Below are 72,089 nucleotides of genomic sequence, written 5' to 3' on the forward strand. Positions count from 1 at the left end.
AGCTCTGAAAAAATTTAATCCAAATCAACTCAATTTTTTTTGTTAACTAAGGAAAATATATATATATATATATATATATATTTGTTATAGCAAAAGTAAAAAAATAACTTGAGATAACCATTTCCCCACCCATTACTCCCAATTCAGATGTAGGTAAGAGGAAATCTTAGACCATCTCAATTCATATAAAAAGGGTTAGATGACAAAATTTAATAGGAAAAAAAAAAGTGTAAGCATGGCATTTCTCATTTGGTAACTAATTTAAATCAATTTATTTTAGTTTAACACAATTTAGAGAAGGGGAAAAAAAAGTATAAACATGAAATGCCTCAATTGGTAACTAGCTTAAATCATTTACAAATATATATATATGTATATATTTTATAGTTCAAAACAACTTAGAAAAGTCAAGAAAAAAAATGAAGGGGAAGGTTTTGTTCTATAAAAGGTAAAATATAGAAAACTCAACTTATTTATACTTTGTCCTCATAAATTTTAAAATTCAACGATTAATTACCTTAAAATATTATCTTATTACACTTAATATCTATCGTTAAGATTTTGTTAGAAATTTAAAAGGAATCAAGTCATGTATGAAGTACATGACACACTAATTTTTTAGGATAATAATACTCTTATATGATGATTATTTACACTTTGCCTCTCTTATCTTAGTGGCAAAGTACAAACGAGATCATCAGATAAAAATATTATTATCTTAAAAATTCAAGAATTCATGACTTGATTTTGTGTAAATCCCTAATAGAATCCTAGCTGAAGAGGTTCAGTATAATAATATAATACTTTGAGGTGATTAACCATTGAGGCCTTATTTGGCAAAAGTTAAATTGACTAAATAAACACAAAAAGACAAAATAAACTAAATAAGTTAATAAGACAAAATGTTATATCCAAATTATAATCATTTTTAGTTTTTCCAAAAAGAATTATAATTTTTTTTTTTTCACAACCATCACATTCAAACAAAAAAAAAAAAGAGTCAAAAGTTCTTTCCAAACAAAAGCAATTTAACCAGGCTAAATTCGTTAAAAGGCCAAAAAGTCATGCTAAATTAACTCTTCCTAAATGAAGGTTGAGTTTTGAAAATTAGGGAGGACAAATTGCAAATAGATCATACTTTAAACGGGTTTATTGTAATTTATCCTAAAAATGATTGAGTTGTTTTCAAATTCAAATTAGAACTTAAAAAAATTAGGTTTAACATTAGAAGCCTAATCATGCAGTACAAAACCCAAGGAGGTGTGCAACTTAGTAAGGCATTGAGGTATAAATCTTGAGATCGCAGATTCCACCTTTCTCAGGATTAGTTACTCAAGTGACAACACATATGGTTAGTAGGACGAACCTTCCAAGCACTCGCGGAGCTATTAAGGGACTAGGAGACATGTGCCAAGTTCAGATCCTCTTCTGCCATTCCCTCCGGCCCTTTCTCCAGGGGACAAAGCCAAATTAGGCCACGGCATCCCACAAAAAATCTGTGACTCAGATTAGCTGGAAAAAAAAACCCATTTTTTCTGACACTCTCTGTCTCTCACGTCCCACCACTCATACACACTCACTTCTCTCTCTCTCTCTCTCTCTCTCTCTCTCTCTTCTAATAAAAAAATTAAAAAACTATTTTAATCTTTTTAATTTTATTTTCATAATATATATAATTTTAATATAAAATTTTAATTTTATAAAATTAATATCATTGAAAATATACCTTCAAAATGAGACTAATATTAAATATATTTAACAAAAAATTAAAATAAATAAAAAGTAATTACTATGTTTAGTTATGTTTTGAAATTATTACTTTTTAAATATAAAAATTAATTTGATGAAATAAACACACAAAATCATATATTTTTGAAATTCTCAAAAACAATCTTCATTAAAAAAAATCATATGAAAATAATTTTTTTAAAGTAAATAAAAAAACCACAAATCCAATCTATGCATAGGTGCAAATTAACATGCTTTTTATTTTCATATGATTTTTTTTAGAATGAAAATTGTTTTTGAGAATTTCAAAAATATATGATTTTTGTGTGTTTATTTCATCAAATTAATTTTTATCTTTAAAAAATAATAATTTCAAAACATAACTAGACATAATAATTAATTTTTATTTATTTTAATTTTTTATTAAATATATTTAATATTAGTCTTATTTTACAGGTATGTATTCATTGATATTAATTTTATAAAATTAAAATTTTATATTAAAAATTATATACATATATATTATGAAAATAAAATGAAAAAAATTAAAGTAGTTTTTTTAATTTTTTATTAGGGGAGAGATATTTTTTTAATTTTTTATTAGGAGGGAGAGAGAGAAAGAGAGAGAGTATGTGTGTAAGAGGTGGGACATGGGAGACAAATGTTTGAGATAAAAAGTATGAAAATTTGTTTGGTTTGCCTTTTTTCAGAAATAGTTTTGGAAAATTATTTTGGGGAGCGAGTTTTAAAAAAAGTGATTGATTTGATGTGTATGAGAGAAAGAGTGATTTTGGAAAGAAACAAACCAAACAAAATTTTGAGATTTGTTTTGGAAAAATTTGTTTGGTTTGATTACTCTAAAAAATTTGTTTGTGGAGAATTTTTCCTAAATTTTTTTTCCAAAAACAAATCAAACAAGCCCAGTTTTTTGTTTTTTTTATTTTTTTGTGTTAATTTAAGTCATAAATTTTTTGTGAGATGACGTGGTCCAATTTGACCTGTCTCCTAGAGAAAGGGCTAGAAAAATGGCAGGAGAGGATCTCAACTTACACGTGCCCCTTCATTTTTTGCAATTTTTTTTATATAAGTAAAATAATTAACAAATAAAAAATTTGTATAAGAATAACATTTAAAATGATTTCTTGATGACCGTTTTCAAATTATGAAAATAATGAGAAATTATTGAATTGTTAATTATATTTGACAAGTGATATTAATATTTCATATGTTATTTTACTATTGGTGATGATACCGGTAAACAAAGTATAACGCAGCGGAATAAAAATTATGGTCATACCTTTCAAACAGAGTCTGAATTGAAGGATCTCGTGGATAAATCACGTGCTTCCTGAATCTGGTCAATCAACCCAGCAATGGGGTGATGTTTCAATAGTGAATATCACCCACACAAACCACAGTGCAAATGGCTTTGATCGTTATTTTTGGGAGATAGTCAGTATATGGGAAAAACTCAAACATACGTTATTTTTCCACACAATCACCCATATCCCATATATCAGATATATAATCTATTTATCTCATTTATCCATATTTGTTATATGAGATAATATCTGATATCTATATCATCTATCCATATCATGATATGATAGATATATATCCTGAGTGGCTATCCAAATAGGTTTGAATTCAAATTCAAAACCCATTTGGATAAGGTTCAAAAGGTTCAGGTTCAAAAGGTTCTAAGGGTCATACCACATGGGCGCCCAATTTCTAACATCTCCCACTCGGACATGAGTTGGCATGACACTGCCACGTCATTATCTCAATCTCCCCAAAAATAAACAATCTCATACTGGCCACTGCACCGTGCGACTGCTGAGAACACCTGCATGTGGGAGCTCTATACTAGAAGCTCAAAATGAGCCAGCATAGAGACATCAACCCAAAAAGAACAGAAATAGTATCTCATATACCCCAGACCCATCTAATTACACCGGTCCAAAAAACATCTCTAATCCCTCAAAAAGAGCATGTTTGACCCTCTCAATTCTTGCAATACATTCACACTCAATTCGCCTCTCATACAGAGCGATGTGAGTTGCCGGCAGTGAATATACAACAGTGGTGTAATACTAGATGATCTTCCCTTTGCACTCATGCATTTAGTTTAGGATTGATCGCTTTCCCAGTGATGTCCCTTAAGGCCGAATCATGCATGACCGCAGGCAACATACCAAAGTAGCAGAACATCAACCCCTTACCTTATGACATAGTCAAAAGTCATAAAAGGGTACATAAATGAAAGTCATATCAATAATGACACGTAAAACTCACACGGTGAGGAAGCAGGGATCCATTCTCTCACCTCATTACTCGGTCGCCAAGCACATATAGTATGAATACATGCTACGGTGGAGTAACTCTTCCATAAAGAGTGACGTCATACTTGATACACTGTACAGATATTAGTTTAGTCGCTTTCTAGCGCCTAACTCGAATTCTCTATTTGCTCGCCTTCTAGGCGCTAAATGAGATCTTACATCTGGCAAATCATAACAGGTACAACATGGAAAGTGGGTACTAACATTCATGTTTGGTCCTTAACATGACCTCATCTTGGTTATAACCAAGGCGACATACATAGTGGATGATTTAAGCCTCTCTTGGCTCCAAATAAAAATAAACCACCAGTCTCGTCCTTGCTCGCTCCCAAGCACCAAGGGCGATTGCTCGTGTGAGTGAGCCAATCTTGCCTGCTGACATCATCATCTGCTAATCATTATGACACAAACCATAATAGTGTCAACATCCCATCATCTCAAAATAAGTGATCGATTTTTAAAAAAAATTGACCACAGCTTGCGCAATTATAGATTCTAAACATAAGCCTTATTAGCACCTCTTGCGATAAGTATATACAACGGAATCCACCAGGTGCGCCTCACATGAAGTAATTCAAGATCACTATTCTAGATTCCAAACATAAGCCTTATCAGCACCTCTTGCGATAAGTATATACAACGGAATCCACCATGTGCGCCTCACATGAAGTGATTTAAGATCACTACCTCTTGCGCAATAACCTCTCTAAAGATATTTTTGGTGACCAATTTGCGTTCATTCTTAATGCGCCCAACTAGCACAGATGCGCCCAACTAGCGCATTGACTCTTACAAGGAGCAAATTAATATACTACTAGTAAAGCATTTTATCCACAGTCTAATGAGCAAGGTCAATGTCTAAACAACTCAGTTGACCATTTACCAAAGATAACACTTATCATGCCGAATACGCCCACATAGCGTACTTTAGGCTCCCACAACAAAGAAAAGATCAAGGAATATAGGTCATCTGTTTCTTCCAAAGACAATCCGAGGATTCACTCAATAGCTAAGGCTCTGGCTTTTACCGATAGATAAGTCAATGGGTTTGCAATTTTGCATCTAGAATCGTTCTAGGATATTCCTTATATAAGTCATCGAAGACAAACCGAGAATTTTCCTAAAACAATCCCTAAGGATCATACATCCGAGCATATAAATTATATCACCCATGTCCATCATATCTAAAATAGAGGACTGCCCACCCTAGGTGCCGACCTTATAAATTCCTGGCTCATAATGACTAAGTAAGAAAAAAACTTCTTTTGGACCATTGATCATGCCTCAGTGGTCTTCATTGATCATCGTTGGCCTATCATGGCTTGACGAAATCTAAGAATCACTGTTTGGATAACTGCTTTAGGCTGTAAAAGATTTATTGGAACTAGCAACCTTTTTGCGCTCCTAACTTTTCACCATAAAAGTAGAAGGTAAATCCCTACGGATCTACTTATCCAATTCTCTAACGAGAAATCGGGTCACAATGTCCACAAATCAATGTTCCGAACTTATGTCAACCATAGCCTAAGTCGAAATAACCTCACTCTCCAGGAGGAAGTCTTCTCACGGTCTACACTTTTCTCAATGGTGCGACTTTTCGGTATCTAGCGAGCCTTATGTCTCAACAATGACTATCCAAATTACGCATAAATTTATAATAGTTTTGCGTCATAATGGAAAGTCAACCAAATTATAAAAAGGTTAATCCTCAAAGACTTTGTCTTAAACTGCGCAACATTGATCCACTTTCTAAAAATAGGGGACTAGAGCCTTAGGCATTATCCTAGGCTCTTTATCATCTTGTGGAGCAATCATGAATGTTTCCCTCTCAATCACCCAGTGATGACGTGAAAAATTTTCACATTCGCTACCACGCAACTAAGAATGTAGAGTATTCTTCTCTAATGGAGTAATCCATTAGTAGGCACATCGCTCCCACTGTCCCTAAGATATTGGAAATTTCTTTCCATTCTCAACTAGGCTACATAGAGCGCTATGCTTAGAATTCTCTATCTTATAGAGTTCCAAAAACTCTATTCACGTCACCTTTACTAATAAAACTTTATGTGACTTAGTTACACTACCACAAAGCTACTTACCTATATGCACATGACCCGGAGGGTTTGCATGACCGCATACAATAATGCGCCACACGACCCTTTGTGTTTACAAGACAGCATACAATAATGCGCTATGGAACCCTAGGTCTTAACTTCGCAATCTTATGAGAAGTAAAATAAAGATAAGCTGCTTAACGGTTACAGATCGCCCATAGATGGCTCTCCGCTAATCCATTACTCAAATAGAGTGTAAAATCTGATATGGAGGGCTCTTAGTTAGGGATATAGGCAACAAACTAGTGCAATTTCCAATTGGGAAACATCTTGCGCCATTATCCACCTAACATTAACAATATATAATTCCTTATCTCTACTACACCATTGTGTTGTATTAGGAATAATCAATTTTTTAAGCATCCATTTCTCTTCACAGAGTTTTCTAAAAAATAACTCAAATAGATACTCGCCACCTTGGTCAAAACTAAAAGCACAAAAGCTCTTATCTAATTGATCTCGACCTCATATGTGCAATGTCAAAAATCATCTCAAAACTTTTGACTTATGGGAGATCAAATAGCCTTGACTCAGATGCGTATCGTAATCTATAAATGTGTCGAGATTGAGGCTTAGCTATCATACCCTCACACATATCTAGTCACAAATATCATAGTGGACTAAATGCGCCAATACAAATGACCTTCTACGGCTTTCCTACTTACTTGTGCGCACCCATTGCGAACAAAGTTACACATTCATTGAGAGCAGAATGTCATAAGCGAGTGGGCCCGAGAAGGCCTACTCAAACCATCGTGTCATTATCTCATTAATGTGATTAAGTATAATAAGCCACTGGTTTATGACCAATGTCATAAACTAATTCCAATCATCTTAATGTGTGAGTTCTCGAAGACAAGTTTTAAAGGTTTAGGCCCAACTAGGTAATGACTCACGACTAAGTCATATTCACTAGATCATAAAAAGGATGTCATGGAGATATCAAGTGCGCCTAAGTCGCAAATTTAACTAGTAAGTGCTAATCCCCTGCACCTTCAAGTCAATTTTATTCTTCATACACTTTACTGCATCTAGTTGAAAGATGACGATACTCCTCTTGCCATCTCTGTTTCTCGCTTCATAGTTACTTGCAATTAATTCTACTATCCACAAGAAGGAGAGAATAAGCTATCAACTATGACAGCTCCTGAAGTAACTTAAGCGCGAATTAGGCCAAAGAGTCTAATTCAACACAACGCTCTTACAAGCGATGCGTCAAATTCTTAGAGTCATAACAACCTTGTCAGCCTTGACCTTTTCATTACTATGCTGCAACGTTTGCACTTAGTGGTAAACGTTATTCAAAACGTTAGCCTAGCTAAGGAATCATACCAAGAAGCCCCTCCTTATGTCTCACACTCAAGTGTGGAAACAGAAAGTGTCCAGACTAAGAAAAGTCGGCAATGCTAATAGATTTTGCAGCCACTAAGCGCTAATCTTTTCACTTAGTGTTAATAGATTTTGCAGCTTCTAAGCGCTAATCTTTTAACTTCACGTGATATTTCAACGCACACTATTATAGTGCATGAAATTTTTTGCTCCATCCATTCCCAATAATTGGGTAGAGAGCAAAATACTGCTCATACTGGCTACTTGTCTTACACTTGATGACTAATTTATTTAAGCTCGCATTTCTTGGATGACGTGACTCTTGAATGTTACTTCATCCAATGATGTAACATTATTTACAAGTCAAATTACAAAGTCAATCCGCGCAGCTCAATAGTCAAGATCATATACAGATCTATTGAGGGTTTACTAATTTCATAACTCCAAAACTCGCCAACCAAAACTACGTAGCGTGCTGCTAACCATAACGCACACATTTGTTTTTATTATGCCAAACAAGGCAACAAAACCACGGCGACTTTGAGTCATGTTTCCGTACTTTGGCTCAATTAAGACTTGACCTAAAGTCTAAAGAATGGGATTACATTGTTCACATTTAAACATCTTTACTAAGTCTAGGTCAACCAATTAACTTCCATAAGCTAAGTCAATTTAGAGAGAAATTCGTATTGGGATTAATTTGATTAGCATAATATAATTTTGCCACAAAAATCTAAATTAAATAGTGACAATATTACACAAGTCGCAAGATCGAAAATCTACTATGCTCGTAATCATCTCTTGCGCCACAGGTGACAATTATCCAAAATTTAATTTAATTTATGTGCAAAATATTAGTTTTCGGGAGTTAATCTACAAAGATTTCTCTCAACCGAATAACCTCCCACTACTATGGCATGTCAAAAGCATGATAAATTCCATACAATAGCATCTTAATGTAAATTTACAAATAACTCATGCTATATTCATTTAATAATGGAATTCAAATAAATAAATAAATAACTAATCATGCTTTTCTAATTACAACATATTAGAAACTCTAAAAAAAATATTATGCTGTATTAAATATTCAAATTATGCCATAACAGAAAGTACATCATCCTGAAATTTTCTGAAATTTTTCTGAAATTTTAAATAACTAAAAAACACACATAAAATTAGAAATAAATATTCCAGAATCTGGTAAAATACTACAACTATACCAGTAAATAGTAAACCATAACAGTAGTCTACAAAAAAAAAATTCAGCCCCAGAAACTTAATCATGCAACACCAAATGCATTTTAAAGCAAAAATAATGCATTATTATTTCAGGAAAAATATTTTTTTATTTTCATAAAATTTTCACAATTTTACAAAAGATATAAAATTTAATTCCGAGTCTAACGGTACCAACCATGCTTAAAACAAAGCTATACCGAATAAATTATGGCCAATTAACACAATTCAGAATTTAAAAAAAAACAAACAGAGCCTTAGAGTCAAGCCAGCGCGGAAAAAACGGCTGGGCTCGGCTCGGCTGGCCGCCGCTCAGCGCAACTCGGCGCGAGTCGGCTCAACGCGGTGCGGCGCGTGGCTGCGCACGTGGCGCGGCTCGAAGCGGTGCGGCTAACGTGCGCGCGTGGAAGGGAGGGGACAGTTCACGCGTAGGAAGCGCGCCTAGCGCGTCTCAGCGCGTGAGAGCGCGTGGTGGCACGTGGTGGTTCTGGGCAGTGTCATACAGCGCGTGAATCACACGCGCCGCCTTCCCAGGTGTTTTCTGGTCCGATTTTTGTACTGTCGGGCTCCATTTTTCCTAATAAAAACATTTATGGCATTAAAAATGACATTTAAACAACATAAAAATGAGGTATATCACTCTCTCAATCTAATGGAGTTAAAATGCAAAAAACCGTGCACTTCATCTTCCTCCTCCATTAATATTCATGCATATATCATGTATATATATTTATATAAAAAATATATACATATTTTAATGCATAAAAATAAGCACGAAAATACCCATATTTATGGCTCTGATACCAATGTAAACAAAGTATAACGCAGCGGAATAAAAATTATGGTCATACCTTTCAAACAGAGTCTGAATTGAAGGATCTCATGGATAAATCACGTGCTTCCTGAATCTGGTCAATCAACCCAGCAATGGGGTGATATTTCAATAGTGAATATCACCCACACAAACCACAGTGCAAATGGCTTTGATCGTTATTTTTGGGAGAGAGTCAGTATATGGGAAAAACTCAAACATACGTTATTTTTCCACACAATCACCCATATCCCATATATCAGATATATAATCTATTTATATCATTTATCCATATTTGTTATATGAGATAATATCTGATATCTATATCATCTATCCATATCATGATATGATAGATATATATCCTGAGCGGTTATCCAAATAGGTTTGAATTCAAATTCAAAACCCATTTGGATAAGGTTCAAAAGGTTCTGAGGGTCATGCCACATGGGTGCCCAATTTCTAACAATACCATATATCAATGATAATGTGGTATCACTATTATTTACATATTATTATATAATATATTATAAGACATACAAGACTTTTTTGCATGACATATAATACACTTGTTATAAATAATATCATATATTTCTAATTCTGATTTTTCACAAGGTCAATTGTTAAAAACAAAAAATTACAAACTTTCATATTAAATATTTAATATTTTGTGCTTAATATTAATTTAAAAATTATTATCTATTGTTATTGATTATGAGAAAAAAAAATTAAAATTTTATTAATAAGTGTCCCTTATAAATTATTTTTCTGGTTCCGTCACTACTTGCAAGCCTAGGTAAACTATATATCTAGTGTCAGGAGCGTGAGTACGAATTCACGAGTTACCATTATATAATTGAGTGACCATATTGCATTACACCACCCAAAAATAATCTAAGAAACTTTAACTTCTTAAGATTTAGGCTTTGTTTGGGGTGTACTAATAAGTACACATTTTTTATCTTTTTATTTTTTTTCATCTCATTACCTCTCTACTTTTCTGCACATCTTTTTATAAAAAGTTAAAAAGTATACTTATTTGGATCATTCTAAACCATCCCTTAATCCCAAAAATCACCGTACGTTATTAGGGTTTTTTATTTTTTATTTTAATAATCACGCAGTACAGTAGCAATAGGAACTGGAGAGAATAAAAGTGCAATTTCTGAGTGGTACCTATCACCAATAAACTACTCAAATCCGCCACGTACGGACATTTTGGAGTCGCATCTTCGAAGCGGAATTGTAACCCTCCTCCTTCCCTCTTCCTTTTTATTTATTTATTTATTTGTTTAGATGTGGTTTGGAGATAGAATATTTTAATAGCTTTTTAAATTTTTAATTAAAATATGAAATAAAAGAATTAATATATCTAGAATAGTTTTTTATTTTTTTATGAAATAATAAATATGCAAAAATGAAGAGAAAGTAAAATTTTTAATATTAGTTATAGAATTTTTTACTTTTTTAACATTTTTTTAACTTTTATACTGAAAATATTACAGGCCAAACGAGGCCTTGGTCTATAAAATCCCAACTAACTCAGATGCCTCTCTGAGCAATTCCATCCCCATAACGCCTCTCTCTCTCTCTCTCTCCCTTGAGAGAATCTGCATTGAAACTGAGAGCAATTGCAGAGCTCATCTACACACCTCAATCCTTTCGCTAATCCCAGTACGTATTCATATTCCTTCGTTCATCTATATCTATATATCTATATATCTATATATATATGAATGAGTCGTTTGTATTTTGTTAATGTTCTGTCGATCATAAAAAATGAATGAATCGTTTGTGTTTAGACTTTCGATCCGATGTTCTGTAAATTCACAGAGAGATGACTATAGAATGAACTGCTTTGATTCTGGGAAAAGAAAAATTGAATATCAAAACCAGGCTGTACTTAACTATGAAAAGTTGCGACTTTCGACAATAAAAACAAAAATTGAAATTTTTTTATGGACCTCCCATAAAAAACATAATGATTTATCGAGAGAGTCTGACGAGAATATAAAATCTTTTCGCTAAAAACCTCTTGTTGAAATCTATGCATTCAGGGGTTTGGAGTTGATAGAACCTTGAATTTAGCTTTACATACCATTGAATGAGCCTTTTCTTAAACCCTGACTGGAAGATTGCATGTTGGACTAACAAAGTGTTACTTTTTTTTTTTTTTTGGATGATCTGATTTTATAGTCTGTTAATGGGGCAAAAATTTTCATTATTTTTCTGTTTGGGTTTTATTTGCAAGGATTTTTAGGGCTTTTCACTGCCAGAAATGAATGGATTAGTGAAGATAACTTGTTTTTATTTCTTTGTCTTGTCTATTTATTGCTCTGTATGAAGATCAAGTTCTCAATAATTTCATTTCTTTTCTATAATTTCCTATCTACCGTCTGTTTGGTTTCTGGTGAAACTTAGACCTACTAAAGGATTGGAGCTAAAGAAATTGTTAAAAGTTTTCCCTATTCCCTTTAATTTCCATTTGACAAGTGAGAGAGCTTTAGCAATCTTTGGTTGGATTAAATATGTAAGCATATGCAACTTTTACAGACCCTTACCAGGTTCACGGTGCGCAATTGTTTTTATTTTTATAGATGATGAATTTCTTGTCTAATTTATTGTCCCACTAATATCTTGATTTTGATGATATCCATATGCCAAAAAGAAAAATTGGGTGCTATTATACCCTATGTTCTTGAAAACAATTGCAAAAATTTGTGTTGTTTGATAAGAATAACATTCTTTTTAGAAGCATCCATGAGCTAGATGCCTAGAAGTTGCTAAGCCTTTGTTTTCTGCCTCTGTCTTGCCAAACCCTCCCTCCTAATACATGTTCTGTAGCTGAACAATCTTATTGGTTTACCTTACTTTTTAATATGCAATTTCATAAATTTGACACTTAGGGGAATTGTCAACTTTTTTTATTTTTATTTTTATTTTTTTATATTATTAGTTAAGATGTTCTGTTGCAAAATTGCCTATCTGCTCCCTTTTCACCCATCAATGTTTAATTCTTTTCCTCCTTGGTAGATGAGAAATTGTTGTTTACAAGATTAATACCTTTTAAAATAAGCACTGCCATTAGTCCATGTTTAGCTTATTCTGTTCCCAAAGTTACCTTATAAAACTTGGATATTAAGGCCAAGTTTGGGATACTTAAAAAAAGTCAAAAAGTTACTCAAAAAATTAAAAAGTTAACATAATTCATTAAAAGTTAACAATTACGGCTGCACAACTCCCAATTCTAATTTTCCTCTACAAATCAATTTTTACAATTTTTTATTACACATTTTTCCATAAAAAGTCAAAAAGTTAACCCAAATATCTATATTTTTTCCCTCAACTTTTTAGTCCAAAAAGATAAAAAGTACACTTATTTAGGACATCCCAAATGTTAATGTACACTAAACCTAACCCACTAACCTAACCCACTACATCCACCCCACTAAACCTAACACACTTACCATCTCCACTACCACCCACCACCTCCACTACCATCCACTACCACCACTCACTTACCTCACACCTCTCCTATATAATAGCTTGTAACATACAAATCAATATATACAATCAATCTTGTAATCTACATCAATCAATAATACAAGAGTTTTAACATGGTATCAGAGCAATAGGTTAGCTCTTGGTGAGCTTCACCTTCCGGCGGGCGGCAACCTTGCCTTCACCGCCCGCCGGACCCTAACCTGTTACATAACCAAATCTCAAACAAACCTGATTCACACCTCCCAAAACATCTCATTTCATTCATCTGTTTCGTACCCTGTTGGCCTTCTTCCTTACCTTGCCGATCGGCGCCACCGCGCTACTTGCCTTGCTGTCACCGCCGTTAGATTTTCCGGCGTTGGTTCTCTACTCGCCGCCAGTGCTCTTCGCTTGTCATTTCTCTCCGCCGCCGCCGCTCATTATGGCTTGTTGAAGCCGCTCCTGCAGCGCCGCAGCCATGGCCTCCTGCTCCCTCGCCCGAGCCTGCTCTGCCTGCGCCTCCGCGCTCAGCTGCGCCGCCCTCGCAGATAGCTCGGCGTTGCGCCGCGCCGCCTTCTCCACCTTCGTCGCCGCTACCAAGTCTGCTATTTGTACCTGTACAGGAGCGGATACGATGGTTGGAAACCAGAGTCAGTGCAAGTCTATGGGTATTATACAGGCACTGTTTCCTTCTACTATAACACTTACATACCGAACTACAATCCAGTGAGGAGCACTGGCTTCAGAGAATCATACATACCGAAGTACAATCCATGATATACAATGATACCAACACATACGGCCGACACGCACATGCATCAAGAGACACCTTTTATTTTTTTTTATTTTTTTTTTATTCTTCCAACCCCACTCACACACACAGCCACGGGAGTGACTGCCAGCCACACAGACACCTTTTCTTTTTTTTATTTTTTTTATTATTCCTTGTTCCCCACTTTCCTCCTTTTATATATATATCTCTCTTTTTTCATTATCTTCTCTTCAAAACACTATTTTGATTCCACCCACTATTTTTTTTTGCATCCACCGCCCACTCACTCTCTCTCCTCACTTTTATATATATATATATCTTTTTTATTTTATCTTCTTTTTTTTTTTTTTTTTCAAAAAAAAAAAAAAAAAAAGGACAACCACGTTATTTCTCACTTTTCTTTTATTTTAATCTATATATATATTTATATATATTTTTTTTATAATATATTTTTCTTATCTCTCTGTTTATTTTATTTTATTTTCTTTTTCCATCAATATTTCCTTATTCTACAACTCGTTAGTGAGCATCCCCAAATATTTTTATCTATTTTCTTTATCTGTTGTTTTCTTTTATTTTATTTTTATTCTTCAACAAAACAACAACACCAAATAACACCACAAACATTCCACACACTTGTCATTTTTTCATGCCAGGGATCCATCCCGATCACCATTTTACACAAACAAACAAACAAAACAAAAAAAAAAAAAAAAAAAAAAAGAAAAACCAAAAAAAAAAAAAAAAAAAAAAAAAAAAAAAAAACAACAACAACAACAACAACAAAAACAACAAACAACGAAACAGTGGGCTTTTTCTTCTCTACTCTGCCGCCGGTCTTTTCTTCTTGCCTCCGTCCTGAGCAGCCCTTGACGGTGTTGCCTCCGTGTTTCCCACTCCACTGGGCATGATCAGTACTCCCTGCTCCTCCACTGCAGCATATGGCGGCCCTCCAAATCGGAACATCACGGTGGCCTTCCGCTTCAGCTCCTTGTTTTCTGCCCTTAGCACGCTTATCTCTGCTCGCGCATCCTTATACATGCGTTGGAGCAGAGCCAGCTGGGAGTTTAAATGCTGCACCTCATTTGTCCTACTCTGCAGCCGGTTCGACAAGTTTGTGACCGCCGTCATGCTTTCCACACATGCCTTCAGAGTATACTGATTGGCCTCCACATCCGACTGCACTGCCATTTTTTGCTCCACCGACTGCATCGGAAAGTTCAACGGAGCAAACCCCGTGGTGTTTGGTTGAGGTTCACGGGACACCGCACCATTTCTCTCTCCTGTGGACTCGTTCAGGTCGGGAAAGAGAGTCAGCAGACCACGGGACGACGAAGCCATTTTTTCTGGGCAACAGAGTGTTATAGAGAGTGTTACAGAGTATCTTCTCAGCAAAACCTTCTCAGCAAAACGAAGAGTTTTTCAGAGGATTTTCGCCAATTGTTTGTCTTCGCCTCTGCCTCAGCTCTGTCTTGGTTAAATAGCCGAGGCAGCCACGCGCATCGCGCGCCTCTTCTCGCCGACAAACTGGCACGCCTTTTCATGGCACGCCTTTTGATGCATTCGGGCACGCCTTTTGATGACACGCCTTTTGAGGATGCGGGCACACCTTTTGAGGGCACGACTTTTAAGGGCTTGATATCTACATCCATGTATATCTTTTGGGCAGCCTATATACACACTCATACAGTGTCTTTTACACCGGTCAGCTTTATCAATCCCTTTGTTTCAACCTCAAATAGGTTTCTATCTTCACACCTATTTGAGTTTGAGGGGGGGTTATACCAGTATCATGTATAAGTCGCTCATGGCGCACTCCCTAAGTCGCCTCCTCGGTGCACCACCACAGCTTCTACAACGGTCCGGCATGACCTCGTAAACTGTCCTGCTACATCGGTCCGACATGACCCCATAAACTGTCTTCTACAACGGTCTGACACGACCACACAGTGTCTGCTACATCGGTCCGACATGACCCCGTAAACTGTCTTCTACAACGGTCCGACATGACCCCGTAAACTGTCCTACTACATCGGTCCGACATGACCCCGTAAACTGTCTTCTACAACGGTCCGACATGACCCCGTAAACTGTCTTTTACAACGGTCCGACATGACCCCGTAAACTGTCCTGCTACATCGGTCCGACATGACCCCGTAAACTGTCCTGCTACATCGGTCCGACATGACCCCGTAAACTGTCCTGCTACAACGGTCCGACATGACCCCGTAAACTGTCCTGCTACAACGGTCCGACATGACCCCGTAAACTGTCTTCTACATCTGACACGACCACACAGTGTCTGCTTCAACGGTCCGACATGACCCCGTAAACTGTCTGCTACAACGGTCTGACACGACCATACCGTGTCTCCTATCCTGTTTTATTTTATTTATCAGTTTATTTTTCTGTTTTGTAACTCTCTCCAAACTCAAGTTGGTTTGTGTCTAACCTCCTTGAGTTTGAGGGGGGCTGTTAATGTACACTAAACCTAACCCACTAACCTAACCCACTACATCCACCCCACTAAACCTAACACACTTACCATCTCCACTACCACCCACCACCTCCACTACCATCCACTACCACCACTCACTTACCTCACACCTCTCCTATATAATAGCTTGTAACATACAAATCAATATATACAATCAATCTTGTAATCTACATCAATCAATAATACAAGAGTTTTAACACCAAACAACCCCTAAATCTTTTAAACTTTTCGATATCTCTCCAGGGTTAAAAGAGTGGTCTCTAGAACAAATTGCAAGATAAGATTCACAAGAACCATGGCCTGTGATCAGTACTTTGCCCAGTAGTGGAATTCCATCTCAGCCACAGCATCCGAGTCTGAAAATATTTCGGGCTGCTTCGACTGCAACATCTGCTTGGACTTTGTATCTGACCCGGTAGTTACCCTCTGTGGCCATCTCTACTGTTGGCCCTGCATCTACAAATGGTTTCATTTCCAGAGCGCTTCTCTTGCTTCAGATGAGCACCCTCAGTGCCCGGTCTGCAAATCCAAAATATCCCACAACACGGTGGTCCCACTCTACGGTCGTGGTCATATCCCAAATGAATCTGAGCTGCAAAGCAAGGCACCTTCTCTCAGTGTGTCCATACCACCAAGACCACCCGCTTGCGGTACCAAAGCACTCATGACTATGTCCCAACCTGGTCAGCAGCTTCCATACCGTAATCCTTATCAGCATCAACAATATTCTGCTTATCCACATGCCAATTATCAGGAAGATTCTTCGCCACCATCATCATTTAGTCTTAGAAGGAGTACAGCAATGGGAGTTGTTTATCCGGCTATGGGGATGTTTGGGGAGATGGTTTATGGAAGGCTGTTTGGAAACTCGGAAAGTTTGCATACTTATCCCAATTCGTATCACCAAATGGGGAGTAGCAGCCCGAGGTTGAGGAGGAGGGAGATGGAGGCTGACAAGTCTTTAAACAGAATTTCATTTTTTCTATTCTGTTGCTTTGTTTTATGTCTTCTCCTTTTTTGAGTTTAGGCTTAAATCTGTGTATAGATTGTGAAATTATGCATTGCTTGAAAATATGAGTTGCTTTTTATATATATGCTATGTATAGATTTCACATTATTCCAATTGCATCTTAATGACACTTATTCATTCTAGATTTCACAATGTCATTTGTGTCTGGTTTTATATATATATATATATATAAAAAATGAAGAAAAATGAATATTTCTCTCACTGGAACCATTTGGATTAGGTGTGGCCTCAGTAGAAAATTCTCTGTTTCCCTTTGCTGTACCCAAAAAAGGTTAACAAAATTTGACTTTTTAAAACTCTAGTATAACGAAAATTGAATTTTAGGGGTTGTTTGGGATTATCTAAATAAGTATATTTTTTGACTTTTTATGAAATATTAGGTTGGATCTGGATTGGATTTGAATTGATGTATTAGAGAGATGATGTGATTTATATATTTTTGTTTGGTGAATCAAGTGGTCTCAAAGGTTGAAACAAAGGTTGAAACGTATGATGTTAGAGAAATTATTCAATATTTTTGGAATATTACGTGTCTGTACTCATTAATCAATCATCATTTAATATGTCTCTTCATATTTTTCAATCACCCAACATAATATTTTATCTACCCATCTTCTTCACCAATTATAATACTACGAAATATTACGTATTCATGATCTGAGATTACTGAATAATTATCCCATTATAATTGGTTGATCATTTCTAGACCACCCTTTCCACTTTCCATCATCTCAAAACAACTACACGTGATTTGGAGAAATTATATGGCGCATTATAGATAATACATTATAGAAAATCTGAATTCATTAGTAATGAATATTTTATTGTTGTTTTAGTAATTTAAACGTGAGAATAAATATTTTGATAAAATAATGTTTTCATTCTATTATTTATTTTAATAAACTAAACACTACCTTATGAATTAATTTCTTTTGAATTAAAGTTTGAGCGGGTGAAAGGCCCGTTGAATATTTTGATTGCGTGAATATAATTTTTTTTTTCTAATTTAAAAGACAAATAAACTCTATTGACAGGCTAGTAGTGGCAGAGCCAGAAAATTAAATTAGAGGGGCACTTTTTAATTACAATAATTTTTACAAAAAATATTTTATGTAAGTTTTTACACTTGATTTCAAGAAACATAAAAATAAATAATTAGTGTGTTTGATTTCAGTTTTCTGAATTCAGTTTTTTGAAAACTGAGTTTTTTTATTTTTCGTATTTTTTTATTTTTAGTGAGTATTTTTTGAATTTTAAGTAATTTTTTTACTTTTTTAGATGCACCTTACTTAGATATATCTAAATAGTAAAATATTTGTGAAAAAATATTTTAAAAAATTAATAAATACACAAAAATACAAAAAAAATATATTGAATTTTCGTTTTTGTTTGTTTGTTTGTATTTTTTGGTATTTAATGTACTTTTTAAATATTTTTTTCACAAATATTATACTTTTTAAGTGTATTTATGTTAGGTGTGTCTAAAAATTTGAAAAAAATAACTTAAAATATTAAAAAAATTCATTCAAAACATTAAAATACGAAAAATAAAAAAGTATAATTTTCTGAAAGCTGGAAACAAACAAGCTGAATGTTATTTGTAACTATTGTATCATGGACAATACAAAAAAAATATGGATATAAGCCTTAAAATAAATTATATAATGATAAAGGGTGATAATTCAGTACTCCCGGAGTATGGACACATGGTGCTCCATAATGTTTTGATTGGTGGAAAGAGACAAGGGCCCACGATTTATGTTGGAGATGGGGGACAACATGGGGCTAACTAATTGGTGATTGGTTTGGAGTATGGACACGTGGTGCTCCGGGAGTATTGAATAATTTCCCAATGATAAATTGTTTTTTGATACAAAATTTGATTAAAAATTCAATATAATGGTAATACCATGTCATCATTGGTATGTGATATCACCCATTAATTTGTCAAATGTAATTAACATTCCAATAAATTTCATATCTTTATAGTGAGATTATTTATTTTTACATATCACTAATAATGACATCGCTGTTACATTCAAAAAATTTCATAATTAATATGGTTTATTTATAATATTCTCTCTATTTTCAATTAAAATAACTATTATTATTTTTATAATTTTTAAAATGTCATTGATATTTCACTCTAATAATATTTCTATAATTTTTTGTTTAAAATATTTTCTTTTTGTTTGTAAAAAAAAAAAAAATATTTCCCAAAATTCAAAGGGGCACGTGACCCATGGTCTCATGCGCCCTCCGCGACTGCATGCTAGTCATAGAATCATCTTTTTTGGTAACTAAAGAAAAATTATGAAGTACAATGAATTCATTTAAATCTCTCTTCGTGAAATGTCCAATCTCATCCTAACCCGGTGAATGGGACATGGGATCACTTGTACTTTTGGTTGGTCCATATAAAAAATCGAACAATACATAACTAGAAGAGAGATGAGGTTAGGATGAGGTTGGACATTTCACGTGGGTGTTGTTGAGTGGTATGACCCCAATGTCTCAAATTCAACTCTTTTTAGAGTTAGCTATTCAAATCACATTACATATAATTGGTATGATAAATCTTTTAAAATTAGACAAATTGTACTCATGGTTAAAAGTGTGAGTTTGAATTTTATCTATATGCAAATTTATGACTTATCGCTACATGATTAAATACCTTTATTGTATAGCATCATCCAAGAATGACCTCTAAAGCCTTAACTCCATTAAAGTCTAATCTCAAAAGTCACCTTTTATGACTAGACATTTTTTAACATACTAGTAGAATTTATTACATAATAATTTAAAAATTATTTGGTGATTTTGAAAATACTATTTATAGGGCTGGTTTTGGGTGTTCTAAAAAAGTGAACTTTTTTCTTTTTGGACTAAAAAAGTTGAGAAAAAAATATAGAGGTTTGTGTTAACTTTTTAGCTTTTTATGAAAAAATGTGTATTAAAATATTGTATAAAAAAAGTGTGTAAGAGATGATTAGTGTGAGGTGGGCCCCAGCCGTACAACCGGCTGGAGTGAATTGGCTATGGAAATTATTGCCTAATTTTTGTACAAAGCGCTGGATGGTTTTGTTTGGCCTGTGGGGGTTATCACAGGTCCCATTTTAATAATCTGAACCGTTCAATGTGTGTAACTCGTCGAACACTATGTATCTATAAAAAATCACGTTAATCGGACATCGATAGCTATCTGATCAGACTTATTTATTTTTCAATCATTAATTATAACACCATCCATTTTTTGTACATAACTGATTTGATCATATAGTTATCGATATCCAATCAATGTGATTTTTTGCAGATATATAGTACTCGACGAGTTCTACACATTTAACGGTTCAGATTATCAAAACGAAATCTATGATAGGCCCCACAGGCCGAACAGCGGTGTGTGTGCAAATCACACCCAATCCTTTCATTTAGGTGCACTGCCGCTGCACAGCAACTGGCTTGTTGTCAATTCGGTGTGTACTTGGGCAGAAAAAAATTAAATTTTTTTTTTTTGGTGAATAGTGATATCTTTTTGGATTTTGAAGTAACTTTTTGGATTTTTGACTTATATAGTATAAACCAAACCAGGCCTTAAACTGTGACATTTCCCTTGCTATTTCTTTAGAATGATATAAAATAAAATCACCATGCTTTATCTAATAAAAAATAAATAAATTAAGACACCAAAGTATGTTTGCACATTGTGCCGTTTTTGAGAACCAAAATAAGAAGTCACATTTTTTATCTTTGGTCCAAAAACGCAAAGGGAAGGTTAGGAAGTTGTGCCGTTTTGCCAATACATAATTTTTCAAAATAAAAAGCCACGTTTGCACATTGTGCCGTTTTGCCAATACATAATTTTTCTTGAATGCTGATGAGTGTAATGACGACACTTGCGCATGGAAGGTTAGGAGACGACGACCTTGAGATGGTGTGGCTATTATGCAGAGGTTCAGTCACTGCTGTGTCAGCATTTGGGTTTATTTTGGATTCATTTCCACGATTCTAATTGTTTATTTTTTTAGAATATATATTAAGTAATATTTACTTTTAAAAAGTTAAGTTGATCTGAATAATCATTTTGATAGAATTATTTTTGTATTTAGTTTTTTACTTCAAATCAAATTTTATAGATAGAAATGTAATTCGATGGAATAGTTAACAATATCTGATTAATTTGATTTTTTATACATATATTTAACTTGATATATAACGGTTCGAATCGTCGATCAACCCCGAAATGGATCCTTGTGCCTCCCGCACAACAGCCGCACAATCTTCATGAATGAAGACTAAGGCCCCGTTTGTTTTGGGGTATAAGAGGAGGATGGAGATTAGGATAGCTATGGGTCCCATTTAATGTCCTGTTTGTTTATAGAGTTAAGGAATGGACTAATAAGCCGAACAGCTTAAGATAGGCCTTGTAGATGGGATTCGAATAGGCCTCCAGGACTTGGTATTAGAAAAATAGTCCGGCAGATTAGAAATTTTTTATTTTTATTTATTTTTTATTTTATTTTTTACATGTCGGGCATTTTTTTGTGAACATTAATGTTTAATTTTTTATATTTTTTGTTAAGTAAAAATCATTATTTTATTTATTTTATTTTTTTCTAAAATTTTTGCCCTCACTATCAATCCCCTCTATTTTACCTCTAAAAATAAACGGGGCGTAAGAGTGTAAAATCGGCTTATCGACTCGCGACTCATCCGAAACCCATTCACAGTCCGGAGTGGCCCAACCAGCCCAGGCCCTAGAGCCCAAGGAATAGAGGTTTATGAGCATGTTTGATTAGGTGGATTAGAGTATGTGATTGAGATTATTAATCTGTGGGCCCAATTATCCTATGTTTGTTTTAACATTTTGGTTTAGGATAATTAATCCAATAGATAATTAATCCAACAAATTTGTAGGACTATTAGTAATGGAGTAAGGATGAGATTATTAATCCAATGGATATTAATCCAATTGAATAGTGAATACCACACTAATTTAATAGAATTATTAATATTTCACAATTAATTTTATGAATCAAACATGACCTATGACCTATGGGTCATAACTTATCAGTCTCATCAACCTTTCATAAAATTATCTATTTATTTATTTGGCTAAACTTAAAAACAGAAAATTCTTTGTCAGATTCAACCTTAAAATTTAATTATAAATTCATGAAAAGAATTATGATTTTACTTTTTAATGTATACAAAATTTATCATTCATTCAAAAATATTTTAAAAAAATGTACTGATGTGACATTGCCTCAACTTAAAAAATCATTACTTTTTATTTTAAAAATTAAATTTTTTTGATTCAATTATTAAAAAAATCACTAAAAATTAAAAAATCAAATTTATTTAAAAAATTGGATTGTTTTCTATAATTTTTTTTTATAAAATGTATAAAATTATTAAGATCGACTAGTTGAGGCAGATATAAAAAGTACAAAAAAATTTACATAATTTTAAAAAAAATCACAAAAAATGAAACCGAATCAAATTTAAAGAACTAATTAGCAAAAAATAAAAAATAAAGTTGGTACGAAGTTGTCGAGATTGGTCTAGACCTATGAACCTATGTTATTCTACAAAAGTAAATAAATAAGACATTTTAGTCCTACGTGGAAGCACAAATTAGGTAGAATATTTGACATAATTTGTGAAATAATAAAAGAGAAATTGTCTTAGATTTGATTTGAACCTATAACTTTAATGTTAATATATCGAGTATTAATTGATGAATCAAATATATCTCTTAAATAAAAATAATTTTCGTACTTTCATACTTCAATTAAAGTAATATTTTTTTTCCACCTATATATTAATGGGCGAATATTATTCCCATCTCCAAAACAGAACATGAACTCCATATAAAATATTTAGTAAATTTAAATTAAAAAATAAAAATAGAATGGAAGATAATGTTCATTTATTTGTCAAGTAGATGATGAAAATCAATAGTCTACTCTCTCTACTGGCTCCAACTTGAACAATCCAAACTTTTCTTCTCATCTTTGTCTGACTAAAGGTTGGTTGAGATGTCCTATCAGAAAAGAAAAGCACATCTGCTATTCTCTTCTCTGAGGGACATTACATGATTGTGGGACATTACATGATTGTGGGAGGAGAAGAAAAAAATAACTAACACATAATGCTATTCTCTTCTTTCACTTGCATATAGTTCTTCGTATTCTCTTTCCAAATCATCATAATACAATGTTAAATAATGATTGAGTTTCTTTCAAATAGAATGTGTCTGACTCACTATGAGTTCTGTTTTGATACTTATAATTGTTCATTTTATGGAATTGTTAATATACATCATTCATGAAAAAATTTAGATTGATCCTATAATCAAAATATTTTCATTTTATTACATTTGTCTTTGAAAAATTTGGCAACAAACATGTTTTTAAAAATAAATCATCTTTTTTTTTTTTTTTTTTTTTAAGAGACACAAGATAAAATGAAAAAATTATGATAAGGTCGGCTTAATTTTTTTTATAGACAATATATACTGAGGGTCGTACAAAATAAACTGTTCATATTATTAAAACGAGATTTATGATGGAACTCACGAATCTCTCAAATTTTCTCAACTTTAAATTTCAACTTAAAAAAAATCCTACCCTTAAAGCTTCGTTTGGCATTGACTAATATAACTAACTTTTTTGTCTTATGACTTTTTTGGCTTGGCTTTTTTAGCCTCGTTTGGTTTGGATTTTTTAGTTTTTTTTTGATTTTTGTGAGAGAAAAAATATAATGATTATGAGTTGGATATGATATTTTGTTTTATTAGCTTATTTAGCCTATTTTATCATTTTGTATTTTTTTTATCCCTAAATAATAGCCAAACTAGGGCTAAATAAAAGTTGGAATTTTGGTTCAATGCTAAGGGTGTGTTTGGTAACGTTTACGTTTTCAGTTTATATTTACAAAAATTTTATAAACTGGTTTTTGTTTATTTTTTGTTTATTTTTAGAAAAACATAAACTACAAACGTGTTTGGTAATTGACAAAATGTTTAAAAAAAAATTAAAATATAAAAAAGAGTGAGAAATGGCGAGTGGTGGCAAGTGGCGGTGGAAGACGGTGGTGGAAAGTGGTGACGGTGGGTGGTGGTAGTGGTGGTGGTGGTGGATGGGTGGGTGGGTGATGGTGGCGGGTAGTAGCGAGTGAGTGATGGTGGTGGTGGTGGTGGTGGCGGGTGGTGGTAGCGGGTAGGTGGCGGGTGGTGGTGGTGAGTGGATGGGTAACGGTGGCGGGTGGTGGGTGGTAGCAAATGGGTGGTGGTGGCAGGTGGGCGGCGGATGGCAGGTGGTGGTAGGTGGTGGCGAGTGGTGATGGTGGGTGGGTGGGTGGGTGACGGCGGCGGGTGGTGGGTGGTAACGAGTGGGTGGTGGTGGTGATGGTGGCGGGTGGTGATGGTGGGTGGGTGGGTAACGGTGGTGGGTGGTGGTGGCGGTGGTGGCGGCGGGTGGTGGGTGGTGGTGGCAGGTGGGTGGCGGGTGGTGGTGGTGGTGGTGGGTGGGTGGGTGGGTGGGTGGGTGGCGGTGGCGGGTGATAGGTGGTAACGAGTGGGTGGTGGTGTCGGGTGGCGGGTGGTGGTGGCAGGTGGGTGGCAGGTGAGTGATGGATGATGGTGGTGGTGGGTGGTGGTGGTGGCAGGTGGTGGTGGTGGCAGGTGAGTGGCAGGTGGTGGTGGTGGGTGGCTAGTGGTGGCAGGTGGTGGATGGTGGTGGTGGTAAGTGGTGGTGGCAGGCGGTGGATGGTAATGGCAAGTGGTGGGTGGTGGCGGTTGGATGGCAGGTGGGTGGTGGGTAGTGGTAGTGGTGGTGGCGGCGGAGGCGGAGGCAGAAGACGGTGGTAGAAAATGGTGGCGGGTGGTGGCTAGTGTTGGGTGGTAAAAAAAAAAAAAAAACTGAAAACTCAAAATGGAAACACATTTTTTGTGTTTTCATTTTTTGGCCAAATTTATAAACTGAGACCACTGATTTATAAATCAAAAATTTTACCAAACAAGTTTTTATTTGAGTTTTTTAAATTTTTGTAAATATAAACAGAAAACTGAAAACATAAATGTTACCAAACAGCACCTAAATAAAGCTGGAATTTTGGTTCAATGCTTTATCCTTACTTCCAACTAAAGAAATTGTGAGTCCTAATGTCCCCAACCTTTATTTTTGTACCTATATAGATATAACAATTAAAATAAAATAATTCACTCTCACCTAAAGCAAAAGTTTCAAGGAAGAGTCCATGTGTGTTTTAAACTTATTTCTTTAAGTTATTTTGAAAACCTTGTTTTAAAAATACAATTTTAAATTTGAAGTCATATTTTAAATACACAATTTTTTTTTAAAAAAAAAAATTGTGAAACTGTTCACCTAACCTTTATTATATTTTACTCCCTTTGCGTGTTTCTCTCAACTCGCTATGAAGGTCCCATGACTTGTGCTGTTTGATAGGAGTGTAACACACTTGGAACTCATGGTTGGTTTTGAGTCAAGTTTGGATGGAACCATCTCATTGTCTAACTAATTGAAAAGTGTGTATTCTTTACCTAGTGTGAATAAATTTATTATCTGATTGGTGTAGGTTTTTACAAATTCGAATTTGATATTAAAAAGCATAAACTAAAAACATTTATTTTTCTATTTTGCTAGTTGTTTTTTAAGCTTATAAAAGCTATTTTTATCTCATAAATTGTAAGTGAAATTAATACCAAACACTATATATATATATTTAAAAAAAAAAAAAAAACTATAAGCATCTCCATAAGATGCACTGTAAATAAGGTTTTTGTATTTAAATAGTTTTTTGAAATCTTGTATTGAACACATAACTTAAATTTAAAATTGTATTTTAGAAACACTTCACAAACAAGTTTGAAAAATAAATTGAATTTAGGAAATTTAATAAAAAATTACTTGGGTTTGACTAGAAAATTTAATCAAAACAGTGTGTACTATAGGCAAGTTATGATATTTGCAATGTTGATCATCATAAATGTCATAACTAAATCTTTTTTGGTCATAACTAAAATAAAATAATTCATAACTAAATATCACATAAGATATAACTAATTAAAGACTTTTATGATCATAACTAATATCACAATGAGCCATAATAAAGTCATAATTAGCATCACAATAGATCATAACCAAAAATCACAAACGTTATAACTGGGACGTATGATACACATCCGAAATAAATTATAAAATTTTCAATAAGCTCAGTTTACGTTTGTTAACGTTATTAGTTTTCTATATTTATAATAGAGAACGTAAATATTTATTTTTTCACAAAAACAAAAAGCATTAGGAGTTTATGGCCTGAGGGATGGAGATGATGAAATCAAAACATATTTTGAAAATAATTGAAATAACCTTCTTTTTTTTTTTTTTGTCTCAAATTTTAAAATTGTTGCTACTTTTTAAAAACAAAAAATCTAAATGGATTTTTGTTTTTAGATTAAAGTTGTTTTTGTTTTTACGTTAGTCTTTATAGTTTAAGTGAAATGTCACTTTTAAGCCAAGTTTGGCAAGTTGAAAAAAAATCAAAAAATCAAAAAAGTTACTCAAAAAGTTAAAAAGTTATCACTATTCATCAAAAGTCAAAAATTATGGCTGTACAACTCCCAATCCTAATTTTCCTCTATACACTAATTTATACAATTTTTTAATACATATTTTTCCATAAAAAGTCAAAAAATTAATCCAAACATCCATATTTTTTTCCTTAATTTTTTAGTCCAAAAAGAAAAAAATTGCACTTATTTAGGACACCCTAAACAACCCCCTCCGTAGTCTCAATTTGAACAATTTAATATCAACATTTTCAATTTTATTGCAATGTGATTTCTTCGTTACTTACTGTTAGAATTTAGAACGAAAATAAAACATATATAAAATTACAATGACCAAAGTAGAATTCAAACCACATTGGTCCCATAATTTTGCACGTGATTCATCAACTTTGCAACATTAAGAGATAAATTCATAAACTTTTACATCAAATTGAGATTATTTTTAAAATTTACCATTAAAATGTTATTTTTCCTAAGTAAATTACATTTATTTAAGAATGTGAGATTCTCTTAGGAATAGAATTCTCACTATATTTTTGGCTACAGGTTATAAAGTTTATTTTTTAAACTTTTCTTTTTAGTCTTTGATAAACTTTTTTTTAAGGCTTCGTTTGGAATGTGGGTTAATTTTTCGACTTTTTTGATTTTCTGACTATTTTAACTTTGGTCTAAAAAGCCTTGTTTGGAATATGCTTTTGAATTTTTTGACTTTTGTGAGAGAAAAAATAAAATAATTATAATTTAAATGTGACATTTTTTAACCTGAGATTAAAAAATCTATTTTATTTTTTTTTTTGACTATTTTAACACCAACCCACCCCAATCCAATTTCCCAAACCCAAAATCCAATTTTCCAAACCCAATGCTAACTTTGAATAAAAAAATATCTTCTTTTTTTTTTTTTTTTTTTTTTTCAGAAAGTATAGTGACAATGAATAGTTAAAAAAAAGTTACGAATATATATATATATATATATATATATTTAAAAGTGAGAGTGAGGTGGATAAATTTCTTGGTGACAAATTTCTTGGTCAATTTGTTATTGTTAGAACAATAAAGTTATTAAAAATACAAATTTAATAAATTTTAGAAAAGACAGCCAACTTTTTTTTAATGGCTTATATTCCTTTGAATAATGTTTGGGACCCCCTTTGGGGTCACCCCCTCACCCCCCTTTGCCACGTGGCAGGTGGTGATTGGAGGAGCAGGAAAAAAAAGAAAAAGAAAAAAAAAATGTAACCAATGAGAGAGAGAGGGGGTCAAAGGGAGTGGGGGGAAAAGGGGGAATGAATCATTGTTGTATTCCTTTTTAGTGAAATTAAAAAAAAAAATTGAAAATTTTAATATTTTCAATGTTAGATTTAAGATGTAAAAAAGTGATGTACAATAGGTGATGCACCAATAAGCTTTAAAATGTGACTTTGTAAACTGTTTAGTCTCTTTTTTTTTTCTTTTTTTTAAAAAATTTTTTATGAATCCAAAGGTCCCATTAAAAAAAAAGTTACACAAAAAAGTAGTCACTTACGCATCTGTTCTTCATTTTTGAGGAATAAAAGTGAATTTCTCTAAATGTGAAATTACACATTTAGACAATCTGCACTATAGAGGTTTTGGTTTTCCTTCTTCTGGAACAAATCCCCCAGTACAAACAAAAACATAACATTCTAATGTAATACACTACAAAACTCCTTAGTGTATTTTTTCTAAATGTAATACCGTAGCACACCAAAGAAATTTCATAGTGTACTTTTTCTAAATGTAACACTCCAATGTAATATACAAAATTTTTTCTTAATGTGTTTTTCGCAAATCTAATATTCCAATCAATGTAATCTCAAACGTAACATTCTAATATAACACATTGCAATGTAATATACACAAAAAAAAAAATACTAAAAAACCCTTTAGTGTACTTTTTTCAAAAGTAACACTCACAATTTAAAATTATACATTTCCCCAAAGCTTACTAGGAAATTTTTGTACTCCTTTTCAAATTGTTTAAAGAATCTCACATCCTTTTGAAATGGTTTGAAGAATCACACATCCTTTTTGTGAATTGTTACATTGGAGTGTTACATTTGAAAAAAAATACACTAAGAATTTTTTGTGTGTGTTACATTAGAGTGTTATACTGAGGAGTTTTTTTTGGAGTGTTACATTTGAGAAAAGTACACTAAGGAGTTTTTTTATATGTTACATTGGAGTGTTACACTAAAGAATTTGTTTTGTTTTTTGTTTTTTGTTTTTTTTGTGTGTAATATTACATTGAAGTGTTATATTAGAGTGTTAAACAAAAGCGCACATACACGTCACCAAAAGCGCACGACAACTACCGACATCGGAAAGTAAAAGGCAACCCAACAAACTTCCAGAAAAATAAAATTGATTCCCATGTTACTAGAAAATAACATCACCAATTGCAACCAATCCACCATAGATCATTCTGCAAAAATCACACACACAAATGAAAATATAAAACGTTACCCTCTACACCATTACGAACACATAAGCAAAAAGAATCACACCAAATCCCACCAAATGGTAAATATGTAAACTATAATCATGCCGAATCAAAGAAAAATATTCCTTACCAACAAAATAGGACCAATTGATTCATAAAAAAAATACAGGACTAAATGAATCAGCATTTCCTAATTTAGGATTTATAGATAATTTTTCTTATACAATATTCAATAAAGGTAAAAATAAGCCCAATAAAAAAATAAAACTACTAAGCTGGTGTCAAAAGAAGACAAGTGTGGAAAGCTCATTTCATTTTTAGAACCAAACTAGAAAATCATATTTTCATTAGTTAGGCCTTATTTGGAAATTGATTATTATTTCAGTTATGACTTATGAGTTAGTTGTTTTTCTTATTATGAAAAGACATGCAAAAAAATAGAAAAGTGATGTAATTCGAATAAGTTAATAAACTAACAAGCTCATTTTTTTTAGATGTTGCCAAAGGAAACTTGACTTTTAAACTTTTTACAAAATAATTTATACAAAAATAGAGAGAGTGATATGATAACTTATACTAATTTTTTTGGAACTCATTACTAATATTCACACCATTACCATGTATTTGAACATGATTTCTATCTTAAGAGAGAGTAGTACGTTAAGAATTTTTTGGCTTAATTACACATTTAACTTTTATACTTTGATCTAGGTTTTATTGTAGTTTATATAATTTCAAATTATACAATTTGCTTCTCACTTTAATCAATTTTCAATTTGATTCTTCTATCTAAATTTTTGTTTCTAGATGTACTTTTTTTTTTTTTTTTTGATTGTCAAAATAGCATAAGGTTTATTAGGAAAAAGGCATGTTAATTCATATTCTAATTATATTATTAATTCATATTTTAATTATATTATTAAAACTGATGAGGACAATGTCCTACATCGCCTGCGGGAGACTCCTACTTCTACCTTATAAGCTTATTGACCCTCACCACCTTGTATGAGGCTTTTTTCCTCGAGGAGAAACAAAACCGTGAGAGGGACGACAAAGATCTGTCTCTCAACCCCAAAGCAAACAATATCTACAAAGGTATGAGAGGATAGACACGCAAAGGGAAAAGGCCTCGTGCAAGGCCGAAGGGGCAAGTATGCTTATAAGGTGGAAGTGGGAGTCCTTCCAAGGTGATGTTGGGACTTTGTCCTCATCAAAAACACTCATTCACTTTCTAAATTAATAAATACTTGACAGACAAAATTAAAATTTAATTTTTATCACTTTTTTTTATCAATTAAGACCTTGTTTGGCAATTACATGTTTTAGCTAAAAAATTAAAAAATCATTAAAAATTATCATATCACTCTCTCTATTTTTTCACATATTTTTTTTATAAAAATTTAAAAAATTAATAAAATAATCTTCTCCCAGACGAGGCTTAAGACACTTTTCCCCACAAATTTTGCTAATGATCTAAATAACTGGGCATCGTAGCTTGTTTGCTCCATCACTAGTTTCTTTCCAAGCCATCCTAACACAATATTAAAATAATAGAATTTAGGTTTAATGTTTATCCTTATTTCTCACGAAACAAATTGTGGATTACTATGATAAAAAAAATTACATTAAATTAAAAAAAGGAAAGAAAGTAAAGCCAAACACTACCTAAAGTATAATTAAATAATTTTTGAATTACAATTAAAATAATGTCATAACTAACGCCACAATGAGTCATAACTAATATTCCAATAAATCATAACTAAAAATAACAAATGTCGTAATTAGGGGTGCATATAATACACACCCCATAGAATTTCCAAGGAAAAAAAAAATACTCTCCTCATTTGGACATATTCAAATAGGGACCAATGCAAAGTTTTTAATCTTAACTAATAATAAATAATAATAAAATTTGTAATCAACAAGTGTGCAATGCCTTGGGAATTGAGTCCGGATCTTCTGTCATACATTCCTGCGGTGGTTCCTGCCGTGCTATACAAAACGACGTCGTTTTGTGTTAAACGTTTTTTTTTATTCAAAAAATAGATTTCCCCTGTTTCCCCCAATTTCTCTTTCTCTGAGTCGTGTTTCCCTCCTTTTCTCTTTCTCTGAGTCGTCCTTTCCCTATTTTCTCTTTCTCTGTATCGTCTTCTTCGCCTTTGCACCATCTATCTGAGTCAGTGAACCCTAGCAGAGAGATAGAGGCATCATGAGAGGCGACTGAAAAGGCGGAGTGAGGCACTGACACGAAAGAGATGGAGGAGCAGCGCGATGGTGAGTCCGGCGGCGATGCGATGGCGGGAAGGCCACATTGCGGCGACAGCGAGGTGTATTTCATCATCTTGCTGTTATATATATATATATATAGATTTGTTTCAGATTTACCCATTTCATTTTGATTCATAAAAAAATGTTATCTTGCTGTTATATATATATACTATATATATATATGTATATATGTATAGATTTGTTTTAGATTTTAACCCATTTCAGATTGATTCATAGATGGTTGTTATTGATTCACAAATTAAAATCTTAATCTGTTGGGGATTCAAAGATATATATGTATATATGTATATATGCAGATACGGTTGTTATTGTTTGTTTCAGATTTGTTATGATATATATGTATATATGTATAGATGGTTTATTAACCCATTTCAGATTTTAATCTGTTGCCTAGGTTTAATCTGTTAATTCAAATTCAGATTTTAATATTTTTGATTCAGATTAATTCAAATTTGATTCAGATTAATTCAAATTCGATTCAGATTTTAATTCAAATTGATTCAAATTTGATTCAGATTAACCTATGTTAATTCAAATTTGATTTGAATATATTTGATTCAGATTTTAATCTGTTAATTCAAATTCAGATTTTTGAAATCAATTAATTCAAATTTTTTCATATGAAATGGGTTCAGTAACTGAAATGGGTTCAATCACAACCTCATTTCGTCATGGGTGGTAATTCTATTCAGGTAATATTTAATAGTAATGTGGTCTTTATATGGTTAGTTTTGTGAATTAATTTCATTAAAATTGGTTTGCTTGGCAATGTAGTCGGGTGGTACTGTTTACACTTCCCAAGGTGAATCACAACCTCATTTCGTCATGGGTGGTAATTCTATTTAGGTAATACTTAATAGTTTATATCCTTTCATTGGGTTGCTTGGCATTTAATTTTTGTTATTTTTACATTGCTTTGCCTGGCAATGCAGTCGGGTGCTGCTATTTATACTTGCCAAGGTCAATCATAATCTCGTTTCATCATGGGTAGTAATTCTAATTAGGTAATTCTAATATTTATTTGTGTGCAAGTTTTTAAGAAAATGTTAAATAATGACCATGTTTTTTAGTAGAACATTTTGTTTACATACTTTATGTTGGTTGTATTTAGGATCATGGTCTTGGTGTCAATTTTTCTCAATCACAACCTCGTTTCGTCATGGGTATTAATTATAATAAGGTACTATTAATTATAATAAGGTAATATCAATGTTCGATAATGTTTCTTTTGTTTTTAAAAAATTTTGGTTACATGCTTTATATTGGTTGTATTTAGGATCATCGTCATGATATCTACATTTCTCCATCTCAACCTCGACCTCAAGTTGTTATGGGTGGTACAAGTGGTCCTCCTCTTACGTATGGTACATATGATGTGAGTCATAATTAGTGACATAGTTTACATTTAAAATGTAGTATACATTGTAATCAAAGTTTAATAGATGGTTTGGTCTATTGCAGGGAAATAAAACGCCCCAGTCAATGCCTTCTGTGTATCCCACTCACAGATCTTTTTAGGAGTTGCTTCGAGGTACAAGTGTTGAAAACTTTGCAGTCCAACTCTCGCAAGCGTCACATAGTCCTGCTGACAGTCATGTAGATGGACATCCCTGAGAAGTTTATTTTATCTTCATTTGTTTTGGACAGATGTAATTTGTGTTGGACATATTTGGACAGTTTTCTTTTATTTTGGACAGATTTGGTGTCATGTATGTTCGACAGATTTGGGTTGTGTCATTTTGTGTTGCATAGGTTTATAATGTTATGGACAGATTTGGAATGATATGGACATAATCTGGACAGATTTCTTTTATTTTGGACAGATTTGGTCTCATGAATGTTGGACAGATTTGGTTGTGTTATTTGGTGTTGCACAGGTTTATAATGTTGTGGACAGATATGGAATAATCTGGACAGATTTCTTTTATTTTGGATAGATTTGGTCTTATGAATGTTGGACAGATTTGGTTGTGTTATTTTGTGTTGTACATGTTTATAATCTTGTGGACAAATTTGACATAATCTGGACAGATTTCTTTTAATCTGGACAGATTTGTTTTAATTTGGAATAATGTGGACAGATTTCTTTTAATCTGGATAGATTTCTTTTATTTGGATAGATTTCTTTTATGTTGTGGACAGTTGTGTTATGTTGTGGACAAATTCAAAACATAGGTAATTTCAAACATAGGTAATTTCAGGTAAATTCAAAATAATGAAATCTGTCCACAACATTATAAGGAAATAAGGAAATATGTTAAGTTTTACATAGGTAAATTCAAAATAAGGAAATCTGTCCACAACATTATAAAATAATGAAATCGTCAAGCATAGGTAATTTCAGGTAATGTCATTCACAGAAACAAGAAAGAAGCGCATTACATTCGTCAAACATAGGTAATTCCATTAAGTTTTACATATCAACATTCATAGTTTAAGGTTTACAACATTCAAAACCCAAACACATCCACCAAAAAAAAACAAAAACAAAAACAAAAAACCAAAAAAAATAACTAAAAGGTTACATTCACTTCAGTAGTGCTATTAGCATGGTAAAACCAATCAACACTATGGTTGTGAACATAAACAGTTTCATAGCTTCTTGGTTTGCCTCAACTTGTTCCAATCTATTTATAATTTCATTGAGTTTGTCAACATCATAATCATAGCCTCTGTCATCTTCATTCTTCATATGACTAGGTTTACTTTTCCTTTGGATATTTGATGCATTCCCAGTCGAAGCCGCTCCCCACCCAAAGTACTCGCACATCCTATTTGCACACTTGAAATACAGCCTCCCTGGATTTTTCTCTGATTTTGATATGAACACTGCAGCTTCTTTTCCACAATTGCATCTTCTATTTTGCAAATATCCAGCATCAATGTTTGAACCCATTGACATGATCCTAGTAAGAGCATTTTATGATACAATCAGTCCATTACATCTTAAGACAACATTCAAACAAAGATGCAAAATAAAACACTAATCACTGATATAATAACCATTTGTCTAATAAACATTGTCATTTTCATGTTAATGTTCATTCTTAATGTCATTTTCATTCTTAATGTTCATTCCTAGTCATATACATAGTTCATGTTCATTCCTAGTTCATGTACATAGTTCATGTTCAAACTAGTATCTATACATAGTTCATGTTCATACACATAGTTCATGTTCATACACATAGTTCATGTTCTGTTTAGAGGCCACCTTTAAGTTCATTACAGTTGCAAACAGAATTCATAAAAAACTGCAGGGCCCAAATCTACCAAAAATAAAAAACCATAAAACTAAATTAAGAGAAAATAATTCCAAGGACTCTATTTTAAGCTATCTCATATGATCATTTCAGCTTTAAATTTCTAGGAATGAAAATGAATATATGTTGGTTGAACTTTCCAGCACATCAGTTTTTACTCCACTACCTAATTAAGCCAACATTAACACAATAATGCCTTTTGAAATTATCCAACTGCACATTCCAAATAAAAAATTCAGTCTATAGAGCTGAATGTACATTCATAATGCCATCTATCTCAGGAAATATTGTTACATATACAATTATGTATGCATTTTGAAAGTAAAGTCACCTGGTTGTTATGAATCTTGATAAAGAACTTAAAGTGAAATAAATGCACCAGACCAGTTGTTAAATTCAAAAGTCATTATAGTCACATGTGCAGCAATGCCATGCATAGTTGAAAATAACATCTTCCTTACATACTTAGTAAATTGTCAAAACATTTACCCCCATACAGAAGGCATAATTAGATCAAGTAGCAAATTGAAATTACTTAATTTGTGAAGATGACAGGTTAAACCAAACCCACTTCAGATACTAAAAAAGAAAAAAAACAAGCAAGCCAAAAAATCTCTGAAGAAACACCTTATCGAGATGTAATTTCAATTGAATACAATAGTCCCTCAAAACAGGGTTATGTCGCAATTGAATTTGAACTGAAAATTGAGAACGCAAAGATTAAAACACTGAATGAATCAAACCCATTATTAGAAACATACAATTTAGTAAATTTACAATGAACCAACATAAAGAAATTAATTACAAAAAAAAAAAAAAAAAAAACCAGAACTACTACTTACTGAAAGGAAGAATAGGAGCATAAATTAGGGGAAACAAAAATTTCAAAGGGGGGCCTTTGTTTGTTTCCTAGCAGCAGCCTGCCTTGGAAAATAAATTTATACATCAATATGGCCTTCCTTAATCTGGGTTCCTTAATCTGGACTCAACCATTCATAGTTCTGAAAATGAATGGTTGAGTCTTGAATTTGGTCTGGCAGCCTCAAACATTGAACAAAAAATTAAAGGATTTTATATTCCACATCTCACCATCTCTCATTATTCAGCAGTCAAATGGTGAGTAATGTCATTACTCCAATAAACTGGGAATAAAACACAAACAAAAATTGAACAGATTAATTGGGAATAAATTCGGAATAACACAAACACAAACATTTATTGGCAACAAAATTGGGAATAAATTCGGAATAACAAACACAAAATCTGTTTCAATAACAAATCAAAATGAGAATGAAGACGAACGGCCGTCGTCGTCGTCGTTTTCCCTCGCCTCACCGCTGCCTCTCATCTCCTCGTCGTTTTGCCTCTTTTCTCTATTTGTCTCACTAGGGTTCTCTTTGAGTTCTGAAGCAACATATAAGAAACGAGAGAAAAAAAAAAGGGTAAAAAACGACGTCGTTTTTGAGCACGGCAGGAACCACTGCAGGAATGTATGGCAGAAGATCCGGACTCGAGGGAATTAGCCTCCATAAATTATGTCCACTTGGGTTTTATCCAATTTAGATTTATGAGAGAGAAAAGTGAATCCATGATAAATAAATAAACTCCAAGACTACCTCTTCTCCATTGAACTATTCCAGTAATTGAATCATTGTTTATTTACATCCATCGACAAAATAAAATAGTTCAAAAGAAAGTAGGTGATATAAGAGAAAAAAGTCCAAAAGACAAACATCTTGTCAAGAAGTGCCCTTGAGTACACAAAAATGAAACTCTAAATTTTCATACAAAATAGCCTGAGGCTTAAACACATAACATCAAAAGAGAGCCATTGTGCCCCCGTCTAAAATCTTTTCTCAAGCCAATCATTGTGGTGGCGCATCAATATCGTTTCCTAAAAGGTGGTTAGTTTTGGGGTGAGCTAGTGCCCAGAAGAAAATACATTTAACAGGTTATATAAATAATCAAGATGCATATAATCATGTTATGCACTTGTTAGGATAAAATCCATATTTTATCTTTTACAACAAAAAATGTTCAATGCATGATTTCCATTCAAAGTTTCATCTACAACCATGGGGTAGTAAATCTACTATGATGTCCCAAGCAAGAGCTGCAAAACCATACGTACATATATAGATTTATATATAGAAAATAGTCCCATGTTTGCCGACTCTAAACATGACGGGGTGATGGGTATCCAAACCCTTTCCCTCTTCACTTTCACAGACTCCTGAAACAGCAGGCTTGTGGACACCCAAAATCAAGTTTTTCACATTCACCAACTCTATAAACGACATACTCGTGGACAACCAATAACCTTTTCCCACATTCGTCCGGCGATATGCACAAGGCAGGGCAATTGGGCACCTTAACTCCCCGCGCGGCTATCAGATGCAATACACAACTCAGTTCCCGAAACCCAATTCAACTACCCGGACTCATACGCTATCTACCCCCTTTGACATTTTTCAAACATCCACATGATGGTTAAATCACGTGAGAAATTAGGATGCACATGGCGTATGAGTTTTCAAATAAATTTTTCCTAAGGTTTGTTTAATCCACAACAACATTAATAGTGATAATATTTATCACATAATAAATTCTTCAATTTCACAATTTCATCATCTCCCAATCTCAAGGATTTATTTCCACAAGTTATCAAAAGTCCATATCTCAATGCCAAAGTAAACTCAATGCATTCAATTTCACCATTTAAGAGTCAATTGAACAAAATCCCTCTTATCAATTCAATTTGAAAACTAGGGTTTCATAAAATTTGGGGCTTTCCTCTCATATGCTTATATTAAGTCAATATTCATCATCAATGTCAAAATCCAAGAGAAACATTTACAATCTTTATAAAAAACATTGGGTACAAGCTCCCATTAGATTAACAACCCACTTTATTTAACAAAAATATCTCATTCATTATTATAACTAAGAAATTACCACATATATACCTCAAATCAAGAATATAAAAAGTTAAAAGTACCCCTACCTTGGACTGGTAGCTAAGAGTTGAAGACTCAACAAGAAATTTAACAAAAAACATGATCCATTCGGTGAGAATCTTGAATCAAACTTGCTCTTCACTTATCTTGAAGGATTTAAGGTGAATCTTTTAGTAAAACTTGAGGAATGTTTTTAGGGTTAGGGTTCGGAAATGGGTGATAGAGAGGGAGAAGAGTTGGAAAAAGTGAGAGAGAAAAGTGTTTGATTGACTTTTAAGTGTGTTGTCCCGACCAGACCGCTTAAGCAAATTTTTTACCTCTCGAGTGGTAAACACAAGATTCCAGAAGTTTTGCAGAGTTACAGTGAAAATACTGGGAGCCTAAATTCTACGCTCGAGCAACCATTTCATCGCTCGAGCGGTCTCGCCTGCAAACAGGCAAGATACTGGGAGCTTCTCATCTACGTTCGAGTGCCCGAATGACCACTCGAGCGGTCACTCAGAACAAACTATTACAACTTATCCTCCTTAAAGAATTTCATCCTCGAAATTTTGTAATTCCTGCCAAAATAACTCCAACCATTCCCAAGAAAGATGAATACTACATTAGCAATAACCTTAATCATCACAACATCATCAATTGCAACCCAATTCAAATCAAAATTCGCATTATGACACAAAGTTAAAATCTTTAAGAAATTAACGCTTTCCATTACTCCTTTTCATAATTCAAGATGTATATAGTGATGAACATGACAATGGAAGTTGTTTATCTAGCTATGGGGATGCTTGGGGAGATGGTTTATGGAAGGCTGTTTGGAAACTCAGAAAGTTTGTATATGTATCCCAATTCGTATCACCAAACGGGGAGTAGCCGCCCGAGGTTGAGGAGGAGGGAGACGTAGGCTAACATGTCTCTAAACAGAATTTCAAATTTTCTATTCTGTTGTTTTCTTCTATGTCTTCTCCGTTTTTGAGTTTAGGCTTAAATCTCTATATAGTTTGTGAAATTATGCAATACTTGGAAAGATGAGTTGCTTTATATATATATGATATGAAATGAGATACTAAAGATTTGGACTTGAGATTTTAATAATCTGTGAACAATACTACAGATTTTTATAAACATAAATGCTTTAGAAAACCATATGCCAATAGATGTTGCTGGCAGCATTTTTGTTTAACAGAAATACTAATATGTGGTTCCGATTCATTCTATGTATAGATTTCACATTATTCCAATTGAATCTTAATGACACTTCTTCATTCTAGATTTCACAATCACTAGAAGAAAAGGGACTTTATAACACGAGAAGCATTTGCGACGACATCACTTATCGTCTCAAAAAGTGATTTTTTGCGACGGCACCACTTGCCGTAGCCAATAAATGGGCTTTTAGCGACGACACCCCTTCTTGTCACAAAAAGTAACTTTTTTGCGATAGTAACAACTGTCGTCGCAAATAATACGCATTTTTTGCGACGGTAACCTATGCTGTCACAAATAAAGTTGTTTCTGTCGCAAATAAGAGAATTTTTTGAGACGGTAATAGGTGTCGTCGCAAAAAAAAAAAAAAAAAAAAAAATTGAGGACTATTTTGCTGAGACGACATTAGAAGTAGGGTAAATTACACTGACAACCCCTGAGGTTTATGTTTATTACAGTTCTCTCCCTCACCTTTTGGAAATTACATCTCCCTCATTGAGGTTTAAAATTTAATTACAGATTCCCCCTCAGCAATTTAATTTTTTTAAATACCAATTTTTCCCTCACTGGGTAAATTACATTGACACCCCTCACATTTTAGAAATTACAATCCCCTTCCTAAGGTTTAAAGTAGCATTACCAATTGCCCTCTCGGTTAGTATTAGTTGGAAAAAAAATTATTTGAAAAAAAAAATTAATTGAAAAAAAAAATTGTTAGTAAAATTTTTAAATTTCTGTTTAAAAACCAACGTAAATTCATTTTTTGAATTTATATTTTTTTTTCTCAAATTTACAAGCTGAGACAACAATTTATAAACCAAAAAAACTATCAAACAAGTTTTGACGGCAGTTTTTTTTAATTTTTGCAAATATAAATTAAAAACTGAAAACGAAATGGTTACCAAATAGGTCTCAGATGTTAAAAATTTCGTAAAATTAACAAATAATTAAATAAGTTACTAACGTAAGAAATGACTTATCAAAAGATTCTTTAGGCTATGTATGGTTTGGTTTTTAGAATTTTTTTTTAAAAATTAAAAATTAATTTGGTTAAGAAATAAAAAATAAAAAATAATTATCATTTAAGGGTAAAAAATAATTATCATTTTAACTTTTGAGCAGATTATATACATACATATGGCTGTTTCAATTTAATTTGTAAAAAATTATTTCTAACCCCTCAAAAGATAAAAATTACATAAAATGATAATTATTTTTTATTTTTATAAAGAATTAGTTTTTTTTTTTTTAAATGGTTGTCTCAGTTTGTAAATTTGAGGAAACAACGTAAATTTAAAAAATGAGTTTACGTTGGTTTTTAAACTGAAATTTAAAAATTTTACTAACAAATTTTTTTTTTTCAATTAATTTTTTTTCAAATAATTTTTTTTTCAATGAATTTTTTTTTTCCAACTAATACTAATTGAAGGGGAAATTAGTAATGCTACTTTAAACCTTAGGGAGGGGATTGTAATTTCTAAAATGTGAGGGGTGTCAATGTAATTTACCTAGTGAGGGAAAAATTGGTATTCAAAAAAATTAAATTGTTGAGGGGGAGAATCTGTAATGAAACTTTAAACCTCAGAGAGGAAGATGTAATTTCCAAAAGGTAATGGGGGGAACTATAATAAACATAAACCTTAGGGGATGTCAGTGTAATTTACCCTTAGAAGTATTAGGTCGGAAAAAACTGAAATTTTTGTAGTGTTTCACCCATTTTTTTCATCTTCTCTGTCTCTCTGTCTTTCTGTCTCTCTCTCTCTCTCTGAAATTTACCCTTAGAAGTATTAGCTCGCAAAAAACTGAATTCGAATCGGGACTCGAATCGGGCACGAGAGACATGTGGCGGCCATTTTAATGGGCAGAAAACGACCGCCAAGGTTTTACAATGTGAGTTCTACTAGTCCTCTATCTTCAAAGATGCCCATAATTTCTGTAGAGCTTGTGAGTGTTGTCAACGCATGGGCTCTATGTCACGGTGAAATATGATGCCGATGACCCCTATTCTGATTGTTGAGATTTTTGATGTTTGGGGCATCGACTTCATGGGCTCCTTTCCACCATCTTTTGGATTTGAATACATTTTGGTGGATGTGGACTATGTCTTTAAGTGGGTTGAGGCAGTGGTCACCAGAACGAATGACCACAAAGTTATGGTTAAATTCCTCCATGAAATCATTTTTTGTTGTTTTGGGTTCCTGCATGCCATAATTAGTGACGGTGGCAAACATTTTTGCAATCGATTCTTCTAGGCATTAGTGTGCAAATACATGATCACTCACAAAGTTGGCACTCCCTATCATCCCCAGACTAGTGGTCAAGTAGAGGTTTCTAATAGGGAGGTTAAACACATCCTCGAGAAAACTGTGAGGCTCGATTGGAAAGATTGTTCCACTAGGTTGGTTAATGCACTTTGGGCCTATCGCACTGCATATAAGACACCCATCAGGATGTCTCCATATAGGATTGTGTTCGAGAAACCGTGCCATCTCCCTGTTGAGTTAGAACACAGGGCTTTGTGGGCTATTAAGAAGTTCAATTTTGCTATGATCAAAGCCAGTGACCATCGAAAACTATAACTCAATGAGTTAGAGGAGCTCCGCAATGATGCATATGAGAGCTCCAAAATTTACAAGGCTAGGACTAAGACATTCCATGATAAACACATTTCTCGTAAGTCCTTCGAGTCTCATCAAAAAGTGTGGTTGTTCAATACTAAATTGTGGTTGTTCCCAGGTAAACTCCGGTCTTGATGGGATGGCCTATATGAGGTTATTGAAGTCTTTCCACATGTGGCGGTTTAGATTAAAAATTCACAAGATGGTACGACCTTCAGGGTCAATGGCCAACAATTAAAACATTATGTTGATGGTATTGAGAAAAAGGAGATGATTGAGGTCGTCCACTTGACGCACCCAATATATCTTCCATAATACTTGCTTTGAGTCTAGGAGACTTTAAATCCTCTAAAGGTCTAATTCCTTTGGTGCTTGCCGTGCCCGAACGGCATTTGATGGTTTGGTATAGCCACCTAACTATGTTTGTAGTATGTTCCTATGAGACCAACTGAGACGGTGAAAACTAGAGTTCGAATGGCAAAGCTTAGAACGCAAATGTTTGGAATTTTCGAGACTAAATTATGGTTTAAATACCCAGGGGTGTAGAGATTGCTTCAAAACCACCCCGACTTGAACTCTATATGGTAGCCCCATAGGTCGAGTTAGCTTTATGTGCCTCGATTCTGAATACCGAATCAACTTAGTTTGTCACCTTGTTGGAGAATAGGAGATGTTACAAGCATTGTTAGGAAGAAAAGAGCAACAGACGGCATATGCAGCCTAAACTGGCACACGTGTGGAAAGACCAGGTAGAGCGCACAAGCGGAAGGGCCAGGCCGCACGAGCGGCCCAAGCCCAAAAGCATTTTGCACAAGCGCTGTTGGAGCGGCTGAAATTCAATGCTCATGCGGCCCCATTGGGTGCTCTAGTGGCCCAATCCACAAAAAAAAAAAAAAAAAAAGAAGTTACACCGCACAAGCGGAGGCCCAAGAGTGTACAACTTGCATGCTGCAAGAGCGGCCCAATTCTGCCGCACAACGGCTCATAAATCAGCGCCCATGCGGCCCACATGGGTGTATGAGCGGTCCATACAAAAATAAATAAAGAAATAAAAATTAAAAAAAAAACCCTACAGATTTTATTTATTGATTTATTTTTTATTTACTTATTTTACATATAAAAAAAAATTCAGTTTTATTTATTTTTATTTACTTATTTCATATATAAAAAAATTATTTCGTGCATTTTTATTTATTTATTTATTTATTTTATTTTTATTTAAAAAAATATATATATATATACACACCTTTAAGCCAAACCCTAGACCCACCTTCACTATCTCTTCCCAGCACACTCTCTCTCTACCTCTCATCATCTTTTTTGCTCTATCTCTAACTCACAACCCCACAAAGTCCCACCATCACCAACCCTTCTTCCTTCAACCTTCACTCACCTTTTTCTCATCACCATCTTCTTCGACCGGCAACCTTTCGACGGCCATTTTTTCCTGCGGATCTACATCTTCTTCTTCCTTTCTTTTCTTCCTACTCTTTTTTTTTTAAAGGTAATCATCCTTTTTTTTGCTTAGATTTCTTAGTTTTCACTTATAATATTAGTCCATTGGTAGTTTCATAGTTATTTTTTAGCCTTGTTCATCATCATTGTCCATGATCTTCATCCTCTCATTTAACCCAAAAAAAAAATTGCTTAGTAGAAACCGACCACCACACATGCGGCCCACACTAACATTAATACAAAAAATAAAAAATCTGGGCAACCAAGCAATAGACCACTACACGTACGGCCATCTCCGGCGCACGTGCGGCCAAAAAAAAAAAAAAAGACCACCAATGATAATAATCATAATAATAATTTAGCTTGTTGTAGTCTATTTTTGTATAATGTAGTTCTTTAATTTAATTGTTTAGTTAGTGGTCCTTATTTCTTTAATTTCCATTTAATTGTTAGCTTAATTGGTTAGTGGATTGTTTATATTATTGTTTTAATTGTTTAGTTAGTGATGTAGTTTTATGGGTTTTTTTTTTAATGATTTAATTGTTTGTTTTAATTGGTTAGTGGTTTTGTTTTTATTTTTATTTTCTGTATTTTATTTTCTTCTTTTTTCTCTACTAATTTATTTAGTTAGTCCTTGTATTTCATATTTTCGTTTGTCAATTTTCTTTCATGCTAACTTAGTCTAAGTTAATTTAGGGCAGTATAAAAAATAAAATAAAAAAATGAAAAAAAATTTACTTTAAAAAAAAACTATTTGAAATAAAAGTAATCCGGTGGTGTGATGACAATTAGGTTTTTAGAGATTTGTGTATGCATGTGCTATTTGATGAGTGTTGATATAATAGTTCCACGTTTTTGGTTGTGCTATTTTGTGCAGATATGTCTACATCATCCCCCCAAGCACCCAAATGGCCTCGCAATGCTAACATTGCCGCTAGGGATGTACTAACCGACACCTGGGCCAACAAACCAATTGCCTGTGACACACCATTTGATGTGGACTTCTTCCGACACCATCAACCCACTGCATGGAGTGTCCGACAACTTGAAGACCGAGGCCTCTTGGGCATTTGCACCGTCACTGAACCGACGTATCCTTGTATTGTGCGAGTCTTTTATCAAAACATGTACACCAGTGACGAGGCCCCGGGAACTCTTTTGTCCATTGTTGATGGGGCGGAGTTAGTGGTTACACTAGCTTCCATTGCCAAGGTTCTCCACTGTTCCATGGACACTATCAATGAAGACTAGTTCCCGGTGTTCACTCGGGAACTCATAGTCCTAGCACTGGTGACTGAATTTTATGAGGGGCGACAGGATGATGATAACAAGACTAGTACCCGGTGGGCTAACTTACCGCGCTACCTCCTCTTCCTTGATGTGGCTCTAAAAAAGAATGTCATCCCTCTAGGCCACAAGGAAGAGTGGTGAGTGGACTTCCTCTATTCCTTGCACCGATTTGACTCCGGGTTTTGGATCGACATCCCTATTTTGATCTTCAACCAGATGTTCCATATCCTTAATGAAGTCAAGTTGTACAACACCCAAGGCGGTTCTACATGGGCCCTCCCTTTTGCCAGCCTCATCACTGCACTCATAAAAGGCCAAGGGACATACCCACTAGAACCTAATGAGGTTTAGCTTCCGCCGCCAACGCTTTATGGTGAAACCCACTGGCCCCAAACCACTGCTCACTTGCCGCCTCCACTTCTCCTTCTCGATGCCCCGACCAATCCTAATGATGTTCCAGTAGAGCCCGCCACCTCACCAGCCCCAGCGCCACTGCCATTCCGTATGACGCGGGTGCAATATTAAGCTCTTTTGGATAATCAAGTCGCTATTCAGCAATCTATGATTGGTCTCCGAGCAAACTATCAGGCATATCGGGATCACTCGCAGATGGCCTTTGATGGGTATTAGTAGTTAGTTGCATCTCTGCAAATTGACTTCTACGCATACTGGGAGTTAAGCCAGCAGCGGTTTGATCAGCTTGGCGTTAGGGTTCACGATAAGGCGTTCGAGACTTGGATGTTGATGCATGCCCTATTTGAGCAGCATTTTCCGCCATCACTGGATCCAAATCAGTGATATCCATTGTATTTTCTTTGTTTTAGTTCTTTATTTATTTTTGTTTTGTTTTATTTTATTTTTCTTTTCCTTTTATCCTATATAGTTCACACCAAAAAAAAAAAAAATAGCATGTGTGTGTGTTTGGTGTGTCCTTGCCTCGCTGGATGTGCACCTACGCCATCTGGTAAGATCCTCTCTTTCTCTCTCTCTCTCTCTCTCTCTCTCTCATTTTAGTATCTATTTTCTAGTTGCTTACATTGAAGACAATGTTGTATTCCAGTTGGGGGGTGAGGGTTTTTATAAAAACAATTCATGTTTGTACATGTTGCACTTGATTGCACCACTTCACTTGTTGCTCACTTTGTGCCAGTTTGGTAGTGATATAAACATATATTAATTGGGGAAAATAATAGACTTGTATAAAAAGGATTTATTGGACAAATACTTGCATGTGATGTTTGTACTAGAAGAGTAATTTGTGTTTGTGGTATTAGTACACTTGTCATGAGTATGCCTTGATTCACATGAGTACACTTTCATAGCGGTGACCTCTGTATTCTAATCCCTGGTGTACATCTTTGATAATTGCTAGTGTTGCAGAAAAGAATAAATGAGTAACTTTGATTCTCACAAAAAAAAAAAAAAAGTACACTTGACTTGTTTGGGTTCGTAACTTTTTTTAACTCAAGTTATTTAGCCTGTAGGGTTGTCTCTACAATTAGTGCCCTAAAACCGTCTGGTTTGGGAGTTATTGACCCAATACTTGTTACATGGGTTAATTAGAAAGCTTAAGGGACCTAGACATTGCACAATTAAGGAAAAATAAAGACTTGTTCGGGTTCATAGCCTTTTCAGCTCAAGTTATTAAGTCCGTAGGGGTGTCTTCACACCTAGTGCCCTAAAACAATCTGGTTTGGGAGTCATTGGCCCAATGCTTGTTACATGGGTTGATTAGAAAGCGTAATGGATCAAGACATTGCATAATCTTTCAAATATATATATATATATATTTGATGAGAATCTTGCTTGCAAAAGTTTAGTTTTTCTATATATGTTGGGTGTTATTGTGAGTTACATTGGGCTATTATAGTGGACAGTTAACTAGTTATGGGGAATGCACCTTACACCAAGGGCACTGATGATGGGTTTACTAGCATTCACAACTACAGGAGACTTAACTTTTGTATTAATTGAATTGTGATTTTTGCTCAATAGATTCCTTCATGCTTGTCCACTACGCCTTCAATGACTCAGCATGTCTTAATATCACATTGTAGTGGCACATACGTTGATTGTTAGGTGGCATAATGTGGTTAATTGTTGTTGAGCAGATATAAATATGTTGATATTTGTGGGTATCATTTTTGGAAACCCTCACAAGACTATACTCGTCCACATAGGGTAACCTTATGGTTGAAAGGCTTGTTGCATATGCTAAATGCAATTGTAATTCCTACGAAAGTGGCTTAGAGTTATTTTACTACTTTTATTTCTTTGTTTTCTCAAGGACTAGCAAAATATAAGTTGAGGGATGTGATGTGGGCCAAAAGGTACCACATTGAGGTCACTTAAGTTACATTTATAGTCTTTTAATTTTGTTTATTTGGTGGAGATGATGTGTTTTGTGCATTTATACAGATTTGGCAGGAAATACGCAAATTCAATCAAAAAGGGTGTGAAAGTAGATTCTCCGTGCAAGAAGCGAAAAATCCGAACCAGCTACCTCATCGCACATGCGGCCCACCATCGCTCGAGTGGGCCACATGGGCGCCAGAGCGGGCCACCTAGGGATGCATACGCAGAATTTTGAGTTTGTTCTGCTGAGAATAAAAAGAAGAAAAATAGGCTAACCTAGGGTTCAAAAATATTTCAGAGAAAAGGAAGAGAGAGGCTAGGGTTTGATACAAAATATCTTGAAGCTTGAAGAATGTCTCTGATAGTGGCTTCTTCTTCATCCACCTCTTCCCACTCCTCCATGAGTGGCTAGGCTCTTATTTTCAAGGGTTTTGATGAAACCCTAGCCATGTAAAGGGATTTTTCTTAAGCATTGATTGTGAAACAGTTTGAATAAATGTATGGATGATTTAGAAGTTTATAATAATTGTTCTTTTGATCTCTTCAAGTATTTTACTCTCTGTGATTGTTTAATTCTTTCCATACATTAATTTTCTTTGTGTTTGTGTTCAAAGTACGAGACGAGTCATGCTATGAGAGACGGGTCACCTTGCAACCATAGTTTAGAGCAAATGACTTGTTTTACTCGGGATGATTCGTGCCTGTACGTTGAATGCAACAACCCTCTTGATCAATATTTCAAACTTGTAGTTGTGAAATATTGGGTATTTCAAACTGGATTGCAATTGATGGTCGATGTTAAATCTCATTTATATGGTTAGTGGTGAATTCTTTGCCCTAGGATTTTTCTCAAAAATCAATATATCAAACCCTATGTTGAATTGCTAATTTAATTTCTCGATTTCATTTAATTCTTGTTTAGTCATAATATCCCTCAATCTTTTTAATCAAAATTAACCCTGACTGAGGTCCTAGCTCATGCGTCAACATCTCCATCTCTTGTGCATGCATCTGCATCTCTATCTCATGTGGATGCATCTCCATCTTCGCAGACAACTGGTATTAGTAAGTGTTTCATCCTTTGTATAGAACACTTTAATTCTTACACCCATCATTGTAATCAATATTGAGTACTTACTACATGCTTACTCTTTTTGGAGTGATTATGATTGACAATGTTTAATTTGGTTGTCGAATCATGATGTGTAGATGGTATTTTAACTGTGAATTTTGCTAATATGCTAGCATAATAAAATGTATGAGGACATTTTGCTGAAATGATTCATGCACTTGACAATTTGTTAGTATTGAAGTATGATCATGTTATGTATGGTTATGTTCTAGTTAATCAGTCTTCTTTCCAATTTTGTTTATTAACTTCTTAATTCACATATGATATTTAAATAGATGTTCAAACTTGTTATCTGTTGCTAGGAGTATGTGGTTTGAAATGGCTGAATATGTGGTTTAAAATGGTTAAAAGTGTATAAATAGTAGAAACCTATAAACAGTTCTTTAATTGTCCTTATTCTTATAGAGTGTGGACATTACAAAGTGCAAGTGTAATGAACCCTAAACCTGACTTGAGTTTTTTGTTTTTTGGTGTAAAACTGTCATGGGTAAGACCTTAGGTTTTGTTATTGCTTAGCTTGCATTTCTTTGCATTGTTTATACATATGGATTGAAAGAAATTATAGTGCTTAATTTTGTGTTTATAATATAGGTTCATTAGTGAAGCTAGTTCAAGGTCCAACGAGGGAAAAGAACACTAGTAGACTTATCACCCAACATGGTGGCAATAAGCTTTTTGTTGGAGTTTCTAGTGAGCGGAGAACATTTGTGAGGCTTAATGCCACTAAGGAAGCTAATGAATTAGCGGCACAAATTCGATTACAAGCCCCATTGCAAGGAATAGAAAATTTGGAGGATGTTCCACCGGCCATTCGAGCAGCTATCATACAATCCTTGTGGGTAATTTAATTTTTACAATTGTTGATGTAAGTAGATTAATATATACAATGTCTAATTACTGGTGTAATCATTTAATTGGGACAGGATAAGTTGGAGATTGAAGGATACGATGAGAGCCCGTTTGTACAAGAAGTTATTGACACAAAGTCCACAACTTTATTCAAAGGTGAATCAACATTACAAAGTGTTGGTGAAAAGCAGGTATAGATCCTTATAGTAAGCCATTTGCTGGGGTGAGCCAAGAAGATTGGAGGTACATGATTGATCATGTGTTTTTTGGTGATACACAAAAGGTAATTAACTTAACACTAATGGATGTTTCGTCTAATTGCACCACAAATTACCATTATACCTTCTTCTAATTACACTACAAATCCATGGATGTTTAAATTTCTTATAACTCAAACTTCCCAAGTTTCTTTGAAATTCAAAGAATGGCTATTGATACATAAAATTATATATGTGTATATCTATAATGAATGAATGTGTGTGCTATATAGTAAGGAAATTGCATATATATATATATATATATAGAGAGAGAGAGAGAGAGAGAGAGAGAGGAAACAAGCATGGATACTGATTTTTTAAATTAATATTTCTATTGCATTGTAGAAGTGATTAATAAGAAACATAGACAACAGAAAAAATTTACCCTATAATCACACCATAGGTTGAAGGTCATTTTCAACAGCAATCTCAATTGAGGTAACATATTTTTTTTTTATTTTAAAACTATTATTTAATGCTGTATTTTTTTTATTAATAGTATTGCTAAGCTTGCATTTTATATTTTTAATACAAGGAATTGAAAATGGCAAGGAGCCTTACATCGTAGATTTTTACAAGACCTCACATTGGAGTAAGAAGGAAAAAAAAAAAATTGATTGAACTAGTTTGTGGGGTGTTATACGTAAGTATACCTTCACTATATTTGCTATTCATATTCCTATATAATGCTTAGCTAGTTAGTGTACTTGTAAAATATACTAACTACTAGAATTATTTATTTATTTTTTTATTTTTTAAACTGACAGGAGAAGATGGACCAACTTTATAAGGAAGCTTCATAGCCTGGAGCAACCCCGATGACACAAGAGCAAATTTCTATGCAAGTCCTTGGGAAGAGATCAAGGTATTTGAAAGGTTTTGGGGCTGGTCCAAAGTCGTCTTCCGCTTTCAATTCTACAGCTAGGTCACAAGCACATGATGAAGAGGTTAAGGGCCTTAGAGAAGAGGTAGCATCACTGAAAGGAATAATTCAATCATATGAAGGATGATTTGAGCAGTTTGAACACTTTATGAGGCAAATACAGGGCGATCATAGTGGATACGACTCTTTTGATGAGTAAGTACTTTAAATTTATTACATCTATTAGTGTTTTTAAAATAGTAATAATTTATAACTAACCAATTTCACTTGTGTACTATATTCATGTTGTTGAAGTGATTGTTAATATTTGTTCCATTAAAGATATCTAAATCTAGATTGATGGAAGATTTGTTTGAAGATGAGCAAAGAAAACACTTGTTCATTATCATTAAAACCCATCATCATCATCATCATCATCATCATCATCATAATATAAGGGGTGAGGTGTATAGTTTTGCTTTTGGTTGCAACATATGCAATATGAGAATCAATGAAAGAATGCTTAGAACCTACCTCTATATGAATTGCCTCAAAACAGAGAAAAAAATATAGGACTTACATACAAATCGATTCAGTTTTGGCATGAATAGTGTTATTCAAAGCACTATATTAGTACAGGAAATGAATAAGTGTCAGTAGAACAAAGTCTTCATCCTTAACTGGTGAAGAAGCTTGGGCTAATTGATCTGCTAGCTCCTTAATTTGAGTCAAGTACTCTTCCATTAAACAAGAATTTGATAACAATGTAAAACTTGTTCTTCAATTGGTGTATGTGTGATCTCCTTAATTTGAGTCAAGTACTCTCCTTTGATAATAATGCCTAAGTGAGTCCTCTTTTTCATTTGATAGGCTAAACAACCTTGATACATTGCTAAATTCATATGGAGATGGTACCCACACTTAATATTATAAGGTTTGAATCTGTTTTTGCAAGCTTAACTCGTTCTATTCTTTTCATACCATTGCTTCATGATAGTTTGATCCAATTCTCATAAAACTAATAAGGATCTGAATACATACATATATACCCACACTTAATGCATTTTTACAAGCTTAACTCGTTCTATATTTTTCAAATGTTGATTAATTTTAGTGGGAATGTAATTGGTAGGTTGAGTTAATTTCTACTTAGTCAACAGGATTACAACCAAATTTATATTGGTATAGAAATCCTAGTTCTACTAGGAAATAACTATAACAATCCAATCCTAAGTATAAGAACTCTAGTTAGAATTGACTATAGGAAAAAATGCCTTCTAGCTTTTTAAGTTTCTTGTGACTCATTTGAATATTTCTACATGTTTCCTACCATGAAAACTAATAATTTTTTTCTGAAAAACTTTGATGATAGTTGCCACAATCACTGAAGCATTCTCTAGTTAGATTAATTCCTTTTCTTTCTTTCTTTTTAGTTTTGGGAGTGGAATTAGATCCATAGATTTTTTACAAAATTAAATAGAAATGTAAGTAAAAATATTATTATTAATAACGCTTTCTTCATTTTTTTTTTTTTTTTGCAGGTAGTTAGCGGTGTAGTCATGCGTGTTTATAGACCTGAGTTTGCCGGTGCATTATATGACGTTTCCAGTTTAAACCTCCATTTTTTGATTTTGAATCCGAGAATCCATGTCTTAACTGTTGTTCATCTCATTTCTATTTTGTTGTTTGTTAAGTTTGGCTATTGGGAGTTTTGGTTGCATTTGAAACATGTTGGGAAGTTAGTCTTTCAATGAGTTGTTGCCAAGATTTTTACCTGTTCGCTTGAGCAGTCATTCTTGCACTCAAGCGGTATTTTACAGTCTGCAAAACTACTAAAAGTGTGATATCTTGGCTCGAGTGGTCTTTCTTGCACTCGAGCAATCCTTTTCCGGTTTGAACTTCTGGGAGGGCATCATTATGTGCTCAAGCCGTGATTTTGGTCGCTTGCATAGTGTCACTTATTGTACCTGTTCACTCAAGCGGTGTTTTGGTTGCTCGAGCAGTCTATGCATATATTAGTTCGAGAAAATGGCATTTTGAGTCACTTTTTCATATTATTTTCTCTCTATACATTTCAAAACCCTAAAACCACACACTCTCTCTCTAAGTTCTTATCTTCTAGCTCTAAATACTCTCAATCCTTTGATTTCTTCACCCTAGTCCCTTAGGGAAAAAGATAAAGCATGTCGAGGGTTTCGTTCTAATTGGAGGAGTTGTTGTTTTCGGCTCCACCAAGTTCTATCTTGTGTTTTGTTTTCTCTTCTACTATGAGGTAGGGATTTCTTTGACCTTTAATATGATTTTTAGCTTAGTTATTTTCTCTTTGAAATGAGATAGTGATTTGGGGATTTTAGAAAAAACCTAAAGTTTGATTTTGAAATCAGAAGAGGGGTTTTCCAAGTGGGTTCTTGCAAATGGTTGTGGGGATATGTTTATAGTTGAGATATGTTAAAATGGTGCATATCCTTTCTTAAAATTGATTTTGTAAGTAAATGGGGTTTTATTCTAAGATTTGGAATATTTGGAATTGTGAAAAGAAATGGAAAATGATGTTGGGTTTTATAAGATTAGAATAATGCTTATGTTGATGATGGTGGTGGAGTTGGATATGCAATATTGCTCCCCTTGTAAAAGGATGGAATTATGTATTTTGATTGGAAATTATCTGTTGTATAGAATATCTGTTTTGGGCTATCGGTGGAGAATAGTCTTGATTATTGTAGACATTGCATGAGGATTAGGTTAAATTGAAACTAATTTCTCGTACATTGTACATTGGGAATCATTCAATATTGAACATTGTAAATGTATTGATTTTGAGAAAACAAATGGATGAGTACCTTGGTGAATCTGGTTAGGGGGTGTGGTTGTGGTTATGATGTTGGCCTGTGTGTCCTTAGTGAAAGTCCAAAAACAAACGCGGTTAGATGCTAATCCTTCCGGTTAGTACTGGTAAAATGGCTTTGGTAGTGCTTGTATAGCCTATTGGCAAACACGTACTTACAGATTCCCAGTGTTTTATGTCCACTGCCCTGTTTTCTGCTATAAAAGGATTATTTTCTTGAGTTGATTTATAATATGGCATTGCATTGTTTTGAGATGGAAAACAAGGAATGTTTGACATATGGCATGCATGTGCATTCACCTTACTAAGATTCATATACTGTGTTAGAGTATCTCTACTGGGTTTTGGCTCACCCTATGTGGAAAACAACTTTCAGGTGCTGATGATATGCCTCTACCAAGGACGTAACTTAAGAGGACTTGGAGCTAAGGGCTTCATTTTTGTATATTGATGTAATTATTTTTGTTTAAACCTCGGGCTTTACCTGTATTGAGTTAAACTCATTTTGTTGTACCCAAACATCGACTTGGAAAGTTGTAGCCATTAGGACATATAATAATTTTGTTTTACTTTTACTTTAATTCATGTATCCATGCCATATGCTATAGATTTAAAATTTAGGATTTATGAATGTATATTACATATGTCATCTTTTATATTGATCAAAGTTGTGAACGGAATAGAAGATATGATGTGGTTGATCTTTTGTAAGTAATGTTATGAGTTGGGTTATGGTTATTATTTTGGGGCATTACACATTAATTCTAGGTTATGCTTATACATGGAGTTTTTGATATATTTCGCATCGGACAAATATGACATGCACTTGGATATTAATGATTTTTGAAATCTTTGATGGTTTTGTTAAATATGTTTTTGATGTGGTGAATTCGTTGTAAACTAAACGAATGGATGGTTATTTTGGACTTGTAATGTGTTCATGTTGACAGGTGGTAGTAATTAGATAGATTAACTACTATTTTGACTTTATAGTCGATGGCTTTTTGTTTTTAGATTGGATTGTTGATGGATTGGTATGTTGAAATTGATTGGATGCACATGAATTATGCATTATTTGCAAATGTATTATTGGTATTAAAAAAAATTAGCATTACATTTAAAAAATTAATTTTTGAAATTGAAAGTTTTTTTGCGGCCAATAAAATTTTAGTTGCAATAGGTCTTTGAGAAGGTTCCAAGAATAACTATTGGTGACCATGGATGTGGTCGCTGAAACATAAACTTTTAGTGACTAAATAAATGGTCGCGAATTCGGACTTCTCGTGACCACATATTTTCGTTGCTAAATATGACTATTCCACAACCAAGTTTATTTTAGTCGCGCAATGATATCTTTTTGCGACCAATTTTTTTGTCGCAGATGATCAACTTTCAAAAATTTACATCCTTTCCACGACCAAATATGTGGTCCCAAATGATAACTTTCAGTGACCAGTTTTTTTGTCGCAAAATGATCAACTTTCAACAAATTTAAATCATTTTCACGACCAAAATATGTGGTCGCAAATGATAGCTTTTGGCGACCAACTTCAGTTCTGATCGCCAAAACATTCTCTAACGGGCTTTTGTCTACTAAATGGTGACCAGATTTTTTTGGTCGCTAAATACTATTAACGACTAGATAATATCTTTCTGTGACCAAAAAGTTAGTCGCTAAAAGTGTTATTTCTTGTAGTGACATAATTTGCCAAAACAAAAAAACAAGGGGTTGTCTCAGATTTGATTTGAACCTATAACTTTAATCTTCATATATTGAGTTTTAATTGATGAACCAAATATATCCCTAAAATGAAAATAATTTTCGTACTTTCATACTTCAATAATTTTCATACTTTCATATTTCAATCAAAATAATATTTTTTTTCCACTCATATAATAATGGGTGAATATTATTCCCATCTCCAAAACAGAACATGAACTACACATAAAATACTAAATTTAAATTAAAAAATAAAAATCGAATGGAAGATAATGTTCATTCATTTGTCAAGTAGATGATGAAAATCAAAAGTCTACTCTCTCTCCTGGTTCCAACTTGAACAATCCAAACTTTTCTTCTCATCTTTCTCTGACTAAAGGTTGGTTGAGATGTCCTATCTTGCTGACCAGAAAAAAGAAAGCAAGTGTGCTATTCTCTTTTCAAATCATCATAGTACAATGTTAAATAATGATTGAACTTCTTTCAAAATTTGAATGTTATAAGTTCCGTTTTGATAATTATAATGGTTTATTTTATAGAACTATTAATATATATTATTTATAAAAAAAATTAAATTGATTCAATAATCAAAATATTTGTATTTTATTATGTTTGTCTTTGAAAATTTGACAACAAATATAATTTTGAAAATAAACCATCTATTTTTTTAGAGACGCACACGATAAAATGAAAAAAATTATGATTATCAAATCAACTTAATTATTTTATAAACGATATATACGGAGGATCTAACAAAATATACTATTCATATTATTGAAACGAGATCTATAATGCACGTTACAAATCCTTTGAATTTTCTGAAGTTTAAATTTCAACTTAAAAAAATTCTGCCCTTGAATAAAGTTGGAATTTTGGTTCAATGCTTTATCCTTATTTCCAACTAAAGAAATTGTGGAGTCCTAATGTCCCCAACCTTTTTTATTTTGGGTACCTATATAGATATAAAAAGCAAAATAAAATAAATCATTCTCACCTAAAGTAAAAGTGCTAAGGAAGAGTCCATGTGTTTTTAACTTATTTCTTTAAGTTCTTGTTAAAAACATGTTTTAAAAATATAATTTTAAATTTAAAGTGGTGTTTTAAATACACAATTTTTTTAAATAATAAAAAATTGTGAGACTGTTCACCTAATCTTTTTTTTTTTTTTTATATTTTACTCCCCTTGCATGTTTCTCTCAACCCACTATGAAGGTCCCATGACCGTGTGCTCTCTCTTTTTTTTTATTAGCAAAGAAAAGAAACTTTATTAATGAATAGAAGACAATTACATCAAAAAAGAAAAAAGAGGGATGAGTGTAAAAAAGTTCTTGTTAAAAATATGTTTTAAAAATATAATTTTAAATTTGAAGTGGTGTTTTAAATTCACAATTTTTTTTAAATAATAAAAAATTGTGAGACTGTTCACCTAATTTTTTTTTTTTTTTTTTATTATATTTTACTCCCCTTGCATGTTTCTCTCAACCCACTATGAAGGTCCCATGACTGTGTGCTGTTTCGTAGGAGTGTAACACACTTGGTGCTCATGGTTGGTTTTGAGTCAGAGATGAATGGAGCCATCTCATTGTCCAACTAATAAAAAAGTGTGTATTCTTTACCTTGTGTAAATAAATTTGTTGTCTGCTTGGTGCTGGCTTTTACAAATTCAAATTTGATAATAAAAAAAATAAACTAAAAACATTTATTTTTCTACTTTTTAATAATCAATAGTTGTTTTTTAAACTTATCGAAATTATGTTTATCTCATAAATTGTAAACAAAAATAGTATCAAACACTATATATATATATTTAAAAACAAACACTACAAGCATCTCCATAAGTTGCACTATAAATAAAGATTTTGTATTTAATTATTATTTATTTTTATTTTTTTTGAAATCTTGTATTGAACACATAACTTTAATTTAAAATTGTATTTTAGAAACACTACGCAAGCAAGTTTGAAAAATAAATTGAAAATAACTTGAATTTAGGAAAATTTTAAAAAGTACTTGGGTCTGACCAGAAAATTTAATCAAATGAGTGTGTATACCATAGGCAAATAATGATAGTTGTGGTGTTGATCATCATAAATTTCATAATAAATCTTTTTGATTATAACTAAAAATAATCATTCATAATTAAACATCACATAAGATATAACTAATGATTTTTTTTTATCATAACTAAAATAATAATCACAATAAGTCATAATTAATACCACAATGAGTAATAACGATGTCATAATTAATATCATGATAGGTCATAACAAAAAATCACAAGCATTATAAGTGAAAATATGATACACATCCTAAAATATGGTATGTATTATAAAATTTCCAGTGAGCTTAGTTTATGTTTGGTAATGTTATTAGTTTTCTATATTATAATAGAGAATAGAAATATTTATTTTTTCACAAAAACAAAACATATTAGGAGTTTTTGGCCGGAGGGCTGGAGATGCTGAAATGAAAATGTACGAGCACAAAATAATTATTCTCGTATAATCCTGTTGATCAAGTTTGCGCTTTCTCCAAACGTTGTTGCTTTGCTCCCTGAAAATACAAACGTGAGCTAGCCGGCGGGTGTGTGCCGGATATCCCTCCGATACCTAAGTCAGCAAAATAGCAATAGACAAAAGCTCTATGTATTCGAAGGTAAATATTATGATACTTGTACATAGGTCCTGCTATGAGCTTTTATAAATTTTGCCTGGCACAATCCCAGTAGGATTCCAACTCTCCTCATCAGAATCCTTTTAGGAATCACACACCCTACTCACTACTAACCAAGTGAGATGGTTTGCACAATCCTAATAGGACTCTACTCTCCTTAGCAGAGCCCTCTTAGGAGTCTCAAGTTCAATGAAGAATGTCTATCATCTTAACACACTGCTTTCCACCAACTAAGTAAGATGGTTACCTCCTTTATTTAGGCTGTTGCGACCTAACCGAGCTATATAACCTTGGTCATACACTCAAGAAATGACGTAGATAGCATTCGGCTGAGCTATACCAAGCTCGACATTCTTTCTCGTCAATACCTCAGCTAACTAGTAAGCCCACTTATTTAGGTAGCTCGGTTCAAAGTACCTCTGCCCAACTTTCATACAACATGGAACCGAGCTACTCGAAGCCCATACCTCGGTTCAGAATACATAGACCGAGCTAATTGCCACAATTCCAGACCGAGCTAACAGAAGCAAGGCTCAGTCAAGAAGCCCTTTTCACTACGGCCCACATATCGGTCCATTACGGGTGCGTTTGTTTGGACGGATTGGATAAGGGAGATTGTAATTCATCAGACTGTTAGTTCCGGGATACATTATTCCGGGACTATTTGGTTGGATTAGATTTGTATCATATGTTTGTTTAGTCATGGGATTAGATGTCTAGATTGGACTATTTTTAGTAAATCTAATGTTTGGTTAGACGGATTGGATAAGGATAAATGTTCAAAAGACTATTTTACCCTTGTAATTTATCATTTTTATTTAATATATAATTTTAAATTTGTAATCTATAATTTATAATTTAACAACACTAAAAAAATTTAATTTATAAGGCCATAATTTATAATTTATTATTTTCAATTAAATTAAATTTATAATTTATAATTTATATTTTTTTATTTAATATATAATTTTAAATTAACGACAATAAAAAAATAATTTTATTTAATATATAAATTAAATTTTCAACAACACTAAAAAAATTTAATTTATAGGGCCATAATTTATAATTTATTATTTTTAAATAAATTTAACTTATAATTTATAATTTTTATTTAATATATAATTTTAAATTAACAACACTAAAAAAATAATTTTATTTAATATGTAAATTTAATTTTTTAACAACACTAAAAAAATTTAATTTATAAGGCCATAATTTTTAATTTATTATTTTAATTAAATTTAATTTATAATTTATAATTTATAATTTAAATTTTTTATTTAATATATAATTTTAAATTAACAACACTAAAAAAATAATTTATAAATGTTCAAAAGACTATTTTACCCTTTTCTAATTGTTTACTAAGCAATATCGTGGAGGGTAAAATGGACATTTCACCAAATAATCCCATGTGATACCAATCCCATGGTTTCTATCCCATTCCCCCCTATGGGATAGGATAGTCCCATATTTGTGGGACTAATAATCCAGGGGGACTATTATTCCAGAGCAAAATTTTCCAAACAAACTATAAACTATCAGTCCGGTGGGACTAATAGTCCAATCTCACATCCTTATACTTCAAAACAAACATGCTCTACAATGTCTGGGCCTAGCTCGGCCCCAGTTCATATAAAATCCCCCTTTTAATTGCCCTTTAATTCCATCTGCAGCGCATGATTTGGGATTATTCTTCTCCGGCCGAGCTAAAACGTCCAAGCTGATCGAACTAAAGCAAGTAATACTACCGAGCTCATTCTCTACCGGACTACCCATTTACCCGGTTTCAGAAACGTCTTGTCAATTAGCTCGGTACGTCGTTTCGGCTCTCAAGTACATCTGAATCATTATCTATTCCTTTTAGACACGTGGCTTGCTTTCATTGGTCCAATACAACTGTCACAGCCATCTTCGTACTTTGAGAATTTTGAACAGTCCCGCCCATTTTAGTGTTTTATACAAAAAACCTCATTTTTGAATCAAACACATCACTGTTCATCTCCGCTCCTTGCCTTCTAAGTCTTCATTCTCACGACCATAGCACCTATAAAGCTCGTGTTCCTGCTGACACTGTTTTGATCTCATTTCAAAAACGTAAATAGCTCAATCCCTTTCTTTTTCCATTTATTCTATAAGCATGTATAGTATAGCAGTATGTACACATGTTTTTTGAAACACATACTTGTAGTTTTAACATAAATCCCCAAAAACCACATACCCAGACTTTAATCACACTTTAGCTGGATATCACAATCAATCTGTTATGCAATCTTTTCGATCCAAAATAACACCACGACCAAACTAGGAGCCTGTTTGTAATAGGTTCTTACACAATCGAACTAGAAAACCTCTCCTTGTGTTTCGACCGATGTAAGGACCCATTATTTAATAACCGAGCTAGAAAACTCGGGCTACAACCGAACTAAGAATGGATTCCAATCCATTTTAGCCGAACTAGGGTTTATCTCAATTTTGGCCTTTTTGCTTAGCCCGGTTTAGTGATTTGGGCATAACACTTTTTATCTCTACTTTGTAGACTTTGACTAGGTTTGCCAGGCACACCTTTGCACGCTCAACCGAGATATTCAACGTCATCTCAACACCGAGCTAGACTGCCGTGATAATTTATAAACAATTTAAGTTAGATGGGTAAATACCGGTTTCTAGTAGACTCTCCTGGGGCCATAGCCGAGTTCCGAAAGGACTATCAAATTCCAGATGACGTTCATCTTTCCCTAGCCGAACTAGAAACAACACCTTGGGGCAAACCGGGCTTCGTCTTGTTTACCGTGATATCAATTGTTGAAGCTGGCCTTCGGTTTCCCGTTCAACCGCTCATATGCGAATTCCTTAGGTAAACAAGACTCTGCCCTACCCAACTTTCTACAAACAGTTATAGGATAATAAATGGCATCGCCGAGCTAAACCGCGGCTCGGTCTCAACCTCGGATTAGCCGAGCTTTTTCATTGGTATTTGCTCAGCCAAAATGACGATGGTTGGGTATACAACCTTAGAATAAGAAGAGCCGAGAGAAGATTATAAAAAATACACCAGATAAAGACTTAAATAACGACGATTTTTTCTGGGTTTCGGGCAATTTTGAAGACCAGGAAGCCCAAATACCGGGATACAACATAAATTGGAATAAGGGGACTGCTGGTAAGGTTACCTCGGTTTTCTTTTTGTTTTGTTTATCTCAGGCTATAATTTTTGCCGTGCTAACCGTTGTTTTACCCTTTTTTGTGCAGATCTAAACCAGCTAAAGTCACAGTACCAGTACACTAACCAGGACGCCCTTCGCGCCGTATTTCGATACCGTCACCGGGGTTGGGCCGAGCTACTAAACTTCGAACCAACATACAGATACAGCGGAAGGAGGAAAACCAGGGTAACTGGCTTACTTCTCGAACCATCACTAGAACCGAACCCCAACTTGCCACAGATCAACCTCATTTCCTTAACAGAAGAACAAGAAATGGCCAAGCGCCGAGCTGTTCGAGCACTAATCACCGAAACAACTCCCGCCAGCAGGGTTCAAACCGGAACATCTCAAGCCGGTCAAGCACACGAAGTTGTGGTGGCCCTCCCAACAGCTAGGGCCTCCTCATCTCAGTCGAGAAAACGCACACGAACTGCTTTAGCCGAGCCACAATGCCTGGTTGATGAGGATGACACTGTGCCCCCCGAAGCCACGCTGCCAAGCCCTGAACCTATGCTCTCTGACAGAGCTAGCCCTTCTGAGTGGGCACCAAAGATGACTTACAAGAATCGGGCTATTTCGAACACAAACTCAGTGGTTGCCGACAGGGACCACATGCTGGACTTCAACCTTGCCAAAAGCGTGTGTCTGCCAGCCGATATAGAGCATCACGACCACTTGACCGAGCTCAAGGCCATCCGCTCGGCAACTAAGTCAATGGTGTTGGTAAGTGCTCCCTTTTTTTTTTTTTTTTTTTTTTTTCCAATTTACACCTGTTTGTTTGGTTTTACTCATAATCTCTGCCCGTTCTTTTGCAGGCCATGCAGAAGAACCACGTTGCTCATAAGCGCGTGTTGGAGCTGCGTAAGACAGCGCGGCTGGCCGTGGCAGATGCCAATGCAAAAACGGCCGAGCTGAACGAAGCCAAACAAAAAATGACCGAGCTGGTCAACTCGGCAGAAACGGACAAGCAGAAGGCTTTGGCCGAAAAGAAAGATCGCTATCTCCGCGAGCTAGCCAAGCTCGAGAAGAAAAAAGATGTCAAAATAGTTGAGCTGAAAAAGAGCGCGGAAAACGCTGAAGACCGCGGCTACAAGGAAGGGGAGGCCACCTATATCCTGCAATATGAAGCTGCAAAGGATATATTTTTCAAATGCGGATGGAAGGCAACTGTGTCAAAGCTCGGTTATGGCCAAGAAACTGAGGTCTTCCAGAACCCTCCTCCTCACTTCATTCCAAGTTATATAGCGGACTATGCCAATGCCATCCAACAAAAATTGCTCCAAGTAGGGGAGGAGGAGGAGGCACCCCCAGAGCCAAACAATGCCCTAGTTGCTACCAATGATCACGGTCTCCAAACTGTTCAGTCAGCTTGGGTGGAGCCACCGGTGCCCAGTACGGTTGAAGATGTGGCTGTGACCGACCTACCTGCTGGAGCCGGGCTACCAGGTGGTGAAGCTCGGGTTGACCTGGATGCAGATCTGGACGATATCTATTTGCTTGATGCTAACTTTTTGAAAGAATTTGTAACCGGGCTGAAGCCCCACCTCTTGTAATGAAGTTTTAAATCTTTAATGAAATCTGCTATTTTTCCATTCTTTCTGTTCGGTTCATATCCTGCTTGTGTTTGTCTCTCAACTTTAATTGGCATGTCTTGAACTTTTTTGGCCGAGATAGCCATCTCGGTTTATTAGCTTTTTAATCTGCTAACCTTGCTATGTGTTGGCCCCGCCAGCTTTCTTTGGCCTAGATCCTTATCTCGGCTAAAGAGAAATAAATGTTGGTCATACCTGCCAACTCTCTTCAGCTTAGATCCTTATCTCGACTGAAGAGAAGTAAATGTTGGTCATACCTGCCAACTTTCTTCAGCCTAGATCCTTATCTCGGCTGAAGAGAAGTAAATATTGGTCATACCTGCCAACCTTCTTCTGCCTAGATCCTTATCTTGGCTGAAGAGAGCTAAATGTTGGTTATTCCTGCCAACCTTTTCTTCAACCTAGATCCTTATCTCGACTGAAGAGAGCTAAGTGTTGGTTACTCCTGCCAACCTTTTCTTCAGCCTAGATCCTTATCTCGGCTGAAGAGAGCTAAGTGTTGGTTATTCCTGCCAACCTTCTATTCAGCCTAGATCCTTATGTCTTGGCTGAAGAGAGCTGAGTGTTGGTTATTCTTGCTAACCTTCTTCAGCCTAGATCTTGACCTCGGCTGAAGAGAATTAAATGTTGGTTATTCCTGCCAACCTTATTCAGCCTAGATCCTAATCTCAGCTGAAGAGAGCTCAATGTTGGTTATTCTTGCCGACCTTCTTCAGCCTAGATCTTGATCTCGGTTGAGGAGAGCTCAATGTTGGTTATTCCTGCCAACGTTCTTCAGCCTAGATCCTTATTTCGGTTGAAGAAAGCTAAATGTTTGGTTATTCCTACCAAACGTTTTGATTGCCCCTTGCTGGCAATGACTGAAAACAACTTTTACAGTAGAAAGAATTATGTTGAAAATGAAACTACTTGTTTTATTTGAAAAAGAAAAATTACAAGTATTTTAAGGAAAAGCTAAAAATAAAATAGTTTGAGATTGGTAGTGTTCCATGGCCTGGGAATAGTCTTGCAGTCTCTATCTTCCAAGTGATATACCCCTTTTCCAGCTAAACTGACCACTTTGTATGGTCCTTCCCAGTTAGGACCTAACTTGCTATATCCGGGTACCAAAGTGTTTCCCATTACTTTGCGCAGCACCCAATCTCCAATCTCGAATTCCCTTGGATGTGCTGTTTTGTTATATTTTTTGGATAACTCCTGTTGGTATGAAGCAATGTGAACAAGTGCTCTTTCCCTCATTTCTTCCGCGAGGTCGAGTTCCAAGGTTATAGCTTCTTCATTCAAGTTTGGTTCAAAATTTTCACTTCTAATAGTGGGAAGGCCTACTTCTAGTGGGATTACTGCCTCCATGCCGTAAGCTAAGGAAAAAGGCATTTCTCCAATTGACCGTCGAGGTGTGGTATGGTAAGCCCATAAAACATGAGGAAACTTCTCGGCCCACTTGCCTTTTTTTCCCTTCAACATTTTCTTCAAACCATCTAAGACGACTTTGTTTGATGCTTCTGCCTGGCCATTTGCCAAAAGCCCCAGAAAATTTTACCATCGAACTGAGTGTCATTGTCAGATATTAGAGCCTTGGGTATGCCGAATCGAGTTATGATATTCTGCCAGACAAACTTCTTAACATCTTTCTCTTTTATTGATGTGAGTGCTTCTACCTCTACCCACCTTGTGAAGTAGTCTGTTGCTGCAAGAAAGAACTTTCTATTGTCGGGTGCCGCTGGAAGTGGTCCCACTATGTCCAGGCCCCACATTGCGAAGGGCCATGGGCTAGTTAATGGTAGAAGCTCTCTGGCTGGTTGATGTATTTGGTGTGCGAACTTCTGACATTTCTTGCACCTCTTGACATATTTTTCTGAATCTGGTTGCATGTATGGCTACCAATATCCTTGTGAAATTGCTCTGTAAGCCAATGACCTCCCCCCTTGGTGGCTTCTGCATACGCCTTCGTGTATCTCAAACAAAAACGCCTAGACTTTGTTGGGATGGACACATTTCAGGTAAGGTCCTGTGAAGGATTTTTTGTACAGTGCCAGTGATGGGGAGAGCCAAAATCGCTGTGATTTTGCTCTAATTTTGTTGGCTTCCTTCTTATTTTTTAGGCAAGATGCCATCTTTTAGAAACACTATGATAGGATCCATCCAAGATGGGCCTAGTTCAGCACAACATACCTTAGCTACTTCGGGCTCTTCAATGCTTGGTCTGGGTAAGAAGTCGATTAGTAATGGGTGTGGGATAGATGTATCTGCCATTGAAGCAAAGCCTGTCAGCTCATTTGCTCTACTATTTTCTTCTCGTCCAATCTGCTCTATCCGGACTACTTTAAACTTCATGATCTCCTTTCTGACTAGCTCTTGGTACTTAGCCATCCTGTCATCTTTTGCCTCGTAGTCGCCTGAAATCTGGTTTACTACAAGCTGGGAGTCACTGTACACCATCAGCTTGGTTGCCTTAATGAAGAGTGTTGATTTTAAGCCTGCTAATAGTGCTTCATACTCTGTTTCATTGTTGGATGCTAGGAAGCCAAGGTTGACTGCCTGTTCGATTGTTAGGCCATCTGGTGAGATGAGGACTATGCCAAGTCTTGCACCGTGCCTATTGGATGCTCTATCCACGAAGAGTTTCCACATTTCTCCGACGAATAGCTTCCAACAAGTAGATGGATCAGATGATGTCTTGGGATCATAGGTGTTGCTAATGTTTTCTTCCAAGTTGATGTCTGCTGTTGGGGGTTGATTTTCACTGTTTGATTGGCTCAAGTCTTTGTTTTTTTATGAGTCCTCACTGGGAGTAGCATGGTTCATCCCTTCTTCTTGGTCCTCAAGCCTACATGGGCCTGCGCAGTTCTCGCTGCACTTTTCCCCCTCACTGTGGCTGTGTCAGTCAAATCGACCGGGCAAATGTGATGACTTCCTGGTGTGAACTCAGCCACAAAGTCTGCTAAGGCTTGGGCTTTTATTATGGTTCTGGGTTGAAACTTAATATCGAACTGTCCCAACTCCACTGCCCATTTCAAGATTCATCTAGAAAAATCCGCCCTCTCAAACTTCGCCTTCAATGCTTGGAAGAATGGTCAACATCTGTCTGACGACCGACTTATGAACCGGTTGAGTGCGACTGCTAGGCCAGTGAGATGCTGTACCTCTTTGACTGTGTCAGGCTTTTCAAGATCCTGGATTACTTTGATCTGAAAGGGATCAGCTTCTATACCTCGGTTGGTTACCAGAAAACCCAGGAATTTGCCTGATCCTACACCGAATGCACACTTAGATGCGTTCAGACGTAACTTGTGAGACTTCAAAATTGGAACATTTCACCTAGATCCCTGAGATGGTCCTTCTCATCCTTACTTTTGACCACCATATCATCTATGTAAGCCTCTATTGTTTTGCCTAACAATGGTTCAAACATTTTGGTGATCATTTGTTGGAATGTAGCCCCTGTGTTCTTTAGGCCGAATGGCATGACCTTGTAACAGTACAATCCTCTAGGTGTTGTAAATGATGTGACCTCCTGGTATGGTTCATACATAGCGATCTAATGGTAACCTCTATACGCATCAAGGAAGCTAAGTTTGTTATGTCTTGCCGTTAGGTCTACCAGTTGGTCTATCCGTGGTAGGGGAAAACTGTCATTTGGGCATGCCTTATTGATTGTTTTGTAGTCCACACAAACACGCCACTTGCCGTTCTTCTTTGGCACTACTACAGTGTTGGAAATCCATCTGGGAAAGTGCACTTCTCTGATGGCTCCTACCTCCAGCAAGCTTTCCACTTCCTCCGCCACTATCTCCGCGTGGTGGAGTGCCGATCTGTGAGTGCATTGTATAATTGGTCTGGCGGTTGGGTGGACATTAAGTTGGTAGCAGATGAACCTAGGGTCAATGCCAGGCATGTCATACGGTGTCTGTAGACGCGCCTGGGTTAGGCTTTGCTACTACAGTTCGGACTCAAATGTCACGATTCTGAATCTAATCTCGCAAAGTGCAATGCAAAACCGATAAATCACCAAAGAGTCCAAATCCGGCAAATCGTTTTGGAAAACTGATTTTTTGTAAAGAAGTGCCAAACATGGATTGCTTTGCAAGATACAAAGTCGCCACCTAAATATTTTATTTTTGGGAAATTTAGGAAACCCTGACTCATTACCTAAGGCCACGTGTTCGTTATCACCAAAGTTGCCTCGGCTCGGGAACTTGGGTACGAGAGGGGATGTACTAAGCATGATATATTATTTTTGAAAACACATGTGCTCTTATTCCGGTTAATTAGCTAATCTTACTACGTGATGCGCACAGCATACAAGTATAAACTAGATCGCCTAATTTGGAACAAAACATTGCATATCCGTTTGTTTTGAAAATTGTTTGAAGTTTGCTACTCGCAAGTAGGCTAAATCGAGGATTTCAATGAATTGCTCCAATTCAAGTAATCCAACCTTCACCCATAGGCATTCGGGCAATTATATCAACTAAGCAGTTAGCCTCATGGCAAGCATGCTATACATGGCAATCAATAACACAAATGCAATATGCTAAAGCGTAAACGCTCACAGTGTATTTTGAGCCAAAACAAAGAACTAGTTAGTAATCATGCATGATCCTAGTTCATTTCAAGATGGCTAATGCAACACATGCGAAAATGCATCGAAAGTACGCTCGGCTATTCTAGAATGTCATGTGAAATGCAACTTGATAATCATGTATTCAACTTGGTATTGAAATACAATGCAGTTTGTATGATGCGCCGAGCCCGGAGCATGCAAGACAGATGAATAGATGCACGTATGCAAGCATAAGGTATGCTAAACAAAATATTCCCTAAAACTAACCATTGTAAGCGGTAAGTAAAAAGGAGAAAGACGTGGGGTTGGAAGACATGCACACACGCACGCACACTTATTACAAAATTCGCCCTCTCGACGGAGGGTCCGAATAAATAATACAAATCAACTAATTAACTAACTAACAAGCTAATTAATTAGACAACAAATTGAATAACTAGCTACAACTAATTATTACAAAACTTTAACTAATTAACAAATTAACTAATTAAATACAAATTCATGCTAATGAATAAGAAAAGCAATAAACAATGCTGCCTCAGCTCTGCTTGAAGTTAGAAGAGGATGCATGCTTGGTTGCCGTCCCGAAAAGCTCTCTGGTTGCTCTCTTGAGGCTCTGTCTGCAAGGTGTCCTTGAGAACTTGCTGCTGGATCTTCCCAAAAACATGCTGGAGAGTGCACCAGTGGCCTGCCGACCATGAGAAACTACTGCCGACCCCACTGCCGACCAAGGATGTCCACTGCTGACCAAAGATGAGGGGGGTGCCGGCCAAGGATGAGAGGCTGCCGACCACTGGTGTGCTGTGACACCAAGCTGTAACAGAGCACAAAACAGAGGAAATAGAGGGTCTCCCAAGGATATGTATGCACTATGCCACCCCATATCACCTCGAAACATCAAGGGAGAGGCATAATCGGATCCAAGACCATCAATCACGCATTTCGATACATGATGGCCGAAGATCTGACTCATTTAAATCAATGTAAAATGAATGCACAAACAAACATATAAATGCCTAGAACTCTATAGCGTCGACGACTGAAAATTGAGGCACGTTTCATCACTTCAAGTATGAAACGTCCCTCGTTTCTCGTGCTCGGATTAATACTTAATCCAAACAACAATGCAACACAAGCATGGCAAACATGCAATATGACTTAAGCATGTGAACATGCAATGCAATATGAATAACCTGACAAGGCTAATGGCATGCATCATGCACAATGCTGAGAACAACTAGCATACACAATGCAAATGGACAACGCAGCATACACAATGCGATGTAACCTAAGCATGCAAACACATGGCATACACAATGCTATGAACTACATGGAAACAATCATGGCATACTCAATGCTATGGACTACATCGCATGCTCAATGTTTAATGAGATAAGCATGCAAGCAACATGCAAGTGAACATGCTGAATGGACTTAAACCAAAAGGGGTAGACCTCAGTCATGCCCAAATCAATGGCAATAAGTATTGAAAAGATGGTATGAAAAACATGAAAAGGCAAGGCAAACATGCATGCCAATTGGCTCAAGGATCAAAGCATAAAGATGCGACTCTTAAGCACACTTAAAGAGTTACAAGCATGGATATATGACATCACCCAAAAGTTCTGAAAACATGCATGAAATGGTGCCAAACCACTCTAGCAAGACAAATAAAGCATGCGAGAAAGCTCAAAGCTCGAAAATAGCAAAGGGACTTAAGCCATGGCTATACAAGCAAGCCCCAAAGGGGGCAAGGGCATCAAAACAGTCTTAAGGCAGGTCAAGGTGAGTCTAAAAACATGCTTGAACCTAGCCATAATAAGCTAGAACAAAAGGCCGAAAACATGAAGCATGCAAGGCTACAAAAGGGGTGTTGCACTACACCTAGTAAAACCAAACATGGCATGACTTGGACAACATAAAATAGAGTTACATCATGTCAACATAAGCCCAAAAACCTACTGAGATGGCATCCCAAAGACCTAAGCATAGAGGCATGCACAATGACCCATTTATAAGGCATAAAACACCAACTCTTCAAGGCATTGAAAGCATGACAAATGTGAATACATGGACATGAAACATGCACTGAAATCACATTTTGAATGATGTCAGATCATTAGAATAGTCCAAGCAATGCATGCTAGAGACTCAATACACAAGGCTAACAAGCCAGATTGAACCAAGTCTATACAAAGCAAGTCATGCATGGCCAAAACAACCAAATTCAGACCTTAAACATGGTAAAATATGAACAAAATCTTCTCAGGGCTAAGCCAAAAGCATGCTAAAATGACATGTTACAACATAATGCATGTTAGGCTATTTCATGGAATTGCACTACAAGTGCATGGAGCATGCAAGGGGCTATCAAACCAAGCTCTAACAGAGGTATGACATGGTAAAACAACACCAAAAACCTACTGAGATGGACCCAAAACATGCTAGAAAGACATGCTACCTCATAAGACATACAAATCTAGTTTGTGTGATTTACACTACAAGTGTATTAACCATGCATGGAGTGACCAAAGAAAGTAAAAATAGTGGCATGCCTCAGAAAAATAACTGCAAATACTAGCTAAGAACAAGCTAACACAAGCTTATCAAATGTGCTCAAGCATGAGGCATATGAAGGTAGTAGACACAATACAAGGAGAGGGGATGACCCTCTCCTATTTAGGACACCAAAACCAGTGGTAGAAAGGTCATGCAAAGGGTTCAACAAGAGCCTAAATGGGTGGCTCAAAACAAGGCCTAACAAGGCCTATGAGGGGGTAAATCACCCCAAATGAAAAAGTGACCTTAAACAACTATTTTAAGCATGCAAAAACAGAACTTTTTCTAGTTAAGAGTTAAGCTTAAAAATGTATGCAAGAAGGGCTAAAAGCTTAAGCAAGAAAGGGGAATCTAAATGTTAAAGACTCACCCTTGAAGACCTTCTTTACCACTGCAACTCCAGCCACTTGTTTAAGCTCAAACCAACCCAAGAACACCAAAAACAACCTCAAGAAGCCTCAGCAACACAAGCAAGGTGTTTGAGTGTGTGTTTGTGTACAAAAGTAAGACAATACTACACTTTTAAGCACAAAACAAGAGTAAACACAGAAAAATAGATACAAATATATATCTATCTCTCAAGCCTCAATTTTATGAACCTCTGAAATGGAGGTGGACCCTCTCCTTATATCGAAGAGAGGCAAAGCAAAGCTTGTTAAACAAGCTTGGTAAGAGCTTCATCCCTCCATACACGTGTACGAAGGGGAGATGAGTGAAAACCAGCTGGCTCAAAAGATCTGACGTGAAATCTGCTGAGACAAAGGGTTCTGTCGGCCATCAGCTGTGGTCGGCAGTGGCTCACCGATGGCCGGCAGCCATCATCAGTAGAAGGCAAGGGAAAGTGCATGGCCGGCAATGCCAAACAGTGGCCGACAGTGTCCCATGAGAATCAAGTAAAAAGGACCAACACCTGGTCCAAAAAAGGGGCAGAAAGGATACAGGGTTTGGAAAGCTCAAACCTATGATGATCCGCCGTGACAGTCTAGTACTCGATGAGCAAACGAACTTGTGGCTAGATGTACCTGCAAGCACAACCAAGTCTTGAGGACGGTCAAAAATGGGGTGTCTACAGTTGCCCCTCTTTGACAGAACTCGAAAGTCACAAAGTGACGGGAGTGAATGTCAAAGCCCAGAGACGACCCATTTTTTATAAGGTCGAAGACTCAGGAAAACATTGAATACAACCACGTAGAGATGCGCCTGTAGGTTGGGGCAAAATGCAAATGATATGCACGATGCAAGAGCATAACTTATGATCATCCAAAGAAAGTTGTAATGAAGCAATTACATATAATAAATGCAACATTTTAAGCTAGTGAATTCAAACCAAACTACATTACATGCAGAAAGGATTTAAGAGAATTACACAATTCTCGCTACGTCTCACTCGGAGTACATACAATACCGTGTGGTTCGTTTGGTCGCGCCAGCTTCAGATGAACCGTACATACAATATCGTGCCTGTAAAAGAAAGAAACTCATTAGGTACAATATCGTTAGAAACATGCATAGCAATGCAAGTGAAAAGTGCATGACAACGCAAGTAGAGGGGTGCAAGACAATGCAATCTAAGGGTGCGAGACAACGCGGGTGTAAGGGTGCAAGACAATGCAACCTAAGGGTGCGAGACAACGCCGGTGGAAAGGTGCAAAACAATGCAACCTAAGGGTGCGAAACAACACAGGTGGAAAGGTGCAAGACAATACAACCTAAGGGTGCGAGACAACGCAGGTGGAAAGGTGCAAGACATGCAACCTAAGGGTGCGAGACAACGCGGGTGTAAGGGTGCAAGACAATGCAACCTAAGGGTGCGAAACAACGCAGGTGGAAAGGTGCAAAACAATGCAACCTAAGGGTGCGAGACAACGTGGTGAAAACAAACATAACAATGCAAGTGAAGTGTTCGTAACAATGTAATGCACTAACAAGTGCAGGTACGGTGCGCAAGGTAGCGTGAACAATGCAATGCACTAATAAGTGCAGGTGAGATGCGCAAGATAGCGCGAATGATACAATGCAATGCACAAAACAGCGCGATGCACAAGATAGGGCGATGCGCAAAATAGCGCGAACAATGCACTAACAGGTGCAGGTGAGGTGCGCAAGATAGCGCGAACAATGCACTAACAGGTGCAGGTAAGGTGCGCAAAATAGTGCGAATGAAATGCAATGCACAAAACAGTGCGATGCACAAGATAGTGCGATGCGCAAAATAGTGCGAATGAAATGCAATGCACAAATTAGTGCGATGAGGTGCGCAAAATAGCGCGAACAATGCACTAACAGGTGCATGTGAGGTGTAAAGGGAGGCATACTCCAACCATGCTGGAATCATGAGAAGAGGAAAAACAAACAATCAGGCACGTACACAACGCAACCTGAGGTAAATTCCAAACACGCCGAAAATCGTGTAAGGAAAAGAACGCTTAAACCACGCTGAAATCGTGAGAGGAGGTCCAAAAACAAACAATTAGGAGCGTACACCACGCAACTTGAGATAAATTCCAAACACGCTGAAATCATGTGAGGAAGGAACAAACTCTAACCACGCTGAAATCGTGAGAAGAGGTAAACAATTCCAAACACGCTGAAATCATGTGAGGAATGAACAAACTTTAACCACGCTGCAATCGTGAGAAGAGGTAAACAATTCCAAACACGCTGAAATCGTGTGAGGAAGGAACAAACTCTAACCACACTGCAATCGTGAGAAGAGGTAAACAATTCCAAACACGCTGAAATCGTGTGAAAAAGGAACAAACTCTAACCACGCTGCAATCGTGAGAAGAAGTAAACAATTCCAAACACGCTGAAATCGAGTGAGGAAGGAACAAACTCTAACCACGTTGAAATCGTGAGAAGAGGTAAACAAAAACAAACAATTAGGAGTGTACATGACGCAACCTAAGATAAATTCCAAACACGCTGAAATCGTGTAAGGAAAAGGACCAGGGGAAGAAACAAAGGGACGTATCCTGGTGTTTCGGAAAGAAGGAGAAACA

At 35.2% G+C, this 72,089-nt stretch overlaps 1 protein-coding gene across 1 annotated transcript; it reads left to right on the plus strand.

Annotated features, from left to right (window-relative positions):
- Positions 1-16,592: 16,592 nt before the first annotated feature.
- Positions 16,593-17,474, plus strand: LOC114313577 (E3 ubiquitin-protein ligase RMA1H1). The gene is given in 1 exon segment (XM_082887851.1): positions 16,593-17,474. A coding segment is annotated over 1 exon segment (726 nt). The 5' UTR covers positions 16,593-16,607; the 3' UTR covers positions 17,334-17,474.
- Positions 17,475-72,089: the final 54,615 nt, after the last annotated feature.

This window comes from Camellia sinensis, chromosome 9 (assembly GCF_055761805.1).
Source record: "Camellia sinensis isolate YWXY chromosome 9, ASM5576180v1, whole genome shotgun sequence".
Lineage (NCBI taxonomy): Eukaryota > Viridiplantae > Streptophyta > Magnoliopsida > Ericales > Theaceae > Camellia > Camellia sinensis.